Genomic DNA, 70039 nt, shown 5'->3' on the forward strand with positions numbered 1-70039 from the left:
GAAAATGAAATCAATATTAATCAACCATGAAACAAAGCCAGAAGCAACTGGTACTGGGATCTTTGTCATCACTTAGTCCAAAATTCCCACTTTGAGCTGAGAAGGTTCTTGAGAAACAAAACTGATGGAAGGAAAAAACATAGACTCCACTTCTCCAGTCTAAGAAGCAACCAGCAGTAAGCTCCCAGTGGCACTAGTGGAATTCCCTTCTCCAGAGATCCTTATGATCGACTGAAGCCCTATGTATTCAAGGGCTGCCAAATTTGTTAAAGCAACTGGAGGCTGGCCAGACTGCCACTCCATTTTGTGCTGGGTAGACAGAGTCTTAAGCATGTGAAGCTCCCATAAAGCACTTAATGTTATTTTTGGACTTGTCCAATCTTCCTTACTACTGCTTTTATAAGTTCCTTGAGGGCAGTGCAGTACACTGGGTTCTGAGTACAAATATGAAACCCACTAAAGCTAGTTTAAGCAGGAAAAAAGGTGCTGGGAGTGTAGCTGAGTGGAAGAGTATGTGCTTAGCCTGTGCGAGGCCCTGGGTTCCATTCTCAGCACCAATAAATAAACCAACAGAAAAAACTAATTAAGTTTTGTTATTTCTAAGAGGACTAGGCTTGGAGGAAACTCCACAGCCAGAGTCGGCAACACTCTAAATTTAATGCCGACACTGCCTCAGAGCTGGTACCACTGGCAAGAGAGTCAGTTATTCTTTGTCAAACTGAAAAAGTGAACGGCCGTTGGGAAGAATAAATACTGTACAAGCTAAAAGAGTGCAGCCATGGAGCAGATGCTCCACAAAATTTTAATCATTTTGGCCCAAATGAAGATATTTAATACAGTTAGAAAAACACATATGTTTTTTAAAATCTCCTCAGTTTTACTGAGCATTATTAAGCTGATAATGAAATAAGTCAACTTCAAAATAAAACCAGTGAAAGAACCAGGATTTTCTCATCACAGTTAACCAATTCTTACTAGCTTCTGTGAGGCTTAACTCACAGACCACTGTTGAACTTTATGGGTCTTTGCACAATGGAAACGAAATTGAGATCATATATATATATACACATACATACATACATACATATACATATATATATATATATATATATATTTTTTTTTTTTTTTTTTTTTTGCTGTTGCTGGGGATTAGAACCCAGGACCTTGGGCATGCAAGGCAATCAATCTATCAACTGAGCTCTATCCCAGGCCTTGCACAATGGAAATAAAAGAATATTTTTATATTATTTTCCAGAAGAAAAAAAAAGCAAAGCTTATTATGAATAGTTTTCTTCCAGGCATGGTGGTGTACACCTGTAATCCCAGCAACTCAGGAGGCTGAGGCAGGAGGCTCACAAGTTTGAGGTCAGCCTTGGCAAATTAGTGAGGCCCTAAGCAACTTAGTGAGGCCCTGTCTCAAAATTAATAATAAAAAAGGAGTGGTGATATGGCTCAGTGGTAAAGCATGCATGGATTCAATTCTTAGTATCAAATATATATATATATATATATATATATATATATATATATATATATATATATTCTGATAAAAGGGTTACCTATATTTTTATAAACTTGCTTTTAACATTAAAGGTTTCATTTCTTAAGATTAGGGTTATAGCTCAGTGGCAAATGGCTTGCCTAGCATGCACAGGCATTTCTTTAGTTTTCCATTGTAAATATGGAAAAATGATCATTTGAAGCATAATTTTCCATATCTCAAAGAAATATGGAAATGGCTTCTCCATTTGAATGAAGCTAAAGGTGTACTTTTCTTATTCCTTTGCTAATCATGAATTCTGCTTTTATAAACACAATTCTGAACTTGTTTCCAACTGGTAGGATGAAAATGGAACATATGTGACACCCAAATGCTGAATTCCCTGTTGAAGAAATGAATGATAGACCTTATCTATCATTTATTTGACTCATGTGTACACCCATGTATGTTACAGACATTTTTATTTAATTATTCAAGAATTGGCACATGAGATGCATTATCTAATTCCTCTGAGGCTTTCCATTGGCAAAAATAAATGCAAGGGCTGTGGCTACCAAATGCATTTTTCTCCTTTTTTATATTTGAAAGTAATGACTTTATTACCTCTACACTTAATGATGCACTATTTTAAAATTTTTGAGCAATACAGAAAGACACCACAAAGAAAAATATCAACAGAATCCTCCTGTGTAGAAATAACCATCAGTAACATTAGGTGAATATCTTTCTTGATATCTCTATGGAGACACTCAGATGTGAGGAGTGATAGATGAACACAGTTAAATTTGTACACAGAAATAATTTTTATAAAGTAGGTACACAGATTGTGTGCTGTTTTTAAATTAAAATATTAAACTTGCATCTACTGAAATTCAACGAGAGAACCAGATGAAACTAACAGATAATGATTCCTTTTTTAATTTTTATAAAAGTGTCTCTCACACTATATAATCTTAGTCAAGGAAGTTAACTTTATTTGTCCTGTGTTTCAAAGGATATATTTTTTTTTTTTTTGGTAACTAAAATTGAAAGGGGAAGAACTGGGAAGTCTGAAACCTTTATTCTTTATTTACGAATAACCTGGAGCTATATTCGTCATTGTGTTAGAGACATTGTGTTAGAGACAGGTATAAAATAGTACTCTTTATCATTTTTATTCATGAAGCTCATTGATGTGATGAAATATATAAGTTGCTATTGTTTGAAATTTTATGAAACCAGTTTTTATAATCCTATAATATCTTTTTAGAAAATATGTAAATTTTTCAAATCAAAAACCAAGCCAAAAGTTACAAATCTTCCAAAAAAGTGGACTTTGATAATTCTCAGATAACTTCCCTATGTAACAAATTCTGAAGCATCTTCAGAGATACTAACACAGTTGTTTTTGAAGTGTGCAAAAGAACCATATGCTGCTAAGAAAAATTATTATTCTGGTTGCATATATTCTTTTATTTGCAGTCAATAATAGAAAAACAAATTGGACTTCTTGGCGAATTAATCCCAGGAAGTTTAAATTGCTTTTTAAACTCAGTTTAAGATTTTTCCCTGATTGAACCCAGTGGCACTCTACCACTGAGCTACCGCCTCAACCCTTTTTTATTTTTATTTTGAGACATTGTTTTGCAAGTTGCCCTGAGAAGCTGGCCTCAAACTTGTGATCCTCTCTCCCCAGTTTCCCAAGTAGCTGAGTTTACAAGTATGTACCCACTTCCCTAGCCTCAATTTAATATTTATAGAGACAAACAATATACTATCCTTGTCTGAATGAGAAATATTATAATTTTAATTTGTCCTTTGGAGTTCATTTTATTTATTTACATTGAATCTATCTTTTCTACTAGTTTCACAAGCTCATAGTTTCTTTTCCTGTCCCATATTTAAAACCAACACACTTCATTGTTTGAAACATGTCTCAGGTTTCAAATGTAAGAGGAAGTGTCAGCATTTGTCTATGAATAGAGTAATCTCTCATACAGTCAACTAAGTGCTAACACTATTTTGACAATTTGGTCATAGGTAGTTAGGAAATAAGTAATATTTTTATTTACATAGAACTGTTCTTTGGCCATTAATTAGACTTTGAAGTGTTCTTTTTGCACCAAACTTTTATTTATTTCAGTTTAAGGGAAATCTTTCATAAACCTGCAATGGAAATAATTGTGGTTTTGTACATAGTTCAGAAAATTCATACTTCTCTACTGTCACAGTGTGTAGAAGAAAGAATTTCTTTTTCCTGTGGAAACAGAGTTGAAAATGTGATGGATTGTTCTTGATTTAACTTTGATGTCTACAGACTACAACAAACATAGTCTGTATTCTTAAGAATGATAAATTCAACCCTGGGAAGTGCTACAATATTGGAAACTGATGTAAATCATCACTGCATTTTATTTTATGACACCTGACCCCCAAAATACCACATATGTAAATTCACATGTCCTTTTGCATGAAAGAAAACTGAACAGAGGTGTGATGGAGTTATCTTTTCTCATTGCCTGAAATGACCCAGTATACTAGAAGCAGTGTTTAATGGTATAACATCCCTTTCATCCTTTATTTCTCCCAAGCTTCTTCTAAGGTCTTAGACTCTTAATTCAGTGAGTGTTCACCCATTGCATTCGTGAAATATTATATTAGCTTTCTATCACTGTAACAAAATACCTGAGGCAATTAACTTAGAAAGAGGAAAGTTTGTTTTGGGTTACAGTTTTAGAAATTTCAATCCCTGGGGTTGTGGTGAGGCAGTACATCATAGCAAGGAACAAGTAGTTAAGCAAAGCTGCATACCTCATGGTCAGAAAATGAGATTGAGAGAAGGAAGAAACCAGGGTTCCAAAATCCCCTTCAAAGGAACACCCCCATTGATCTTATTTCCTGTTGATAAGCCCTACCTTCTGAAGGATCCACCACCTTCATTCATACAGGGCCATAGGTTGCCAACCAAGCCACTAACACATAGGCCTTTTGAGAGACACTTATCTGAACCATGGTAAGTATCCATTAACTGCCATTTCACTTTCTTCTGTTACCATGTACCACAAATATTTTGCCAACATCATCAATAACCCTAGACGTTTTTCTCTCCAGATTCATATCCTAAAATTCTTGTTTCTTTCTCAATATCACTTTAATCCAGTTGTTAGTGGCCTATTCATGGCACTTGGGAACTCAGTAAATATTTTTTGATATATATTTTTCTCTCTGATTCCTTGTCTTTCCATGCTAGATGTCTATTGCAAGGTTTATCACCTATCCTGTCTTAAGCCATCCACAAGTATTATCTCTGTTCATCCTCATAGACCAATGAAGTAGAGGCGCTATTGTCCCCATTTTTAGAGAAGTACAGCTGAATGACACTGAGTTATTTTCTTCCAGGGTTTGTACTCAAGCCTGTCTGTTTCCAAGGTTTACTCTCGTAACCACTACATTTACTTGTCTCCAGACCTCTATTAAAGAACCTCACACTGGGGACAGAGATGTAGCTCAGTGACAGAGCACTTTGCCTATCATGTGCCAGACCTTGGGTTCAATCCCCTGTACTGAGAGAAGGAAAAGGAGAAGACAAAACCTTAAACTTGACCTCATTTGTTTAATGTCTTCTAAAAGTTCTGTTCCCATGAGGTACTCCAGCCACTGTAGCAAGTAACAAATGCAATATATGAAAAGCTGTTAACAACAACCAAAGTGCATTGTTAATTATACTCTGTAAGGATAAAAGTGATAATTTTAGATAACATTTATACTCTTTGTTGGTTTGCAATATATTCAATCAAAAGAATGTGCCATAAGTACAAGGAGGAAAATCTACAATTATCCCTCTTTTGGCTTCCTAGCCTCCTACTTGTATTTTATAGTGTAATCAAGAATCGCTTATTTAAATGATGAAATATAAAGAAGAGTTAACAAATAAGTCCTTATAGTTTTCTGAACCCTTAGAAGAGACCATTATAGAACAGTAAGCCTTGATCTAAAAATCAGGTTCAACATTCAACAAATAGTGTAGGTCCATTATTATGTATGATATCCACAATGAGAGATCAATTGTATATGCATAGAAATACAATTAGTAAGAGGTGAAGGGAGAAGGAAAGAGGGCAACAGATCTCATAATGTGGCAGGAGATTCTGAGTGCTGAACAAGTAATACAAATAATAAATACTACAAAATGTTACTTAGAAGAGTTCACTTTAAATTTGGATGGTACAAAAAGATTTTACAGAGGTGATGGAATTAGAGCCAAGTAGTAAAAAATGAATTTGGGCTAGAGATGAAGCTTAGTGGTAGTGTCCTTCTCTATTATGTAAAAGGCTCTGGTTTCAATTTCCAATACCACAAAAATGAAAAAACAAAATAAATAAGTAAAATAAAGGATGACTTTGGATACACAGGGAAAAGGTGGGAGTAATAATGAGAGACAAGAATATATTAGAAAATGTTCAAAAACAGAAAGGCCCAAGTTTCTGCAGGAAGAGAATGAACAGACCCCAATAAGAGTGGGGAAGATTGTTTGTCAGGCAATGATGTAAGATTAACAGGGAAAAGATGATTGCATACAGTGAGTTTCTTGTCCTGGCATCCAGGAGCTACTGAAAGGTTGAATTGAACAAAAATGAAGGCACAGCTTTCAAATGGATTGATTTGGGGAAAAAATAGAGGCAAGAAAACTGGAGGCAAGGAGACAAGTAAGGCCATCAGTTGCATTCCTGACTAAGAGATGATAAAACTGGGGCCAATGGAGAAAGTAAAATGGTGTAAGACATTGTGAAGAAAAAATAGACAGGACTTGATGACTAATGAAAAGGAGGAGAAATCTGATTATTCACACCTCTTTTTTTTTTTTCAATAGCACAGAGCATTCACTTTGGAGTGTGTGTGTCTGTGTATATGTGTATTGAACCCATGGTCTTGCACATGCTAGGTAGCTGCTCTATCACTGAGCTATATCCCCGTCCAGAGTCACATATGTTTTAAAGAAAGAGAAAGAATTCAGAGTTATCTATCTTGAAAATTTTCATCTTTAAAATATAAAATTAAAGGCAAGAAGTTTGAAAATCCAAGTGTGGAATACTTATATCCATTTGAAAGGTCTCTTACTAGACTCAGTTTATCTTGTGAAGAGCAGTGGTAACTTTGGTTGCGGGGGAGGTTATCACCATAGGTAACATTTTGTTCATCAGGTCAACAGATCAACATGACCTTGTTCACATACACACTGTATAGCCAGATAGATTATTTTCTAAATCCATGAATAGAACCTTAATAACAGCTTTTTGTTGGTGTTCATCTTACAGAGCAATAGTATTATTAAGTAATCTTTTCAGTAATAACCAGCAGAATAAAGGACTGTGGAGGAATTCTAAGGTGATGAGGATATTTAATGATGATCCAGAACAGTCCCCTTTGTTGGTGGGAGAAACTGAGACCAGAGAATTTATTTTTCCTCTTAATTAGAAAATACAACAGGGTGAGTCATATTCTTTGCTTGAAGTCCTTTACTTCAGCCTCAGTGATTTCATGCTTCTGAGAAACACTCAGAAGCTAACAGTCTAGCTATGTTGTCTCCATTTAAATCTTTTTCTTCTGTTTGTACCTATGGGGACCTCCAGGATGAGGTGGAACTCCCATTCTCAGACAGTGGCCCAGAAAAGCATAGTGGTATTCAAATGCTTTGAGAGTGTAACAGGGCATCAACCTGCTCTTGTCCCCATTATCTACTATATGATGCATTTGAAGAAAGCAAGCAGTGGCTCTGGCTCCATAATGTTGGAGAAAAGCAATTATTGCTATCAATTTATAGGCAATGACTGGGCAGTAGGGATAAGGCAACTGTTTCAGAGAAGGAGCTAAGATGGATTACCATGAACCCAAAGAAAGTTGAAATTCACCTTTTTTTTTTTTTTTTGAAACGTGGATGCTGAGGCTGGCCTCAAGCTCCCACAATCCTCCTGCCTCAGCTTCATTTGCACCTACAATCTAATAGAGTTGAAATAAAATTATCAGCTGGGATTACAGGGTAGGACACCATGCCTCTCAGGGCCTTGAGCATGCTAGGAAAGCTCTCTACCATTAAGGTATATGAGCAATATCCCCTTCCATAAACTTCATTAACCTGGGCTGTTCCAGGTCCTCAGAGATGCTTTAGTAATTTGTATTCATGATTTTGTATTTGTTTTATTAAAGAGGTCTCCCAAATTATGTAAGATTAAGCTTTGCAAAACCCCTGAGAATGTGATATGCTAAATGGTCTAGTGTGCTCTCTGGAAATGCCTCAAAAGTGTCTGTTACAAATCCAAATTACCACTGTTTGGCCCTCTGTGTTAGCTTTTCCTCACTATGACAAAACACCTAAGATAAATAAATGAGGAAGGCTCACAATTTTAGAAGTTTCAGTCCATGGTCACTTGACACTGTTTTTGTTTTGTTTTGTTTTGTTTTTGTTTGTTTGTTTGTTTGTTTGTTTTTGTTTTTTGTTTTGTTTTGTTTTTGATGAGGCAGAACATCATGGTGGAGAACATGTGGTGGAGCAAAGGTTTTCACCTTGTGGCAGACAGAAAGAAAGAGAGAAAGGGGGCAGGTGTCCCAATATACTCTTCAAAGGCACACCCACAATGACTTATTTCCTCCAACTAAGTCCCACCTAAAGGTTGTACCACTTCCCAATAGTGCCTTAGGCTGATGACCAACCCTTTTGCACATGACCTTTGGGGAACACTTCAGATCCAAATCATAACACCTTCCTTTCCAAATTATATCAATTAAATTATAAAATGTAGAAGAGGTAATGCTAAATTCTTTGAAGCTAAGTAATAAAACTTTCTTTTTATATCAATATTAAGGATTTCTTTTCTGTGTCACAGTAGATTGGGTAGAGAGGTGATGGGAGGAGAGGAAAGGGGAGGGGGGATACGGAAGACAGCAGAATACAACAAACACTAGTATTGCTGTATGTATATACGTAGCTGTATAACCAATGTGATTCTGCAATCTGTACACGTGGAAAAATGAGAATTCATACCCCATTTGAATCAAATGTATGATATGTCAAGATCATTGTATTGTCTTGAGCAATTATTAAAAAATAAAAAATTTTAAAAAAGGATTTCTTTTCTATTGGCTTGTTATTTAATTTAGAGTTTCTGTTGAAATTATATTTTTGAATAACAAGTATAACTTAAGAAACAAATTACAAATGGCATGTTGAATTGGACTATTTTGCATATTTGTTTCATTTTCATGCGTTGGAAACATGATAGAGGTAAAAACCATGAAAATCTTTATTTCTACTTAGATAGAGATGTATCATTATTTGTGAGATATGTCCACCATGGTTTTACTTTAAAACCACAAATAAAGTTTTAACAATGGGCATTTTTCTTGTTGAGAGGTCTGTGGTCAGACTCAACATCTCTCTGAACTGATTAGATCCTGAGGTTTTCAAATTCAATATTCAGCAAATACAGGGCATTTATTTGGCCATAAGAATAATTAAGAACTTCAGAGCTAATGCAACTCTCTTGAGCCTGCTTCTTTTTTCTGATGACATAGCCAGATGTAACCTAGTTTAGTACTGGTTCTCACCATATTTGAGTTGGAGGCAGAATAAATCACACATAATTAATCTTTTGGATATCTAGGTGACATTGCTTTAGGTTTTTACATCAGCAAAGCTTTCACTTGCTAGTACTCAAGTAATGGAAATTTTGTTATTAAACATTTTATTTTTCCTCACTCCCAATTATCCTGAATCCAGAAAAGTAGACACATGGTCATTATGTGAAGACAAAGGGAACATTGAATAGTTAATTACATAACAGCCAAAACTGTCCACTGTGTATTCATTCTTGTAACAGATCGCTGGAGAGTGAATTAGCATATTTAGTTTAAAATCTTGTAAAATAGAAATGAGTTTGTTTTAGCAGCTTAACAGTTTGCATAATAACCTCACACTGCATGGAGATCTTATGCAAAATAACACAAAGCTCTGAATAATGGGAAGGGGAATGTTCTGTAAAGGATCCATGTGACAAGATGAATTTGATAATGTCTAAAATCCACTTTTCTTGCATAAACGCAGTATCAATGTAATCCTAGAGACTATGTTTGCTTTCCTACAACCCAACTCTCTTCCAATGATAGGCCTAAAATAAAATATGTAGAAGTCATTGAATTGTTTGTGTAGCATTTTCATTGCTGAAAGGGACCTCCAAAGGTCACCTAGTTCCTCCCAATCTCCAGCCAGGACTCTTCTTAATACTGAATATAGCTGTATAGTGATCTGCATTAAGAAAGCTTTTAAGGTTCCCTGGGGTTGGTCAAAAAATAGCTAATATTGGCCTGATTCACAGAACAGCATTATACGTACATCTAAATAGCCACCTTCCTCAAGGAAGACATCCATCAGGGCTGGTAAGTGCTAGTACTGGCTTCAAAAGGAAAAGCTTTATTTTCTCAGAGAAAGGGTGGTAGATTAAGGAAATGACCAAGCATGCTGGTATTTTTTTTTTTGTTTAGGTGTACATTTGAATGCTTATCAAAAAGGAAACATTGTCATGTCAAACACCACTGCAGGGGAAGCCCAGGAGGTGGCTGGAAAGGAGCAGATCACAGGTCTTTAAACAAGTCTTTTCAAATAGTTGAAGAGCTCAGAGGGGAGTTGTTGTTTTAAACCAGATCTGATTAGCATGAAGTTACTGAGGGTCAGATAATGGAACAGAAGAATAATATTGGCAGACTTACATTTTAAGTGATGTCTTTCCATTTAAACAGCTGAGTTTGTTAGAGCTGATAATTTTATTTCAACTCTATTAGATTGTGGGTGCAGATGACAAGAATTTAAATATAATTTCAAACTTCTAAGACAACTAACTAATCATGTTACTGTTTTATAGGAAAAGTCATCCTCCACTATTCTGTAGACATCTAAAGTATTAGATTTGAGGCACTGCTCTGGAGTCTAGAAATCTAGCTAAAAGGAGAACTGAGGTTTTTATCTCCCTTGTTTGGGCCTTTAAGCCTTTCTATTGAATTAACTATTCAGAATTTAAAGATACAAACTGGTGAAAATGACCTAACAATCATCTCAAGTATCCACTTGCTTTTGGGTATTGGCATTGTTGTTTCTTCTTTCTTTCTTTTCTCCTTCTTCTTCATATTTCTGTGATGTTACACAAAAGTCTGGTTAACAAAAGTCTGGTTAGGGATGAGAACTGTGGGGCCAACTTAAAATAAGACTAGAGGTTTTTTTTGGTTTGCTTATTGATATACCCTCCTGTCAACTTTCAGATTCTGTTTGTACCTCTTGCAAAAAAATTGAAAGTATTTCATTTTTAAAAAATAGAAAGGCACCCCCTGTGCTCTCTCTTAACCTGGGTTACAGGAAGTAGAAAGTGCTAACTACTGGCCTCTCTCAGCCTTCTTTCTAATTCTTGACTTTGGAAATGGGAATTCAGCCACTGAGTACTTTTTGATGTGCAGCTGTCTCTCTCAGAGAGCATTAGCCAAGACAGTGTCTTCAGGTCTCCTTTCTTCTTCCTCTGTGAGGATAGAAGACAAAGGAACAGAGCTCCCTGAAGTATATCCCTTGCTTCACAACATCCCCATAGTGGGTACCTAACCTTTGAGTTAGTGTGCAGTCCAGATGCCTGCCATGAAAACTAAGGTACTTAAGCAAAGTATTTCCTTATTTACTTGGATATTTGGCAGAGTTTTCTCCCTTAATTAATAATTTACCATAATTTGCTGTGTGTGCTCCACGTGTAAGCATGGTTATTTTAAAAAGTTGTCAACATAAACATTCCCATAGCAGAATCAAGGAATTACAAATAGAAGAAATTGAATCAACTTCAAAGAAAAAATCAGGATGAAAAGGGTGTAAAGAAAAGCAGAGTAGTTGGTTCTGTAATTTTTATTACAAAACAAAGTTCAAACCCTTTACATGCTGACATTAAATGTCAAATAGAAGTTCATCACAAGCAAACCTTTTAAAAAATATACATACTGTATATATTTACATTCAAGTTTGAATAAATGATGTCAAGGTGTAGTTCAGGTTCTAATCTTCACCCACTGTGTAGATTTGTTCAACTACAAACTAAATAGCGATTGTATCTTCACTCAGGCACATGGAGAGGTAGAAACTGCTTTTTAAAAGAAAAAAAAAAAAAAACTGGAGTGCAAATGTAAAGATCATCATTGAAGCAGCTGAGCTACAACAAGGAGACCCTAACTGGCTTTGGTCATTCAAGAAGTTGAATGTATGTAGCCTGTCCTTTAAATTAAACTAGAAAAACATTAGGAAGATGCACTTCTGAGTACGTCAAAGGGTTGACAGAACTCAACAATTGAATGGCCTGCCACCCTGCACCCAAACCTTGCATATGATTAATTTAGGCAACATAGCAGTGGAGCTGAGCTGGCAGCTGGGCATCTTTTCCCTGATAAGATACAAATAAGATGCAAACAAGTTGCTTAAGAGACATCAAATATCTGTATACACACCACCTGGAATTCAGAAGCCAACTAAGGTATTTCCTTTCCCAAGTGAAATCTCTATTAATTTTTGCCCATACCTGCCTCCATCCCAAACTGAGCTCTAAGTCTATATAGAGGTGGGGGCACCCCATGACTTCTGCTGGCCAAGACTCCTCAGACTCAAGACTGGACCTCATGAAGGCTCTTGGGCCTGAGAAGGGCTCCCCGGGCTCCTGCCAGACTTTGTGGGGCTTGTTCCGGTTCTTGAGAGGGGGAGTTGGAGGGAGGCCACAGAGGTGGCTGTGGCCAGAAGCCCTTCTCGTTCCCTTTTCTTCTGTTTCATCCTGCGGTTCTGAAACCAGATTTTGACTTGAGTGTCATTCAGCTGCAAGCAGTTGGCTATCTCGATGCGTCGGGCTCGAGTTAAGTATTTATTGAAATGAAACTCTTTCTCCAGTTCTGTCAGTTGTTTAGTGCTGAAATTCGTGCGGACAGCGCTGGAGGGGCTAGCGGCTCCGTACTCTGCGAGTTTGCCTGCAACGTAAAGACAAGGCATTAGCGGGGAGGGCAGAGGATGCAAAGACTCCGGCTAGCAGGGGGGCTAGAGTTAGAATTCAAAGTCATAGTGCACTCCTCCTCGGTCTCTATGAACACAGTTGTGCCAGGAGAAATGCTCCACAAAGAGCTCCTTCCTCTAATATTCTCAAAGCCCGGCACATTTTCTGAGCCTGGGCACTCTTAATGAAATTGGCCCGTTTTAGTGAGGCATCAGAACGTATTTCCGATGGGAGGCACCGCCGCAAAACACTCCCAACGCAGTTCCCCGGGGGAGGCTCCTATCCCAGCCCCAAGTGCCTCCATCCAGCGTCCAGCGACTTACTTTTCTTAGGGGCGTTCCTCTTCACTTTCATCCACTCGAACGTGCTGAAGGCGGCCGGGAGGCCAGAGGTGGGAGAGACGGACTTGGGATAGGCGCCCTGGGCTGGGGACGCAGAGTGGAAGGCCCTATGGTGGCCATCGGCTGGCTCTTTGAGACAGGCAGGGAAGGCGCCAGGCTCGCTGAAGGGCGCGTAATCCACCTGTCCGCTGAGGAGAAGGGAGCCTCCACGGGAGAACACCGCCGAGGTGGCGTAGTGGACGTGCGCCCCGCCATCGTCGGCCGTCCGCCCGAGAGCGCCTGGGAAGTCATAGGCGGGCCCGGGCCCCAGGAAGCCGTAGTCCGCGCCCCCGACCGTCGCAGCGGCAGGTGCAGTGCCAGGCTCGTAAGCACCCTCCAAGGTGCACGGCGCGTACCTGGGCGCAGTAGGGGACGGCGCAGGAGGCTGAGCTGGGGCAGCTGGGGGCGAAGGCGTGGGTCGGGCAGCTGCCAGGGGCAAGCAGCTGACAAACGCACGGTCGCCGCTGCTCAGCGGGAAAGCGGGCTGCAGGGCCATGGGTCGGGCGTCGGCGCGGCACAACTTGGGTGCGAAAGTGAGCACGTCGCTACCGACCCCACCGCCGCCGCACGACACGTACTCCAGGTAGGAGTTCATGGTTCCAGCACACTGTCCTGAGGAGTCAGACCAGGATCCGGGTGAGGAACCCAGCAGACGCCGGGCAGGACCGCCGCAGTCTGCGCCTCTCCGCCTCTTCTTTCTACCCGAGCTGCCCTCGCCGAGCCATGGCGAGCGAATCGGAGGTAAATAGTGGCCTAATATACTAGCCGGGGCGGCCACGTGGCACTGGCTGGCCAATGGGCGCCTTCTCCGCACGGCTTGGGTTCCGACAGGCGCGGCTCCCTGCGCCTGCCCTGCATCCAACTTAGCCCAACCAGCCAGGGGCCGCCGCCCATCGCCCCCAGCCCCAGGAAGAGCGGGCAAGGCCCTGGGGCTGCTTGTGGAAGGGCGGGGTGCCTGCTCCCAGACAGGTATTGGGCGAGGTAGGGGGAGGGAGGCAGGACTGGCCGCTCTGGAGAGGGCCAGGGTTGGTGCGGGTGAGAGCTTGTTCTTCTGGATTGTGGAAGGCTCTACTCTCGGATGTGGATTGTAGGTGCCGCGGTGTGGAAGGGGTTAAATGGGAGCGTGACTTTCGGTCTGTGGGACTGCTCTCAGCCCTTCCCCAAGAAAGGTAAAGTTACTTTCTACCCCTTTTCCTCGTCCCATGCTCTTTCGATTTTCTGGACACTGGTGTTATCCCTCTCCAAAACCTGGAGCAGATGTTTGGTTTTCCCTCTTTTTCGCCTTGGTGCGACTCATGGGACTTCCAGCTGTAGGTGCAGAGCACCTAGAGCCCGACGAAATCACTTTTTGACTAAGATTTCTTTTCACGTTGCCGTTGCAGCATTCCCTTCAGCTTCCTCCATCCCTTTCAACTTGTGACAGCCTGATAAGGGCACATATAGTAGTGCCAGGTTTGGGTATGGACAGAAAATAAAGTTTCTGCCTTGTAGGTCGTCACAATAAAGAATCACCCTTGTGGGGGACCGCTTCTTGTGCACCTCTTTGGGAGGCTGGCACATGCACCGTGCTGCTCACGCTTTCAATAAGGCTCTTGGCTCAAGGGCGTAAAGGTTTCCCAGGGACAGGTCAGAGCTCAGAGGTTTGGATGGGCTTGTATCTTGAAGCAATTAAAGCTTCTGTTCCATCAGATAAGTGCTGCGTCGTCTCTTGCGAGTGAAATCTGAGGGCTCGCAATGTTAATGGGCTCACATCTTTCCCTTGATAATATGGTTTTGTTTACTGAGTGTAGAGAGACGGGAAATAAAAGTGCAATTGGCACAGGAAACCAAGAGTAGAAGAGTTACAAAGAGAAGCTTTACATTGACAAACTTTCCAACTTCCTTGAGCATTTTTAAAAATGTGTTCTTCTTTGGGGCTGTGGGAAATTAAGTTAAATAAACAAATAAAGGTTGCTTGCACACATTACTAATGAAAGAGGATGGTTTCTTAAAACCTTGAATGAATGAGAACTCTAAAGAGCCTACTCTTAGCTTACTCAAGTACCCTTGAGTACGTGATCTATTATATCCTCTAAGTTATGGTGACCGAGGTTTTATTATTGTTTTACTGATCCACTTGTCATCAAAGAGTGATTTACCCTTGCCCAAAATTCCATTTTGAGGCAGTTTGAAGAATTGAAGCCATGACAATCCAGGGAGCGAGCTCCTTACAAGTCTACAGGATGTAGACTTGTGAATAAACAAAGCCACACCAAAATGTAGATGCTGGTGAGGTTGAAGGGTCTCCAGGTTAAGTGCAGGATGGACAGACACCCAAGGGTGAGCACAAAACTTAAGGGATCTGGGTTCCTGCAGTGCTGTAGTTCTTGGGTTTGATTGAAAAATGGAGTCCTATGCTGAAAAATAGCTTTCAACCTTGAACTAGCCACACTATTTCCCTGAAGAAAGCACAATTTTGGAGATTTAGTGAGTAGAAAGTGTACTGAAAGAGGTTTTTTAAAAAAAAAAAAAAACTTTTTTGTTTTCACAGCTGTGGTGGGAGTGGGGAGTCAGGAGTGGGGGTTAAAGTAAGAGTTGATATTTGTTCAGACCCAGTCAGCAGTTCCCAGATAATCCCATACAAACAGTTACATTCTGATTATCATTCTTGCTACTCTCTTTAATCTCTGAGTCCCTGGCATGTCTGACACCTCAGGGCTGAGAGTTGCCATCTCCATTCCTGGACAGGTTCTTGACTTACTCAAGAAGTCCAGATGCTAGTCCTCTCATACCATGATTCAATACATGTTTGCCAACTAAGGTTAGGCAGGAAGTGGGGTGGGAGGAAATACTCTCAAACCAAAGAATCAAAAGATTCATTTCTGATATAGGTCTTACCTCTACTATAAATCTACTCCAGAAGAATCTCTTTGGTGTGTGTTCTGGGAATTGAACCTGGGGTTTCACACATGCTGGTCAAGTGCTCTACCATGGAGCTATGTCTCCAGCCCATATTCCAGAAGAAACAATCTTTAATTCTCTCAAAAGAGATTGGGAGATAGTATTGGGGAAAATGTATATAGGAATGTGAATATAGGGTATTTTGAGTAACTTTAAAGTTTGTCTTAGATGTTCACAGTGTATGAGGAAAATGTCTTATTAATTTTAATACTTGTTCAAGCCATAATTTCCCAAGGGTTACTTCTCTTCTGGGTCCTAACGGTGTGAGTTCTCTGTGGGAGGTGATAGCAGAGGAGCCTGACTGCCAGGTTGTGTTTGATGCAGGAATGCTTTGAAATCTCTCCTAACCTGCTCATCAGAGCAGCCACACCTTACTCATTACATACCCCACTCCATGCCTACATTTCTCTCATTCTAATAGCAAACTTCTTTTCTACAGACAGAAGTGATGGAAGGTGGCAACCTAGTCTCATGTGTGTTTAAAGTTGTTCCTAACCAGCCCCCGGCAATTCCCTTCCACAAGACTACTGGGCTACCCCTTGGAGTCATGAGCACAAACCCTTGGCTCCACAACCCCAAAGCATAGAAGGTCTTTTGCCTGTTGGGGTAAATATGGGTGGAGGGTCTTTTTTCTTCTGACAGATAAAAGGAAATGAGATTAAGATGCAGTTCTCTGTAGCACTTTTCAGACATCTGAGGATAGAGGTGGGGATAAACGAAGTCCTAAAGACAAGAATTCTAACCCAATTAGAAGTTTATTAATAACACAACCTTCTTTAGAGTGATGTGCCTTTATAGAGCTTTATAGATGAAAGACTCAAGGGTCAAGCTAGTGTTTGACATACGGTAAGCATTCAATGAGTGTTTCTTGGACAGAAATAAAGAATGGACACAGTGGTATGCTTTACCATGACTGAAACTGGCTAAAGGATATCCTTGGATTATTGACTCCTAAAACCACTTTAGTGGGTAGGTATCACCATAGAAGCTTGTTTAAAAGTGCAGATTCCTTGGCCACTCCCAGAGATTTTAATCCAATAGGTCTGACTCAGGAATCTTTATTTTTAACAAGCCTCTTGAATGATATTCAGCAAGGTTATTTGGAACCACATTTTGCAATTTTCTGCTTTGGGAGTTGGAGGGATGCAGTATGGTGAGAAAGGAGATGTTTGTGTGGGAAGAACCATGAATAGTGAAAACTCATGGCTAGCTAATGCATGAGTATATCTGTAAAGTATTCAGAAAGCTGTAGAATGGCAGGGCAGAGAGAGAGGTCAATGTCAAGGGTAAACTTTGATCCAAATGGGCTAAGGTTTCAGAAAATTTATCCTGAAGTTGCAGTCTGTAGGTATTTCCCAAGTTTTACTGACCAAACAGTGCTTTGCAGAGACTGGGCTCACTTCTGCTTCTTGCCATGTCTCTGGCTTGGCTTTGATAATACCAGTGGTGGGGGGGAAGTAAAAAAAAAAAATGTCTCTTTCAGAGAAAAATTAGAGATTCTGAAGCAATGGCAAGAGGGAAGGAGTGAGAATGGTGGTCTTCTACTCTCATTTTCTTTCATTTCTCACTCATTTCTTCCATCTCTCTCATCTGGCAGGTACATTTGAGCCCCAGGGATACAGAAGGGGTAAAATGTCTTTGGGCCTAAGCATTAATTCTTGTTCTGGTTAAAGGCTGATCTTTCACAGTCTAAGGTGGCAAAGGTAAAAGGCACATTAAAGATAAACTACATCAAACTCTTGATTTTAGAGAGGCAGTCACTTTACTCAGAAGTTAGAAGGCACTGCCATCCTGCCAAAAATAAGGGAGTTTTGACTCTCCACAATCTATTGCCTTTCTACATCCTGCAAAAAGGAAGAAGTAAGGCAGGCATTCCTCTGTTCTGTGGCAGGCCTCAATCTGAGCAAACAGGACAGTATTAAAGGAGTCATCCTTATTTCTGGGAGACCACACAGTAGGGCTGACTGAGAGGCCTACTGCCCTCCCTTTGGGATTTGTTTGCTAAACCCCCACCCTAGACTTCAGTACTTCTACTCTGAGTCTTCTACAAGACAAGTTAGACATAGACCTGGGTCTCTACCCTCTCCACCACCGAGCAAGGGTAAAATAGATCCCCTTTTCTATTGAGTTTGACCAGCATCAGGGACCTGGAAGGACAAAACAAGAGGTGTCCCAAGATTAATTTCAATGAATAGAGCAAGTACAGAAAAGACATATATGAAAATGCACAGGCATACCCAAGTCAGTTATACTTGTACTAATCATTTACAATTGTTCTTGTGTTTTTAAAATAGGTAATAAATCCACATTTATATGGTTCAAAATTCAAAGGCGAATGCTGTAAAAAGTCCTTCTCCCACCCTTGACCCTAGCTGTCTAGTTCACCTTCACATCAGTAACCAATTGTCTTAATTTCATGTGTATCTTTCCAGAGATACTTTACACCTGAACAGTTCATCTCCCCACAGTTTTTTACACAAATGTAACATTATAAACAGATTCTATAACACATGCTTTTTCCCCTATAGTATCTTGAAGATCCCATATAAATACATACAGAACTTCCTGGCTGATTTTACGACTTCATACTTTTCTACTATACACCTGCCACAATTTATTTAGCCAGTCCCTACTGATGGGCACTTAGCTTGTTTTCAACCTTTCACTATCACAAGCACATATTCAAGCTTCTACCTATTAGAAAAATTCCCATAAGTGAAATTACTAAGTCAAAGGGTATGTACACTAGCAACTCATTTTGCCAAACTGTTCTCCTTTAAAATGAATCAGTATATATTTCTAACAGTAACTTGTGAGAGTTGGTTTCTTAACACCCTTACCTAACAGTGGAATATTAAGGTTTATTTTTTATAACCTGATAACTGGAAAAGAGTAACTTTTAGGCACTCTTAGAGCACTCCCAGAATGTCATTCTTCCTTATCTTTTTAGTTCTGTTTTACCAATGGTAGTATATTGACACAGAAAAGGTAAACAACATGTCACATCCAATGTAAATAGTCAAGGCCAGATGTCCAAAACTATTTCCTACACTATTCTGTTCCATATAGGGATTAAGGAGGTTCAAAGAGAGGGGGTGACTTCTAGTATTACCTCTAGACATATGACATAAAAAGCACAAAAGCTTTTTACATTGGCTAAGAGGTCTCCTCTTAGTGGTCTGATACCAAGAACAAATTTCTGTTGGAATCCTCCTAAGAATACCCTTGTGGAAGCAGAGGGACTCTGATTAGCAGTCCAATGTGATCTAGCCCTAACCATTATCTTAGATTCAATATCTGGGAAGCAGTAGGGTGGTGGTATAGTTTTTAATTTCCCTGAGACTTATTTATATCTGGCCACCCAGGATCTAAGTATTGATCAGCATGAAGTAGGATGTTTCCCCTAGGTTTTAGCTTTATATAGGATACTCACTTGGACCTGGTAAAGATGATACCCCCCACCACACATACACTTCTAATAATAAACCTATGAGGTTAGATATCTTTATTGACTGCTTCACTGATGAATCTGAAGTCCAGAAAGATTAAGTGGATTGCTTAGGGTCACACTATGTATCAGTAGCAAGGCCAAAAATACAATGTAGACCTGAAACTGAACTCCTTAGATTCCCTTGCAGTCTCTTCCCCCTCTGTTCATTCTGGTGAATATCCTGACTTCCAAATCAGACCCTCAAAACAGAAAACTAGGAATTAACATCTACAGCTCCTCTTTTACTCCTCCAACTGATCACCAAGCCCTGTGAGTTCTATCTCCCTTCAGTTTTATTACATTAATTCCTCTGTACTGGAATATATCAACAGCATCCTTATTTGTTCTTCTTGCCTTCTGTCCTTTTTCCAATCAAATACAATACCCCCAAAGAGTTAGCTTTCAAAATAGATAACATGTCCCAGCTTAAAACCTTCCCTGGTTCCCCGTTATCTAGAGTAGATCCAGACTCCTCTAATGAACCTCTTTTCAAACAGAACTACTCTCCTTGTTCTAAGTCCAGATCCTGTTCTTTTTTTCCCTCTTCATTTTTGCATGAGTTGCTTTCTCTTCCTAGCATGCTCTTCCCTCCTAGGCCTGAAAAACTCAGTCTTTAAGGGGAACCTCAATTCACCTCTTCTGAGTAGTCTTTTTGACACTACAGTACTGTTAGTGGTTTCTTTTCTTTATTTCAGGAACAGTTTGAGCACATTTGTTAAAGCACCTATTACATTGGTTTGTTTTGTTTGGGTGGGTTTTTTTTTTTGAGGTTCTGTGGTAATGGGGATCTAACTTAGGACCTTGGGCATGCTAGGTAAATGCTCTACCACTATGCTACACCCCCAGCCCTATGACATTATTGTAGGATTATTTCTCTGTTACTAGACTGAGGGGTGCAAACCATTAATGACTCAACTTTGTATTGCAGAGCCCAGCACAGGGCACACAAGAGCTGTTCAGTGGTTTTGCTGAAAGGCAGGGGGAAAGAGACAGACTGAACCAAGAACTGCAAGACCAGTGTTTTCATTGCTCAGTGATACCCGGATACTGTGTAAAGCTTAATGCTTCAGATAGTCAGATGTGACAGGAATGGTGGTTCATGACTATACTCCCAGTTACTCAAGAGGCTGAGGGAGGAGGATGGAAAGTTTAGGCCAGCCTTGGTGACTTAATGAGGCCCTAAGCAACTTAGCAAGACCCTGTCTCAAAATTTTAAAAAAGGGTGTGTGTGTGTGTGTGTGTGTGTGTGTGTATGCGTCTGTGCGCTCTAGGGAAGTAGCTCCACTGTAAAGCCCCCTGGATTCAATCCCCAGTACCCAAAAAAAAAAAAAGCTGTTGTCACCCAGCAAAAAGAGTGACTTGGCCAGAACTTTTGTATCTTTTACAAAGATGACATGTGGCACTCTATAAGGGGTATAAGAATACTTCACCACCTACTCCCCCTAGACCCTCCTTCTTGCAAACAGCTGTAAAGTTAATGACTGCCCCCTGAAATGTCCAGTCAATTCGTATATGGTGCTTCTAAAATGAACCTAAGAGAACTGAACTAAAAATACTCAAGAGTCTTTCCCTTAGTGTAGAAAAAGGAGACCTTTCATCGTACCTGGTGTTGTAAGTATTTTTATTGTTATTTTAAATGGCATTCAAGTTTATCCCAAGTTCAACATTGGTCTTGTTACCCTACTTCTTCCCACCCAAGTACTCCTACAAGCAAACAGAAACTTTTAAACAAGAGTCTGCAAAAAACCTTCTGACCCTTTGGGATTTTTCTTGTACTGCCTTCAGAGATGGTTTCGTCCCTTTCTTGGGAGAAAGCAGCTTGTAAGGGCTTCTGTCACTGGGGCAAGCAGTGGGTGGAGAGGAGCTAGGGGAATGCAGGGTGTGAGGGGGGGGGGGTGCGAATAAGTCGCCTGGCGCCCGGAGTAGCTCGAGGGCGGGGCTGGCGGGCGGTAGCTCGGGTCCCCGGAGTGCAGATCCCGCTGCCCCGTCTGCACCGCTCCCCGGTGGGCGGGCGCGATGGGTCGCGCCCTCCGTTAGCTTTCACCCCGCGCGCCTGCGTCTCCCCAGCTTGCGGTTTCTGGTCGGCTCCCAGCTGGCCCAGACTTGCTCAGAAATAGGAGGAACCGCTGTCGAGCGAAAAGTGCACACCGGGTGATTGATGAACTCTTAATAGGACTAACCTCTCCCGCCCCCCACCCTGGAGACACACACACACACACGCACACACACACACTCTGAAATCCACCCAGCCCCTTCCCGGGCCTCATCACGGGCAATAGGGGACGCGGCAGCCAGCGGGTAGGGTGATTAACTCACCGTTTGTCTTTCTGAAAGTGTTCCAGGTGGATTCAGGACTTCCACCCCCAGCCCCCGCGCGCGCGCACGTCACGTGGCAGCGCGGTCCAAGCGGGCTTTGTGCGGCGCGCGGGCCAAACCGCCCAGCCACCCCGGCCCGCTGCGCCTATTGTTCCCCGCGGGGGACCGAGGAATGCTCTGACTCGGGGTCCGCACCAGTACCCTCCCTTGTGATGTCTCCAGGTCCAGAGGATGGGTCGGGGCTTCCTTTGTGTGTTCTCTGCGGCCACTGGCACGGCGTCGTCACTGCCCCAAGGGAGCAGGGATGTTGGTGCCAGCTCCCTAGAGCACCGCTTGTCCGACCCCGTCCCCGCGTGGCCCTGGTGAAGGAGATAGGGAGGGCTATGGGATTTGTAGGGCGGCGCTGTGAACAATAGAGCCATTAGAAGGCCTTCTCCCATCTCCTCACAAGCCAGAGACGCTCTTCTCCCCACCTAGCCCAACAAGCCCTCCTGGCCTGGATTTAAGCCCTGATTCTAGGGCAAAAACATTCCATCTACCAGAGCTTTCCATGAATCCTGATTTAAACTAAGATCTCCTCCTCCCCTGGCCCTCACTAATATTAAAACCGCACTTCTTTTGTGCTTTTCCCATATCTTTTTCTTACATAAAAATGAGCCAGATAGCTATGGCAACTTGTTAAGTATATTTTGTTATGGGCTTTGAGTGTAACGCAGTGTCAAAATGCAACCTGGGTTTAATCCCCACAACCAATAAATGAAAAAAAATATATTTTGTCACAAAATCTAGACTAAGAGGACACATGTTCCTACCTCATAGATGTCCTGGGAACCCCTCACCCACCTCTGCTACTGCAAGGTACTGAACATTTGGCTACCTTGGCTCTTTCTTCATGTGTGGAAACCTTTTGTTTTTCTTCACACTGGATCTGTCTTAAAAATGGATCTTTGAACTTTACAACTTGCCAAGGTGGGTGTGAGACCTGAGAGAACTGTTTAAAAATAGGCTTCATGCCATTTATATAAGTTCATTTGACACCAACCTTGAACCCCACGAAATATGGACATTTGTAGCTAGAGTAGAAAACAAGGTTACAATAGAAATAAGGTTCCATCCTCCGGGATGACCTTTCTGTTCACCATCCTCCACAGCACCAGGAATGCAGTAAATGCAGGGGATTCATCTGCCCAGTCTTTCTCTCTCCATCTGGGCTTTCTCCAATTGAAATCTGAGAGCCAACACTCAAAGATGGGAAGGACTGGGCTGTGGACAACCCAACCTCAGTTTCCTAAGTGTCTCACTGCGTCTAGGAATAGGTATGCTTACCAAGGCCCTAAATATATCCTCTGAGAAGTTGCTGTGCCCAGGAGTAATTGGGCTATAACTCTCTGGGGACTGGGGCTTTTTACCTTTCATCTTGCCTACTCATAAACTTCTCTTCTCTCCCTTTTTTTTTCTTTCAGTTCCTGAAAGAAGGATCAAATGCCAAGAACTCCCACATGAAGAGGACCTTCCTAGATCTGTAACTGGGATTAGCCACTTCTTGACTTCAGCAAGAAGTTTCAGCTAACTCTCAGGATACAGCCAAAACATGCCTGTGACTGTCCCCCACGTCAGGCAGAGGAGCACTTGTTACTAGAAAGAAAGCTTACTTCTTTGTTATTCAAACACACACCCACACACATCCTCTTCATCACTAATGAAAAGTCTCAACAGATGGAAAGCCTAAGCTCCCAAACCTGCAGGCTGAGATGATGCACTTCACTCAAGGGCACGTCAGCTGGTCCAGACTGGGGAAGGAGAAGGGAGAAGTAGCTAGTATAGGTAATCACTATCTCTTAATACTTCTTACAGATAGAAATTCGAAAAATCTTGTTCAGCAAGGTTAGCAGCCTCTGGAGCCTTGGAAACCAATTTGGCTGACGTGTCTCTGATAGGGACTGGGCTTCAGGCTGCACCAAGGGGAACATACTTGTTATGTATTCTCTTTTCTTCCTCTCATTTGAAATCCTGTACAAAGAAATGGTACAAATGGATGGTTAGCTTAATGGTTCCATCAGAGGTGGATTTTTCTCTGTCAGTTCCCTGGATGAGGCTGAGGTCTGAAAGCCAAAAAAACAGAGTATGTTCCTAATCACTCTTTCTTACCTCCTTACCAATGGCCTGGAGAGTAATCCTGGCCACTTTCCTCTGCAACTTCCCCAAACTCCTGAATAGATCAGTAAGGTCTGGACACACCACTCCAAACTGAGTACTGATCCCCCCCCCCCCCCACCCCGTGGTTGCAAGGAAAGCTCTCCCTCCACCTAAGTCTCTTCCTCCACTCCCATTGGTAACAAGCCTTTCCATCTGCTTCATTTCTACCCGGCCTTAATTTACACTTGATTGCCTGGACAGAACAACCAGGGAGCTCAAATGACTGCCACCCTTCATCTACACCCGTAGGCCTAGGCTTGTAGCCCTGATCTCTTCCGATCTCAAGAAATCCCACAACCTCCCTGACTCCACCTTTCTCAATACGTTCTCTACAGTCAAAAGCAGAGCTGGCCAAGACCTTAGCGAAACACACGTATCCTCCCCTTGGGCAAACGAGGTATACCCCCCAGAGGCCAATGCCCCGAGCAAACCCAACCCTTCCCCGCCTCCAGGCGTCGGCCAGCGCTGCTAACGTATGGCCTCCTTCGCAGCAGAACCTGTAGGGAAGCTGCGCTCATAATGGCGCGCCTGCTCCCCGCGGACGGAGCTGCTCAGGGCACCCTCAACACAGTGCTGGTCGGTGACGCCTCCAACAACCTCGATCCTTGGTGCGCTCCCCTTTGCTCCTAGTCCTCTCGTCTCTGGAGAGACAGGAACTGGGGTGGAGATTTCCTTCCCTGCCAACTTCCTCCTGCAGGTCCCGTTGCCGGTCCTCGGCAAGAGGAGAGGCCAGGGCCCAGGGCGCCATCGCCGGCCGAGCTCCCCTCCCCCACTATTCTTTCTTTGCTTTTGAGACCCGGGTGGGAGGAGGCAGGCGCCTCCGCGGATAGAGCAGCTATTGTGACCTTCCCTCTCAGAGCGGGAACCCAGCCGAGTGTGCACCGCCGGCGGTGGCGGGGGAGGAGGCTACTGTGTGCAAACCTGGGATGCAGAAAGGGTGGCACTGAGAAATGAATGAAGGTTTGCAACTCGGGCAATTGGGCCCTTCAGAGAGCGTACGGTTTTGTTTAGATTTGGGTCTTTCCTAACACTAATTGCAGGTTCAAGAGGAGCGGAATTTATGGCGAAGGCCAAGGCGGCTTGTTTATAATTTATGAAGTTTTAAATGGTTGTGCCGCGGGCCCAGCTCTCACCCGGGCGGGCGGCCGCATGGGAGCGCGCCCTCCCAGGACTCAACGCCTCCCCCAGCCGCTCGGAGCGACCGAGTGTTCCCCATCACATGACTCACACCAGGAACAGGAAAGGATGGAGTCTCAGGAACCTCTAGAGCCTGGAGATGGCCGCAGATTTAGTGCAAGGGAACCCCTGCACCCCCACCCCACATACTCAAAAGGAGGGCCTCGGGAGGCTGTGGCTGCCTGGAGAGGGAGCCCGTATGAACCCCGCACTTCCTTGGAGCTTGAGTATGAGAGGAAGCTGTTGTCAGCCCAGCTAGACACCTTTTAAAGTCTAATCCATGAAACCCTAAGCCACAGATGACGCTTGGGGCTTTGCAGACACCCGCAGACTCAGCAGATACTCCTGCGGTAACACACCGCGCTGGAAAACGCCTGGAGCCATGATGCATTATGTATTTTTATTATTATTTATGGTAGGAAGAGGAGATGAGGGAAAACCGGGCTGAATCTAAACAGCCTGACAATTCATCTATTTAATATTTAGCCAGTTAAGAAAGGTGGTTGTAATCCCTGCAAGGCAGCGAGCTTTTCTTTGATTTCCCTAATAGCTTAAAAAATAATTTCTTACAAGACAATTAGAAATTTTGCCTATGGATGCAAATTTCATATAAAACAATGTTAAATCTTGAAAATGGGTAAAATATGCCTTCGTTTGAAGTCATTTATTCTGTTGATACACTTCTACAACATATATACTTTAAACCCCGCTCAGATAAAGTGAAATTTAGCAAAAAGATATCCCCTCCCACCACAACCTAACATGCCATTTTAAAAACAGCACAAAGGAACAAAAAAACCTAAATATTTTGAACCATCATTACTTAGGGAAACACAAACATCCAAATAGAAACGATTGTTGTTCCACCAGAAGAAGTTAAATTATTTCCACACGATAGGAATTTCACCTCCTGTCACAGGGGATGTAGTAGGAGTTGCATTATTTGTCAAATCAAACAGAGATGCGTGGGCCGACTTTGCTGAAATACAAAAGAATTAAACCTTATCTGAATGCATTTTCCAAGTGCCCCCCTCCCATGGAATTGGGTGCAAGTTGTCTGTCCCTAGCTTGAGCCACGCTAATATTTACAAAAACGGTTATAAATCTTTGAAGACATTTTGCCCCTTTTGTACAAAGAAACAGGAGTAAACAAGGTGTTTATACGTGTTATGTTCCATTAATGAAACTTTTATTACTTTACATCGTGGAGAACATTTGTTTTTCTTTAGAAATGAACTACAAACTACCACAAAGGAAAATTTTATGACAACGCTTCCTAGAGAAAAAGCTTGGGTGCCTGTCTCCAAATGATCAGACTTTTCCCCCATGCACCTTAGCTTTTTCAAAGCACAATTCTTCTTACAACTTCTCTTGTATCTTGTCTTTGATTGTCAGTTTTCTTTCAAAGTTTATTTTTTATTACTTAATGCAGAAAAATGAGCTCTGGCCTCTCTAATGTAACATTAGATTGTATCTAGAAAGAAGGTGGTAGAAACAGCAAAGCAGGCTCTGCTTTAGCAAAACCCTATCCCAGTCATCCCACCCAGAACATTTCTAGGTTTGCATCCTCAGATCCCCCCACCATATCAATAGCTGGAATGAAATAATGGAGTACCTCCCAGACCAACTGGTGCAGCAGATTCCAAATTAATAGAATGATGTTTTTCAAAGGGTCAATCTTTCATAAAGCCTTCCACTGGGATTGTGTGAAAGATATAGGCAAAGTGATCTGCTTGCAAGTGTGTGTGATTAACACAGATACACTTCCAACCGAGAAAATTTTTTATTCTAAATATTTGTTCAAATAGTACCAGACAATTTGAAATCATTAAACTGTGTCGAGTGGTGAGGGCTGCGGCTGTTGAGAAATGGCTGTTGAGAAATGACTAACGGGTGTCATGCCATGCCACTGGGCTGCCTGACTCTACCCATGAAGGACAATTTGTGGTCTTAATCCTTTACATCAACTACAAACATCAGCCACGGTTACAACTGTTCAAAACTACTCTCGCAACTAATTCAGACCAAGGGACTAAAGAGGTGAAATGTGGCCCCCATGGCCTGGGAGCGCGTTCCTAAGCTCGGCTGGAGAATTCTACAAATATACATATAAATACATTAAGACGAGGATAAATAATCAGGGAAACGAAATGACTCGCTTCAAATAATAAATACAGATCGTTTAGTCCGATGCAATCCTTACAGGATGGGAAGGAGCATATAAATTAAGGTCTCAGAAACTAAGCTAGACGCGGGCCAGGCCCAGGACTCTCCAGGCTCTAGTGCCTCTGCAGGGCGCGCCGCCGATGGGTCTCAGACTTACCTTCGGGGCACTATTACCAGATTAGAGTCCCTCGGTCCGCAGTATATGGCACTGTCAGGCTTGTGGGGGGAGTATTCTTGCGGCTGATTTATGGCGAGTCACCCAAAGGAGGACGCGCACGGAGGGGAGGCCCGGTCACCTATGCCTCTGGCCGCTGATGGTTGGGCCAGAGCGGGAAAGGGGGATCTCCGAACTGCCCCGCGGGCCCCACTCGCCACCCCTCCCCACCACCACCAAAGCAAAAGAGGTAATTGCGCCGCGAATTCGGGCCCACGGCGACCGCTACAGATGTGTCAGTTTGGGGGCCTCGGGCAGGCGTCCCTGAGACGAGTGGTGGGCGGAGAGATCTGTGTAGGTGGGATGAGGGTCGCATGGTCCATGGTGGTGGTTGCCAGGAATTTGCGCGGCACAACTGTAGTCCACGCTGGCCGAAGATGGGTGCGAGAGGTGACCCAGATTGAAGACCGGCCCGGACGCGGGCGCCATGGAGTCGACGAAGTTGCCTCCCACATACACTGGGCTGCCCTGCAGGTTGGCGCTGGCAAAGCCGCCGCCGTTGCTCGCCATGGGGTGGGGCTCGAACTCGGGCGCAGCGTAGCGCTTCTGCTGTGGCAGGCAGCTGCTGAGCGGCGCCGTGTAGGCGGCCAGGCCATACATGTTGGGCTGCGATTTGGCGAAAGCGGGCGGGGAGGGTGCGTCGTAGGCCAGGCCAGGCACCGGCGGCAGCTGGCCAGAGTATGCCACATGGCCCGCGGCGCCGCCGAGCGGCGGGCTGCGCTCTGGGGACTGGCCGGCTGGCGAGTGCAGGATGCCCTTGGCCTTCTGGTCCTTCTTGTACTTCATGCGCCTGTTCTGGAACCAGATCTTGATCTGGCGTTCGGTGAGATTCAGCAGGTTGGCCATCTCCACGCGACGCGGCCGACACAAGTAGCGGTTGAAGTGGAATTCCTTTTCCAACTCCACCAGCTGAGCACTAGTATATGCCGTGCGCACCCGCTTGGACGCTGGGCCCGGCGGGCTCTTGTCCTCGCAGCTCTCTCCTAGACAAGGGAGGGAAAGAGAGTGGGCGCTGAGCGAGGGGATAAGAACCCTTAGGAATGGAGAGGGGTGCTTCCCTGGCTTCATTTTCCTCCACTACTTCCTTCACTTCCAATCCTGGGGCGAATAAAGGGCTGTGAGATTCCGAGGGGGAACTCGCTTTTCCGCACCCCAGGCCTACCTATTAGTCGCACCTGAAACCTCCATCCGCCTTCTGACGTCCTATTCACTGTGCCCTCCCTTCCCACTCCATCCTAACCCATCATCTCATCTCCACCCAAAGGCCATGAAGGACTTTAATGAGAGATTAGGAGCAGCTGGTAAGGCCTCCCCCGTGCTGAAGAAAGGCCAGACTTCTTTGAACACTCCTCCCACCCTCTGCTGCTCCTGGGGGTGGGGGGATCTCCAGCCTGCCTTGCTTAGAGGCTGGCTCCTGGGCAAAGCACCCTGCAGGAGTAAATAATGGGAGTGGGATCTTAATACCTCACTGTATCCCAGCTGCACCCAGAGATAAGGAGGTGATAATCCCACCCCCAAAAGTACTAACATACTGCCCCGGAGTTTTAGAGGTCCCAAGACCAGGCTGGAAGCATTTTGATCATGGCAGTGCTAGGTGCAGTGCCTGGACACTGGCTTCCACCACCCCTGCCACCTCTCAGCTGCTTGTCTACTCCCTCACTGGGAAGACAAATGGATTTCTCCTGGGAGGGAGGGCCTGAGCCTGAGCCTGAGCTGAGGAGGGAGGAGCAGAAGAAGAAGCTTACAGGCAGGAAGACACCTTCCCCCTAGCAGTAGCAGCCCTAGGGAGCAGGAGACCAACCAGAGACCTGATAACAAGCCACATCCCAGGGTTCAAACTAGCCCAGGACCTGGAAGCATGTTCATCTATCTAAAAATAAACCCTGTTAGAGAACACAAGGCCATAACATTTCAGGAACCAATCAGTCTGAGCAGAGAAAAGGAGCAGGTGTCAGAACTCCTGGCCATGCCCATCTTCTACATGCCCTGGATGGACCTAGAGAAAACCTTCTCAGTTCCAGGGTCTTCCCTTTTAAGGAGTGAAATCCAAGGCTGCTCCTGTTTCCCAGAATATCCTCTCCCCCTAGGACATGAGCTTCCTCATTATGGATTTGCTGGAATAGGAGAATTGGGCTGGGATAAGCCAAGTAGAGTCTCTTGGCTTTGCCTTATAGGCCTAGAAATCAAGTGGATTCAAATCCACTGCTTTACAGTTTTGTGGTCTTGGGCAAGTTGCATTTTGTCTAATGATTTCTTTATCTATAAAATGAGAATGTTATCACATACCTACCCTCAAAGTATTCTTTGAAAAAATTAGAGAATGCTTGCAAAGTTCTTGGTGTGGTTCTTAATACTCCTTAGACATTAACTCATGTTAATTTAAAGGAGTAGGATTCATAGGATATGGTCTACATAAACACCTGGACTTAGGAATCATATTACCTGTCTACAATTTTTAATTTTATTTTCTTCCTTCCTTCCTTTTTTTTTTTTTTTTTTTTTTGTACCAGGGATTGGACACAGGAGTACATAACCCCTGATCCACATTACCAACCCTTTTAATTTTGAGGCAGATCTTGCTAAGTTGCTGAGGCTGGCTTTGAACTCTCAATCCTCCTGCCTCATTCTCTCAAATGGGATTACAGTGCCACCATGCTCAGCCCTTCCTTTCTTTTAAAATTGAGGCAGGGTCTCACTGTTGCCCAGGCTGGCCTCAAACTCCTGGGCTTAAGTGATTCTCCTGCCTCAGCCTCCCCAGTAGCTGGAACCTCAGGCAGGTGCCACTGCACCAGGCTCTGTCTTCAAAATTTAAAGAGATGTTGGATGGAAGTGGGTGGGAGCTGAGTTATAACCAGAAGCTCAGGAAAGCAGATAATTTGTCAGTATAAGAAAAAGCTCTTATTAATAAATATGAGACCTGTTCAGCAATGGCACTAGCAGCCCAGAGTGGAAGTGAGCACCTTGTCACTGCAAGGGTATGATCCCAATCATAAACATTAAAAGGAGTAGGATTTTGGACCTTGACCTCCATGGTTGCACTTAAAAGTCCTGAGTCTCCTGGTTCCTGAGTGACTGGGGCTTCCTGGGGCCATTCTACAGGGGACCTGGTCTAGGGGTGGTCCCCTCAGAGAGCTACCTGCAGTGGCACAGCTGTTCTTCTGCTTGGAGTTCTGTCGAGACTCTTTCATCCAGGGGAAGATCTGCTTGCTGATGGTGGCTGAGGAACTAGAAGCATTGGGCCCACCCTTGGCCTTCTTAGCAGGAACTCCTCCTCCAGGATTGGTGGGTGAGGAAGGGGGCAGGGTGGGTGGTGGAGGTGGGGGCTGTGGGGGCTGCTGCTCTGAGTTCAGACCAGGAGGCTGGCTGCCACCACCCCCACTCTGGCTGTTCCCAGTGCCAGGTCTCATGCAGCTGCCATTGAGTTCAGCCCCCTTGTGGCCTGGGCCTCGAAGAGGTGCAGAGTTCTGGATGGAGCAGGCAGAACCTGGATAATCAGTGTCCAGGGAGTTGGCAGCAGTAGGGGGTGGATAGGGCTGATGAGGGTTGCTGTAGCCATAAGTATCAGTGGCTTTGCTGTAGCCATAGCTGCTGAAGAGTCCTGGGTTTTCATAGTATGCAGCCTTCTGCATGGTGCACTCCAGAAGCTCCAGGGCCTGCTGACCCTGCTCAAATAACATTGACTACCACTGTGTCCTTGGCCACCACCTCCAGTGTCTGCTGAATCCTGAGAGAGCTGGGCCAGGCCCCGAACTCCAGGTGACCTGACAAGAAGAAAAGTGAGAGGGCCCAGAGGAACTGTCATTGGCAAGACCAGTCAATATAGAAGGACTAGCCCAGGTTCTCTGCCTCCTACCCACTTTGTGTTGGAGGAATGGGTAAGGTTCTAAATCTGGGATTTACTTATTTGAGCCCTGGAAAAGTCTAAAGGAATTTCACCTAAATGTAAGAAAAGACCTTTTCTTCCCTTTAGTTCAACTCTAATCTAGGGAAGGGGCTTCCTCCCACCCCCAGATACAATTTTCTTTCTTCAACACTGTCAATTCAGGGGCTGGAGTTGTGGCTCAATTCAGCCTTTGAGCCTTCATGAAAATAAACCTATGGCCTCATACATTTTACTACCTCATTTGAACCCCTAAATTGTGAGCTTCTTGCAGGCAGGGACTGTGTCTCATTTATCTATGTAGTTATAACATCATCTCAATGCCTTGCATATGCTAACTGCAATAGATGCTTGTTGAATGAATGAGTGAATGAATGGGTAAATCAATCAGTCATTGGGTAATCTCTCTCTTTGTATGTTTGGTGCTAGGGATTAAACCCAGGGCCTCCTGCATGCTAAACAGGGCCCAACCACCAAACTACACCCCTAACCCATAATCCTAGTGTTTTAATGCACAAAAGAAGCCCTACAACACACTCAGAACTGTCAAAACCCTCCCCCAAAGTATGTTACCCACCTAGTTTCAAAATCACCACATCTTTCATGAAGACGCAGATAATTCACTTTTTAATGACAGGGTGAGAATTCGCTCAATTAATTCTGTGGGTCAGCTCTGTGAGATCTACAATGCAGAAAGCTAGAAGATAAAAACCAAGAAGAGCACTTAAAGATTCCCAGACTTATTTTGAGGTTAAAAAACATTTATTTCCTTTTATCTACATTTTTCTAGACCTGGTACAGTATGTTCCTACTACTTTTAAAGGGACACCATGGAAATGGTTAAAGGGTTTTAGAATTTTAAATGGATGTAGCATGGGTAAATGGAGAATAATTTATATTATAACTTTATCATATTTACCCTGGATCTATTCTATAAATAGATATAATTGACCTCTGCTCTGGATTATCTATTCCACCTACTTTCCACCCAGTCCACAACCAATAAGAGAACCTGTCATGGCATAATTGAATGGACCCAGGATTAGAAGAAGAAGAAGAAAAAGGGAAAACACAAAACAAGAAAAAGTCTACCCCTTTTGTATCCCCTGACTTTTGATGGGAGATTTCTCTCCTAGATCCCCCCTCCCTTCTTCTTGAAAGACCCCTGAGGAGTTAAAGTATAACTAATACCATTCAAATACTTTTGTCTGTTTGATAAAGAAAACTCACAGGTCAGCTCCCTGGTCTTAATTCTTGATCTCATCCTTCAGACAACTTTCCAGAAACTCCCCCTGGTTTCATCATGATAGACCACATTCTGGAGACAGCTTATGTGGCTGAAGTGATTTGACCATATTACCACTTCTCCATGCACTCATTTTCCATCCACTTTCACCAAAAAGCCTAACCAATTTGAAAAGTTCTTCAAATTAGCTGTTTTAAGTAGTATTGTCCCCCATTTTGTTTTAGAATCTAAATGAATGTGCCATTTGTCTTGATGTGAGACAAGATTTTTCTCAATGGGATTCTAAAACACTAAGACATAACTGTTGTAGGAATTGTTTCCATTAGTGTTTGTAAATATACACAGTTAGGCTATCTATTTAACAAAGCTAGATTTAATTCTTTTGATGAATTTTCTTAGTCTCTGACTGTTAAAGTTACTGAATATCAAATGGATGCTAACTCCTCATCCTGTGACTAATATTTTCATGTGTTTTCCCCCAGGGCCAAAAGACTAGACTGGTTACATGTCAGGACTTTCCTAGGATGCTGCTTCCAGTCTTAACTCTCTGGAAGTCTAAATGGTCACATCAGACACCACCAGAACTTGTTACTGCTTCTGTCATTCCACTGACAACTTTGGAACCAAAACATCCCCCTCCTACCTCCCAACTTGACCAAGTTTGCCTTAATACGTGGAGCAGTCACATCAAAATAGCTTATTTATGAACTGAGCAGGTCTATGGATAGGTAACTGTGTTCATATTTCTTCCTGTAACATATGCCTGGAGAAAACTCTGTGTACAGACCTCAAAAGTACAAGCCCTGGGTAGCTTCCTGAGTAACCATAGTCTGTTCTTCTGCCTGTTTGCATGATCCACTACCTTACGTCCATGTCCATTTCCCCATAAGGGCACAAGTTGTGCTGTTCTCACTGGGAAAAGACTATTCAGTGTCCCAAAGAACTCCCCTCTCCTAAAGCAAAACCTGAGATTATTGTTATGAAACTGGTTGAAGGGCTTATTTCTTTCCAGAAATCACTACTCCTTGTGAACTCTGCTTGAACCTAAAAAGCAGGAACGGGTCATAAATCACTTGGACAATGGTCAACTGTTCAGTGGCTCATCTTTTCCATCACCCACCCCCAGCCCTTTTTTAAAGGCTTTCTTTTCTCGCCCTTTGGTACCTTTGCTCATTTGGGATCCAAGACCCAAATGCCTTGGGGGTAAAGACAAGCCCCTGGGGGGAGGGGTGGATGAACCGGGATTGGTATTTTTCCCAAAGTCCTCAGTTATCCTTTCCTCTCCCTCTTCCTCCTCCTTCTCTCTCCACCCCTCCCCCAGCCCAAGGAATGGGACGTAGCAGTCGACCCAATCCCTTCCCGCTCAATCCCCTGTCCCTGTTGGGGAAGAATGCCAAATGGGTTTGGCTAGTCCTTTCTCCAGGTCCCTGGAAATTGCTCAATTCAGTTGGGAGACCTAACCGCAGGCCCGGAACCCAGGGCCAAACCGTCTCCAGCCAGAAGAATGGCGTCTTCAAAGCCACCATCACCCGCTCCCCGGCCGCGCTGTCCTGCAGTTTCCGCCGCTATTCCGAAGCAGTAGAGCCCCGATACTTGCTCACTGCACTTAATTCTGCCCAGGATCAATACCTAATATGATACCGAATAAATAAAAGGCGCTCACAGCGGCCAGGGGACGGGGTTATTAAGCAGCTGGAGCTCTCACGGTGCATATCAATGCACCTGTCATTGTGGTTTGTAACAAAATTTATGACTGCGACCACGGCGGCAGTAAACGCTTCAGTAAGGAATGAAAAGAAAAACACTTCCCAAGGCCGGACACTTTTCAGAAGTGGAAAGCAGGCTCCGCGTAGGAGGCAGCGCAGCAAAAGAATTCCCTACTCCGCACTTTTCCCGCTCATGCATCCTACGAGCAGCGGGATTATATAAAGTAGCCGGCGCCAGCCTCTGCGAGGAGCTCTGCTCCTCGGCCGGAGTCGGGATGGGACGCGCAGCTTCGCAGAGGACCAAAGACCTGCTGCCCGCCATGGCCTCGGACACCGGGAGGCACCACCGACACGCAGAGGCCTGCTGGCGATCGCTCGCCCGCGGTGGCCGCGGGAAGGCAGGGGGAGGAGGAGGTTTGAGAAGGGAGGGGATGACATACAGTCGCCAGTTTTGTCTCCTGTTGCAACCTAGTAAATTCGGACGGGTACACTCAATCTGTGCAAGCCGAAAGAGAAGGAGGAGGTGATGGTGTGCTGGTTGAGTCAGTTTCTCTCAAAATTCTTTAAGGTTCGAGTTGGCCTCCGGCTTCTCTCCCTGCTCTGCCTATCCCAGGGCCTCAGAAGCCCGCGGATCTCTTTCTGACAGCCAGTACTCTTGATGGACATCCCTGTTAAATTCACTGGAACCGAGCAACGATTCTCCTCTCCCCGATGGCCTGGCCACTTCAGGTTTTTCGAAACCACTCCTTTTCAGGTTTGCTCAGAAGGGGGTTTGTTTATGTTTTGTCCAAGTTCTCCCTCTCTTTCAGCCCAAGCCTCTTCTGTACTATGGAATGCACATTCTAAATCACTCTTATATAGCCCAGATAACTTAATACTGTACTATAACCTGCATTTAAGGCACTGTGCTCACCCCATTAAAGTGCCATAAATTTGAAGGCGGATGATCAGTTATCATGTAACAGGCGACAGTTCACACTGAGGTGATCCACTTCAAAGCTGCCCTTTGTTTTATGTCTTGATGTATGAATCCTGAGATGGCTACTTGAGTTGTAGGACAAATGAAAATGTAGTGGAAATTATTTTTAAAAATCATCCCCACTCACCACAAATTTGTATGTGTGTTTTCTTGAATTTTGTTTCTAACTCTTTTTGTAGGCTCTTCAGTTTCTTTTGATATTCTGTGGAGGCAGATCTGGAACAAAATGGAAAACTCAATAGCAGCCGTTTCTTTCTTAGAAACACGCGGAGAAGCTTTACCCCCTTTAAGAGTGCCATAATCAATGTGACTATTGTATGTGGTGCCTGCAGCCATTCCTGAAGCCTTTTCCCCAGCAGAAAGAAGACTCAGTTGGCTCCTGGGGAGCTAGAGGCCTTAAACACCAAAGTCCTTGGCTGAATGGGGGACAGCTTGGACCTGAGGAAAGTGCCAGGCTGTCTGTCAGGGGGTGACCCTAGTGGGTCAGAGGTGTGCCATGGAGTGGTGGGGGAAGCAGTCAGCTCTCCTCCTGCCCCCACCAAGCTAAATGCTCCTGCTTCCAAACCCAGAGACCAAGCCAACCCTCTAAGGAGCAGAAGACGACTGTGCAGAATCATGGAGGGAGAGAGCCAGGCGACAGCTTAGGACAGCAGGAAAGGAGAGTAATTATGTAGATGTATCTGGGAGCATCCTAGTCAGGGGCTACACTGTTGAGAAGGAGTTGCACACTGTTTCCCAATTTTTACATTTTAACTTTATCTTAAATGGTTTTCCAGACATTTTTCCAGTAAGTACCCACCACATGCTTGGTCTGGGCTGCTCACTCCAGTGTTGGGATTAGGCTGCAAACCACCAAAGATACAAACATCCTTTCCACCTACACTCTCAACACAAGAACAGTCTAACCACCACCGCCGCTGCTCAGCGGGTGTTGGCCCCCTGTCAGGTGAAAGGAGAGAGACTCGATCTCCCTCTTGCATCTGCCCTGTGCAATTTGTCGACTCAGTAGTTTGCAAACACTAAACTGCACCCGGGAAAGCCCCCACACAAAGCGTTCAGGGCGCTCTAAAGACCAGAGCGCGCAGCCATAAGCCTTTGAAGTGACCTTTGGCTCGCACCGCAATAACTCACCCCTTAATGAACACCCAACGGAAGCGCCTCGGAGAGATCCCAGCCCGGTAGGACTCCTAACTTCACGCCCCGGCTTCAGCTTCCCAGACGACCCGGGCCCAAGGGCACAAGTCACTGGATCGCTCCCCACCCCCAGGTGGTTCGGCTGGGCCAGGCCCTGAGGTCGCCGAGGCAGAGGTGCAAAGTATCAGGGCTCTCAAGCCCGCGGGTCCTGGAGCCGCTTTATATAATACATTCACGTGGGCGGACGTCAACTCTCGACGCTTGATTATTTTTTATTTATTTTTGAAAAAAGGGTTCTTTAGAAGTAGGAGCGTCCCCTCAGAAGAGCTAAGTTGGGAGGCCACCTAGGGCGGTGATCCCCCTGCGCCTCTAGCTAGATTTTGTTTTCCAGCTGCAGTGGAACAGGGTAAGTTTGCGCCTGGGTGTTGGGGGATGCGCCGGTATGCTCTGAGCTCCGAGCGCAGAAGGTTTGGGAAGGGGAAGGGAAAGAGGACCCTAAGTTAGTCAAAGTTGAGCTTCCAGACGAACCCCCAGCGCCTTCTTCAGCGCTTCTTCCCATGCCCACTTACCACCCAGCGTTGACCCAACTTTGGCTTCTGTCGTGCCCCAAATCCCGAGCTTAACCCAGCTGGCTCTGGGCCACCAGTTGTAATACCTTTTTCATAGCCAGAAACTTGGAGAACGGGAGGGAGCCCTGTCCTCCAGTTGTCAACCAAAAGCTAGCTCCAGGCAACCCCGGGCTCCATAACCCCACCCCCCAGCAGCACCCCGGGGAAAACACTTTAGGATAGGGCCAGCGTGGAGCCTTGGTGGGGATTATTGAAATTTTCGGGGAAGTTATAAGTGAGTGCTCCATGGGGCCAAATGAAATGCTGCTCGCAGTAATTGGATTCAGCTGACTAAGCTGGCAGGCGCGCAGCTCCAAGGCAGTGAACGAAGAAAAATGTTCACCGACTTTAAGTTCTGATGGAGCCAAGCTCAAGCAATTGACAAAACAACTTTACTGCTCTCTTTTGATGGTGAGGCTCCTGGAAATCAGTCCTCCCAATGGGGCCTGTCCCAAAATAGGCTTTGGGAGTGCTCCTAGCTTTGGGGGTCCCTTCCCCTTAAGGTTCAGTCTGGTTTGGCCCAGTAGCCTTCTCTTGAGTACACAGCAACTCACTGGATCTCATGAAGCAACTCAGTCTGGCCTTAACAGGGTAAGACCTGGGATGGGTTGTCCTGTCCTCCCCCAGCAAGAAGCCTCAAGGAACAAGTAAACAAAAGGATAGGTGGGATGCGGGAATCAGTACATGATTTAGCTTTCACTCGGGGTTCCTTGGGGAAAAGGACCCAGAAACACTAAACCTTTTCTCTTCCACTGTTGCAGTCAAACCCCTAGATTGGTGAGAAGGAGAGTGGAGAAGCCTCCCAAACTCTTTAGGGTAGTTTGGGGGTTCTTTCAAATTTGCAGGGAGAAGGTTGGGAGCATTTTACTCCCAAGGGGGAAAATACTAAGCCAACAGCAAGAGGCAAAGAATGAGTGTGTGGAGCTGGATTCCAGAACAATGCAGGGAGCTGGCTGGCTGGCCACTGAGTTTATTTTAAATACATATAAATCAACCCGCCTGCACCCAGCCCGGCAGCCCAAGACACAGAATTAATATGATGCTCCATCTTACTTTGGCAGTGACAGTGTAAAAAAAAAAAAAAGTTTCTTTTTATTCATTTCATTTTCAGCTCATTCTCATAACTGCATGTTACCTTCAAAATACTAACTCCGGCCCCCAACCCCCTCACAGAAACCCCTCCTCAAATTGCCTCCACAACCCCCAGTACTGCCAGCCACCCTCCAAGCCTGGCAAGGTAGTGTCCTCCTAACCTTTTGGTAGGCGGGGAACGTCCCCACAAAGCTCACCTCCTTACGATTAATCACAGTCCTCGATGTATATGTAGAAGTGTATCTAGGTCTACGCAGGCTGCCTCACCAATTGGCAATAATCAAGATCACAGATTACACAGAATAAATCATATTTAGTATCCCGCTCAGGGCAGCAAGCAGCCCCGTGCCCAAAGATTTCCATTTTGTCATGCAATTGCTTACCTGTATCCCAATTTATCATAAACCTGGTGTCCTCGGCCTCAGACTGGGCGCCAGTGGGGGGCAGAGCTAGCCTTCCCCCTTTGTCTGCAGACAACACTGTCCCAACCCTCCTCTTGCGCTCTCGCAGACGCGGCCATATACCCGAGCTCACGGAATTCCCGGTAGAACGGAACCAGTCTGAGGTTCAACTACCAATAAACGCAGGAGGAACGAGTTCGCAGTCCCCGAGCTGGCTTCGCCTGCGCTGCGCTCCGGTCGGTCCACCCACCCGCCGGTCAGCTCTCGGGCCCAAGCGGTGGCCACTCGCACCCCCACCCACTCCTAGGTTCCTGCCCAGCCCTCCCAGGCCCCCCAGAGCTCAGGGTTTGTTTTGCTTTCGGAACGTAGTCCTTTCTGGATTTGGAGAGAGCCCCGGAAACCCCCTCATAGTCGGGAAATACAGACGCTGCCTTCAAATGTGAGCATATTTGTTCACGTGACCCCAAGGGAAGATTGTACTGATTGAGGCTGAAACTTTCACGCCATCCAGCCCCGGAGCGCAGCCAGGCCTGGGGGGATAGGAGGAGGGGCGCAGGAGGCGTGGGACACGGGCTTCTTCTTAACGGCAGACTCGAGTGGGTGTGGGACGAAGGGAAAGTCTCTCTCTCTCAGGTTGGGGCTTACCCGGCCACAGCCTGGCTGCATGCAATGGGATGGGAACTTGATAGTCTCCCCTCAACGACAAATGACCCTGGCTCGGCGTTCCGCCAGACTAGTTCGGGGGTTGGAAATTTAAAAAAAAAAAAATTATCTTCCTTAGAGGCATCTATGGAAAGGGCTGTGAAGCAGCATTAATTTAGGGTTCCCTTAGCTCCCCGGTCGTCTTGCCCGGTATTTGGTATTCGGTATCCAAATGCACCGGGGCAAGACTCTCTCCCGTCGCCTAGGAGGACGCTTGGATCTTCCCAATGCCTTGGTGAGGCACTGAAGTTGTGGCACAGCACAGGCTGTGGGATTCGGTGGCTCTCATCCCTGGCCGGTCACCCCGGGGAACCTTGCTACCAGCACTATTCCCTGGGGCCTTGGCTGCTTCCGCGGACTCCGCAGGCAAACCACCACTTCGGAGACAGAAAAGTCCCCTAGCAGCTGGCCAGGACCCTCTCTGAACCTTGAGCACCCCACCCGGGTCCTTCGAGGCCTGGAGTTGCCTAGGCGCTGAGCCGCAGCCCGCGGTGACCTGTATACATCTCCAGATCTGAGCAAGGCCTACGGATCCCTCAGGCCCAGCGACAGCCAGGCCGCGACTTCCCCGCTTCCTGCGGTGCCTCCGGGAAGGCAAGAGGGTTTGCGGAATTAGTCCCTGCTGGGCTTACCTGGGGGACAAGGAAACTTCTATTTTATAAATATTAAATCATAACAGAATCCCACCACGCTCCAAGAGGTTGGGTGGGATTCACCGTACCCATTCTGATTGTAGAAAGAAGAATTAAGCACACCTGGGCCAGCGGCCAGCCTCCAGTCTCCACCTCCTGGATTGTAGCTAGCTCCCAGGGATCTCCATTCTGCCCGATCCACATCCCAGATCCCTCACTAAGAAAAGCTCTTCACCCCATCCCCGAAAGGGATTTTCATTGCCAATGTTGCTTCTCAGCGGCATCAGCCTTGGAGCCCAGTTGCTGCTTAGAAGGTCTCAGACAAGGGAAAGTGCCCAAAAAGCCGTAGATGAGCACAGGAACAAGGGAAGAAGATCCTCCGCATCCCTATCCCAGAGACTCTGGGATGTCCTTGAGGAGGAGTAAGGGTCCCAGCCTCCAGACCTGTTGGCGAGCCCCTCCTTTTGTTCACCTGTCCCAGCCAGGGCGGAGACCCACTCGGGGTGTCTCTCCCAGTCCGACCGTGTGTGTCCCACTCCACTCCCACTCGGAGGACCCCGCCCCCAAACCTCCCGCTAGGGGCCAAGCCTGAAGCCCGCGGCAAGTGTTAATCCCCAGCCAAAGAGGAGGGCTGCTTTGCGGGAATTTGTCTCCAGGAAAGGATCTAAGCCTTCTTCAATCGGAGCATATGTTCATAGAGCAATAAACCGGAAAGATTTACAGTCCTCGCCCGGCCCCCAACAGCCTCACACCCTTTCAGGAATTACTTACGATGATTTATCACACCAACTCGGGCAATTGTCACACTGATAAAATAGCCCGGGCCGGTGCCCGCCAAGCCCAGGCCTTGGGAGGCTGTGGGCTGCCGGGCTGCCCGGCCAGGGAAGCTTTTTCTGGGTTTCTTTCTGGGCCTACAAGGGGATGTCTGGGTGCGTTGAAGTGGGTGGGGGTGGGAGGGGAGACCATTCTCATTGAGAAAAATGCAAGCAGCTCAGAGAAAGCACCCGGAATCTGCGCTGGAGTCACTTGCTAAGCACATAAACATTTGTCATCTTTGAATAATTGAATTAATGTGTTATTGTTTGAATGTATAATTCATAACGGAGGAAACTTTGTTTCTTTCCTGACGGGAAAATACACACACACCAAAAAAGAATGAAAACACATATAGTCCCAAAACAACCACCGCAGACAGCCAGTCCCAGCTTGCTGAAATCATCCTCAAAGCCAATGGAGGCATCTCAGGAGGAAAGGAGCAGAATAAAGAGACTGTTCTTTGGGACACACAGGTCAGAGCTGAGAGTTAGAGGAAGAGAACCTTTGCTGCTGCCCCCAGCCCAGGTCCTCAGCAAGCTGGGAGTGGGGTGTGGCGGAAGCAGAGGACTCCCAAATTTTGGAGTGCGGGTGGAAAAAAGAAGGCTGAAATGGGAGCAAGCGAAAGAGATGGCCTTTTGCAGTTCTCCCCTGCCTCCCCCGCATATCCCTTTCCTGGAGGAGCCCTTCTCGCCCGGCTCTCGCACTCAAGCTTTCTTTTGCTTTTATTTTAGATCTTAAAAAAAAAAAAAGTAAAAATACAGGGAAAATAAGGAGAAACTCCTCTCTGGGAGAAGGAGCAGAGCTTGGGAGAGGAAAGGGGAGAGTGGGAGAAGCAACTCGGAAATCATTATCTGTTGGTTAAAACCTGCCTGGGGTAAAATTTCAACTCAATTTTATAGCCTTCTATTATGACGCAAAGAAAAATTTACGACCCTCGCTTGAAAAGAGGGCCGGGGCCTTTTCTCGCCGGTTTAAGAATAGGCGGCAGATGCCGTGACAGCGACCATTGTTCCCGGTAGACACAAGCGACCGGGCAACCTCAGCCCGCGTGCGCCAGGCGTGTCCCGAGCCAGGCCGGTTTTTTACAACTCTTGTTGTCTCGGAGCAGCCTGCGCGCACCCTCTCCCTCACCCCTCGCACCCTCGCCCTTTGCACACCCTCACATCCTCTCTCTCTCTCTCTCTCTCTCTCTCTCTCTCTCTCTCTCTCACACACACACACACACACACACACACTCGGCCGCTCTCAGTAATTTTTCATAAGTGCAAAGCTTTGCTGAACCAAGGGTCACTATCCAAGCCACAGACAACTTCTCGTCGGCGCGCGGTTCCAAATCAGGAAGCAAAGGGAACTATTTGTCAGCGGCCCTGACAGCTAAGTTCATTAAGGATTTAAATCTGATGAAATAAAAGTCGCCAAATATTTACCTGCCGGCCGCGCTCCCGCGCCCGCCGCCTGGGGCCGGGGGTGGAGGGCCGGGGGGCGCCGCGCGGGGCCCCCCTCAGCGGGTGATATTCTTGGGATCCCTGCACTTTCCAAGTCGGAGAGAGCCCTTTGCGTGGCAGATTAATGACGACTCCTTGTTTCTTAAGGGACGTGCTGAATTAATTATTTCGCCAATCACGTGGTCGGGACTTGTAGAAATCTATTCTTATCATCTTCCTTGCACTTTGAAAATTCTCCGGGTTATGAAAGGCCCTCCCCCGGCTGCCAGCGAGCCCCGGCCGCTCAGCCCGGCGCGGGGGGCAGGGAGGGCTCCCCAACATGGCGGGCGGGCGGGAAGCGCCTTCTGCTGAGGGTCCCGATTTACTGTACTGTACTCAGCGGGCTTGGCTATGGACTCGCTTCCTTCTCGTCCCTGCCGGTGATTCAATACACACAACGGTATTGATGTATTGGTGGGCATAGGAGGAGCCATTAACCAGAAGACGGGCAGAGGACAATCATAAAATGTGTCTGAATATTTAAACTTCTGTCTAAGCACTTATAAATACACATGTCCACGCGTCTGGAGCGAGTCCTTCCATATATTAAGGACACATGTCTGATTTTATGCATTCTATTCATTTCCTGTCTCTATTAAGACCCCCATCTATTTTGGGACTCCTGTCTTGGCCCCCTTATCAAGACCGAGGCCAAGATGAGGAAAAGCCCTGGCGATAAAAATAGTGCACAGTACTTTTTTTTTTTTTTTTAATAGTGGGAGTGTTTATTGTTGTCTGAGGGGTGGAGAGGTGCCGAGAAGGAGGGGCAGGTGCTGAAGGCCCCAGGTGGAGCTGAGCAGCACCAGAAAAGTAGAGGGAGCCCAGGATTGGAGGCCAGCTCGGTCAGATCAGAGGTGCTACAAGACAGCCTCAGCTCAGGTCAGCCCAGGACCAACACTCTCTCCCAGCTTCTGGACAGCTGGAAGTTTTCTTATACAAATTACAAAGGCTTCCTCTGAGGTCCTAGACTGAAGGGGTCTGGGGCTGGCTTGCACCAAGCAGAAAGCCAACATGGAGTCCCCTAATAGCCCAGTTACTTCTTTTCCTTTTAATAAATAATGCCCAACACCCTGCAACCTGAATTCAATCCCAGACTTTCCCATGCTCACAAAATAATGGTGGCCAAACTGGGAGTGTGTTTATACTAGGAGGGGGTAATAATAATTGCTAAGCCTTATACCCCTTAACAATCACACCTTAACACCAAGTAAATTGGTGCCATTTTTTTTTTACAGGAAATAATAAGTTGTTTATCTTGAATGTTAGCTTTTAAAAGACTTAAAGAATGCTTCTGTCAAGGCATCAAACAGGAGGGAGATTTTGCTACACCTTTTATTATTTCAAATATAGATCAATGGATTACATCAAAACTACAGGCAACAATTAGTATAAATAATACTTTAATCAGTGGCAGCAAAACATTGGTCAATTCTATTAAAAAAGCATCTCATGTGAACAGACTCCATGGGGCTGACTGACAATGTCATCTCACAACAAAGGCTGCAATGGACAAAGTGAGATGGGAGTCTGAGGAGCAGTGTCCTCAGCAAACACTTCACCTCCCCCTGTCATGACCCCAACACAGGTTTAAAAAAGTAACACCACAAAACCAAATACTACTGGCCCATATATGGGGGGAACAAACTGGAAATAAATAATAGCAAAAGGGTTCTGGAGCTTTCCACACAGAGCATATTCCCAGATGGAAACTGATTTCCTTCCCTGCCCTAGGTGGTTGGAGGGCCTTTCCCCTTTCCTGGCCCACTCCTGTGGGGCCCAAATGGATACTGAGGTCTGAGTGGGACATCAGGGTTGGGAGCTACCCTCTGGGTCATCCAGGCTCCATTAACATTTCAAAAGACAATCCCTGGAAGCTGAGAAGAAGAGCTGAGACTTATAAACAAAGAAGTTGTTTCTCTGATGAAATTACTTTCCAAAGTAGTGGGACTATGTTTAAGAAGAATCTGGGGTTTTCTTCAGGAAAACATGACTCTTGGCTTTCCTTTGAGACAGGGGAAAAGGCAGTTAAGCAGTGTGGCATTTGGTCTGAAGTTAGGTGAGTGACCAAAACTTTTTGGGAAAGGAAGATCTACATGATAATTCTCCATAATAGATTTGTAGTTAGATGTTGTGAAAATATATACTTTTTTACTTCTCCACAGGGGAAGGTTCTATGTATGCACAGATTAGGGTTTTAGGAAAGAATCTTAGCAACTCCTCAATTTGCCTAAGGATAGTGGCTCTTTTCAAATGCTACATCCAAAGACTGCTCTCTAGGTTAAAGGGGGGGGGGGGGGGAAGAAGGGTAGTTAGAGTCCAAAAGGTTAAGGGTTTAGAGGTCAGTCCTCCCGGCTGAAATACAGCTAATCGAATAGAAAATTTGTCCTCTGGATGAACCTGATTCTGTAATTTAGCCGAACTTCAGTAAAATACCTTTTCAGCCTCTCAACGTGGGGCATCAGAAAAAAAGACGTCTTGACTATGTATGAACTCTGTGCTTTTTGTCATAGAAACAATGATGCGAATAATGCAGGAATATCCATCTTTAATATCCCGACGTGGCGATATTCAAGTATTGCCATGTGCAAGTCTGAGAGCCAGGCTCACCCCAAAGAGGAACAAAGAGCTATCCCTAGGGTCTAATACAAAAGACCAAGGCTTGGAAGACACTTTAGAGAAGCGGAATTTTAGCCTAGGGACCTCAGTGAATACCTGCCCTCAGCTCTCAGGAGACACAGCACCAAAGAACACGCCTCTTTTTCCCTCTTCACTTAAGTGTATTTTAAGAATTACTACTAAAAGCTAAAACATTCTAAAGTACTAGGGAAAAGTAACTTCATTATGGATCTTAATATTAAGTTTTTAGCTTACCCTTTCTGCTTTCCCACTTGGGTCACTTATAACTAGGGGTTTCTTTTTTGGAGGCTTTTGGCTTTTGAAGGCTTTGGGATTCAAACTTTTGAAAACTTGTTTCATTTGAGTATATGAACTCTGAACATTACCTTTGACTCTTTCTTACTTATCCTTAAGGGTCAACATTTTTAGAAAAATGAGCTTTAAATTCTTCCCAAACATGACATTTAAAAAAGTGACTAAAGAACATCTCTTCTGTGGTTCAAGACTGATTTTTTAAAAGCACTATTCTCAAGGCAAAGAAGAGGGTCTGTAAACTTTTGTACTTTTGCAATTTCTGCTTCTAATTAATGGATTGAGAAAAACTTCCTTAAGGTTTTTTTTCCCCCTTAAATTAAAACTTCAGGGGGAAAACTCCCTAAGACCAACTTTTGTACACTTCTAGATTCAATTAGTTTCTTTCTTAAAGCAATACTTCCTCACCTACCCACTGTTCCCAACTGCACAAACCTCCACCATATAGGCCATAACACCAATTCCTATGAAATCCTGCTATGCAGGATTTGGGAGCTATTTGGAACCCAGTTGGAACAGAAAATTCAGTCATTATCTGATGGCCCAGGGCATAGAGGTTTTGTTTTCCTTCCCCAGAAGAAAAATGTTGAACCATTTGTTTCCCTCACCACCACCCCTTTCCTTTAATTACTCAGAACTGCTTATAAGCACTGTGCTGGAAAACAAGCACATGTGGAAATATATTTTTCAAGAACTCAACTTCCAGTGGATCCTTTGCTTTTTCTAGAAGGGTTAAGGGTCCCCTATATTTCTTTCCAAGGAATGGGGAGGGAGTGGAGTTCCAAAGGCAGGTATCCGCCAGGAGTGAGTCCACACATATCTGTTCCAGCTCTCTGAAGCTCAGCCCCTTTGGCCATCTAAAGATTTTTGGCATGATGGTGTAGTTATTTCTGTACCCATTTCCAACAAATAAATATTTAAGCAAATATAATCTAAACATAAAATAACCCGTTTCCTTTCCTTCTTACACTATTTCTTTGGGTATGGGACCATTGGGAGCAAAACACTTTCTTTTTTAATCACACTGGAAGTATGACAACCCAGAAAGTTCAGAAATCCTGGCCCAGCTTTCCTGCTCCCATTGAAAGCACCTAGCACAGGGGTGGCCAACCTTCTGCCTCAACTCCCCCACATTACTAAACCACAAAGCTCCCTGGAGGGGTGGAGTGGGGGAGGGTGTCCAAATTCATACTGGGATAAAGCATCCAACCTTCATTTGCAAAGTCAAAATCCAACAGCTGAGATTTTCATGAGTTTAATGACTCGCCAAGGTTTTATGTTCTCAGTAGCTCCTGCCATATAATATACGTAGAGAGAATCCCGCCCATCCCTCCCACCCCCTTCCCCACTCTAGGGAGGGGGCTGCCCTCGGGCGGGATGCTAACCTAGTCCGAGGGCGGCCTGCAAGTCCCAGGTCCACCCCACAGTACCTTAGAGCCCAGTGAGGTGACAGCAGGCCCGGCCTGCCCCCGCAGCTTCGGCTCAGCCTGGAGCGAAGGGAGGGTTGGGCCCAGAGTCCCCACTTCTATAAAGTCGTCAGGTCCGTGTGGTGGTCCTTGGTCATGGGCTGCAAATGCTGGCCTGGGGTGGCTGAGGAGGAGCAGGAGGAGGAAGAAGAAGAAGATGATGACCTGCCTTTGGTGTTGGGCAGCTTATGGTCTTTTTTCCACTTCATCCTCCGGTTCTGGAACCAGATCTTGATCTGGCGCTCCGAAAGACACAGGGTGTGAGCGATTTCAATCCGACGGCGCCGCGTCAGATACCTGTTAAAATGAAATTCCTTTTCCAGTTCTAGGACTTGCTGCCGGGTGTAGGCCGTCCGGGAACGCTTGGGCTCCCCGCCGGTGTAGTTGGGGTTCACTGCGAGACAAAAAACGGACAGGACAGCCAGGTCAGCGCCAGGCCACTAGTTAGGCCCCTGGCCTCTGCGGCTCACTTCCTGGAGCGCCCGAGGCCGAGGCCCTCCCGCGCGCGCTCCCAGGCTCCCGGCTTCCTCCCTCCTGTTCTCTCCCCGGCGCGCACACTCCCACCCACCGCCTCACACCCACTCACTCCCCCCAGCGCCTCACAAAATCCCCCCAAAATGCTCCCTTCTCCCTGCTCCATCAAGAGCTCCGGAATTCCTAAAACATTTTGGAAATGCCCTTCTCCACTGCGTTCCCTCTCCTCTGAAAATGGAGTCCTCCCCCACCCCACCCCATCCCCACCCCCTTTTGCTCCCACAGCTAAGCATCCAGCCACATGGTCCCGGCCTGCTCCCTCAGCTATAAAAATTTATGGAGAGAGTAATTGCAGCGCCCAAGGAAGCTCCACCCGTCCCCATCCACACACACCCTCTCCCGGGGGCCCAGGCCAATGGGCTGTGGTGGGGGCCGTGGGGACACTGGGCCCCTGCCTTACCCGAATTCACGTGCACCTTCTTCATCCAGGGGTAGACCACAGCAGGCTGTTTGAGTGCTGTCCCGGGGGGCGGCTGCTTGGGGCCGCCGGGCTGGCTGCAGGCCCGGGCGCCAGGCAGGGGTGCGGGCGGAGGCGCCGGGCACGGCTCTCCTGGGGCGCTGTAGTGACCACCAGGGCCGCTGGGTTCTTGTCCGTGACCCCGCGCAGGCAGTGCTGAGCCGGGACCGGAGCCGCCTCCTCCGAAGGGCTGCTCACCGAAGTCGGGACGCGGGTAGAGCCCCGGGGGCTGGAACTCGGCGCCCTGTGCGCTGCCGTAGTAGTCGGCGCCCTGCTCGCCTAGGTAGCCGCCCTGCAAATATTCCTCGCACGGAGGAAACTTGGGGTCCACATACTTAGAGTTCACCATATACGAACTCATGGCCATTAATTTCAGAAGGTAGAAAATACTAATTTTTCTCGTGTTGTCTTTTTTTCTCCTTCCATAGGGCCCTCCTACTTGCTGTCAACTGAATAAAGTTGGGCAGCCATGTGACCAGGCCAACCAATGGGGAGGGAGGGAGTTTATCACTGGGTTGGTGAGCATCTCATAATTTTCACAAATTTAACTAAATAACATACATGTAATCAAGTGACTTGCCATGCCACATTTGAGGGCCCCTGCCAGATGTTAATGTAGTTACAAATCCCCAGCACCCCTATCCCCAGCAGGTAATCTCAGCTTTTGTCTGCCACTGACTTTGCTAATCTTCTATGCCCTCTCTACTCACCCTCTCCTGAAAGCAGCTCCTCCAAAGTGGGCACAGTTCAAGGAAGAATGAATCCTTCTATTCAGATACAGGACAACGAAGTGTGGGTAGGCAAGGTGACCTCCGAGTTGGGCAAAATGTCCCAGGCAGGCAGATTGCCTGCCCAACCCGCAGGAGCCGGGACTCTGCCATACAAAGACGGAGTCGGGCTTTGTCTTCATCAGGGTCACCCAAAAGTTACCAGAATCCGGCAGGCCTGAATTAAGTTAGGCAATGAGTAACTGCCATGCTTTTCTACCAGTGCTCAGGGTGTGCTATTCCTAGCCAAAAAGTTGGGCCCTGCTGATAAGACAGGAGGTCCTCAATGCCCAGGTTCTTACAGCTGAAGGTTGTAGTGGGAAGGTGGCAAGGGGACCCTCACCTCACCCAAAAGCACCCCAGAAGTGACCACTATCCTTCCTCTCAGCTTGCTTTCTTCCCACATAGGGCTCTAAAAGCCACCGAGTCTCTATTTGGGTACCTACATCTCTTTTCCCTGGAGGAGAGAGCAGGGACTAGAGCCAGCTGGCCATTCACTTTACTCCTCAATACTCCAAAACCTAGCCCTCTAGCCCTGCATTTGTACAACCAATCAGGGTTTCTTTCTGTAGCAATATCCACCGGAGTCTCCATTTAAAGGTGAGGAACTTCTTGAGGAAAAGCCTGCATGATATCACCAGGCACAGTCCATCCTCCTGGAGTCCAAGGTAATGAAACAGAAAAAGGGAGCCGACCCATACCAGCTGCTTCCGTCTTTGGTCTTTGGCTATTTCAGAGAAACTTGAAGTTTTTGCATCGACCATATATTCCCCTAGAATCGAATCTGTGACTATGTGGATACCACACAAATTCGGTTCTACAGGGTATATATAGACAACGTTACAACCTCGGGTCCTACCCAGGGAGAAACTCAGACGGCTGCCAGCTCTGGCCTCTTCCTCTGCATCACCACCAGCCCAATGCAGCCACCAGCATTTTCGGAGACAATTTAAGTAGACTGACAGGTTTGGTGGCAATTTGCAGCAACCAGTTCCTTAATTCTTTGCCAGGGATGGGGTTATTGAGCAGCAAGAAACCAGGACATTCTTCTTAAAAAAAAAGAAAGAAAAGAAGAAAAAGATAAAGCATCCTAGAGATGGCGGCTTTATTACCCCCTCATGGGATCCAAAATACCCTTCTCCTTCCTCATCAAGTGATATTTTCCAGAAAGGAGTAAATGCCCTCAGCAGCAAAAGCAAAAGAGGCAAGAAGGAAATATCTCTTGCCTGTTCCTTCCCCCACTGCTTGGCTAATTCAGGTTGGTGGCCAAGCTAATTGTCCCAGAAGCCACACATTTACCTTCCTGGGCCCTCAGCCCGGCTGGCCTCTCCGTCCCTGCTGCTCCTGCAGACCCCAAGGCAAGGCGCTGCTCACAGGCACCGAGCTGACCTGAGCTGAGGCCGGAGTGCTAATGGTGAAGGGTAGGGTGAGGGGTCATTCAAAATCATTTACAAACATATCACAAAGTTTCATTATTTTTGCTTTGCCGACAGCAGCACACAAGAGTACAAAAGTTCACGAATTTTGCCCGCCCCAGCGCCTCTGTGCTGTCCGGGGCTTGCCCCTCAGTTCAGGGCATCAGGAACGAAGACACATTTAGAAGCCAGGCAGAGTTCAGAGACAGAGAGATTTCCTGGCTTGAATGAGGTTTTTAGATGCATGATAGTAGGCCAAGGGTATCCAAATTTTTAATATTGTTTTGATCCACCCCACCTATAATTCAAAAATTAGTTTTTCAGTCTCAGACCTGGGTCTGTGGGGCAGGGATACCCCCACCCCCATCATGCCTGGCAAATTCGGCTGCTTACTTCTATTCTGCACTTGGTACATGCACAACTGCCTCCAACTCTTTGGTTCTACTGCTTTAGTTACTTTACAGGAATTTCCTCTGTGTCTCTTTTAACAAGGGCTTTAAGGCTACTGAATCTCTTTGTCCCAAGAGAGTATCACCAATTTCCCCTAATACCAAGTGCTTTCCTCTACCTGGCTTCCTAGAATAGTGGGCCTACCTAGGTATTGCCCAGGCAAATTGGGGGAGTCTGATGAGGTGGGTGAGGACTTGGGCCAGCGTACACATTTTCATATTTGTTAGACGCTGTGACCTGCATTTCACCTTATTGCTCGACTTGTTCAGACAGGTCAAAGCCAACGAGTTATTGATGAACAAAAGCGTTAAATATTCACCTCTCGCTCAACTGCCCATACTAATGCTTTTGATCTCTCGGGCTTTTTGTGCTGTGTTCAGCTACCAGGCACCAAATGTGAGTTTGAAAGTGAGCAGCATTGGCAGAGATAAGCACCTAGAACCAGGGCAGCAGGAGAAGGGCGGCAAGACCAGGAGGTTCTGAGGACACTCTCAGCCTGGAGCCCAGTGCCCTATTTTACTTGAGCCAGACTGGGTCAGAGAGGAACTAGGTGAAGTGCTGGGTAGATCTCAACATCTCAGGGTGAGCACAGCCCCAGGGAGTCAACTACTACCCAGCCTAGCAGGGCAAAGAAACTCAGCCCTGAGACCAGCACTAGTTTCTCCAACCATGAATAGAGGATGCCTGGTTCCTGCAGTCCTAGCGCATCCCATTTTCCATTATAAGAAAATCACCTCCGTTTTGCAGTGAGGGAGGGGTCATTATTGTTTTCTTGACCCTCCCACCACTACCACAATCTTAATGAGATGGTCCTCCTGGAGACTCCACAGACCTCCTCAGAAGTGTACCTGTCTTTCATATCCCAGGCAGCTCAGAGAGATCCAGACTTCCGAACCAAGGAACCCAAGAGTCTCTGGCCCCACTCCACCCCACCCCTACTGTTTCCTTAGGGCACCAGCAACTCTGGCCCAGAAATTCTTAAACTGCTGTTATAGAAAAGCAGAGGTGAACAAGAGGAATCTGTACTCTCCTCACCCAGCTCGTGTCGGAAACCCAGAGCCCACACTGCTCAAGTTGGAGCAGGGGGAGGGGGTGGGAGAAGGATGTCCGTGTAAAGCTCCAAATTCTCAGCCCTTCCCGGAAGCGGGCCAGCTGAAAACACGCCAGCCCATTGAGGGTTTTTTGTTTGTTTGTTTGTTTTTAATTAATGTATTTAAATGGAGGGGGCAGGAGAAGTCTGGGCGAGATTGGGCCAGATTAAGCTAGACTGGGCTGAGGAGGGGGATCACTTGCTGTTTACTGTGTTGTTGGAGCTGGAGGGGATGCTCCCCGCTACTTAATAGGGTGGGCTGCTAATTAGCTGCATGCTTCTTGACCCAAGCCACCGCTCCAGCGGAGCTGCACCTGTGCGAGAGGCGAAGCCTGAGAAGGCCGGGAAGAGCCAGGGAGGCCCAAAGAGACCAGGGCGAGACCCCGCGGCAAGTTCCCTTAGGCAGGTGACTGTGAACTAGGCCCCGGAAAAGCTGCCCAGGAGCTCAACTTGGAACCTCCACCTCCCAAAGCGAGCTCTTCTCCACCGGCCAGGCCCGGGGAGGCAGGGCCGTTCTTCCACCCGCCCACTGAGCTGGCCCTTCACCCACCATCTCCCAGGATCAGGACCGCCTCTTCGCAATTCGGAAGAAACGGGAAGGTACTTACAGCGGCGCTTTCTCACGGTCCTGAACCTGTTGCAATGAAAACGGAGCTCACTTAAATTCCACAGAATAATAAAAAAAGAAATAGATGACACAGAAGAATGACAAGGCCCAGACCGCCTCACCCCAGGCCATACCCAGACCTTCCTGCTTTGGGCGCGGGTCCCTGGGAATTGCGCAAAGTTCTCCTCGGACCGCAGCGCCCAAGGGCAGACCCACAGAGAACAGGAGAGTTTGGTCCCCACCACCTCCCCCACTCCCCGCACCCTTGGGCAAAACCCTACTGGTTGTTTGGCCCGCCTCAGACTGTCTTTAACAGGGTTTCCGCAGTGGGAAATCGGGAAGCGAGGAGAAAATGGGCCTTTGTGTCTTGCCTTCAGCATAAACAGCCGGGTGGGTGCAGGTCTACAGGAGGAGATGACCGGTCCATCTGTCCCCTAACCCAGCTCCCCTTCTCTCTCTCTCTCTCTGGAAGTAATTCAGCTTTCTTTTCTAGTTTCAGATCCGTTTCAAATTCCTCAACCCCAACCAGTGACCCTCCCAAACCTGCCTTCTCTTCCTCCCTAAAAAAAGGATCAGGCATAACTGGGACTTGCCTTTTCTCTTCTTCTCCAATCTAACACAAAGAGCAATTTCCAGGGGAAATGAAGACCCAAATGATAATCAGGGAGGAAGAAAATCAATGGGTTTAAAGGTAAATGGCAATTCTTTAGATTGTTACCTAGCTCTCTGGGTATGACATCAATGTTTCAGAATTGCTGCTGGAGAACCCACAAACCATCTTACAAAGCAGCGGTCCTTTCAGGGATTGGTGTTCAGCTTTAAGTATTTAGTCTTTTCCAGTTTTATTCTAGGATAGCAATCTTCTCTGAGAAATCTGAGGGGCAAAGCCCACACTCATTTTCTCTCCCCACCCAGAATACCACTGTTTTACTCCACTTATGAAGTAGATGCTCCATCTTGGGGAGGGGAAAGGCAGTAAGTTCCCCTTGTGAGTTAGAAGCCTTCAATTCCTAACTTTCCATGTTCAGAAGAGAAGGAAAGAAAACTTAGATTCCCATTCTATATGTCAATTTAGGGTTTAGGCTTAAATTAGAATTAACTTCAATGAGACTCCCTAAGCAGCAAAGTCAGGGCAGAGCAATCCTCCCCCCACCTCCAGTTGTTGTGGAAAAAGTAAGTGACTTACTGTTTTTCTTTCCTAGTGGGCAGGGGAACTGGGAGTAGAACTGTCTCCTTCTGAGCCCGGCGCTGCCTGGAGCCTCTCACTTTCCTATCGCTGCTCCAGGAATCAAGCATCTGCACTTGTATGCTCTTAACCTAATTTATGGTGGGAATTATATTTTGGCTTGTCAACTCTCAAGCCATAAAACAAAGTTTATTGGAATCACGTGCTTGTAAATAGCCACTCAGGTCCCATCTCTACAGAACCATAAATAACCTTTGCCTTTAAACTTTTATTCACTAAATAAAGGTTCACTGCAACTATTCCCTCAGATTTAAATAGTTCCAAATATCCAGAATGCAAGGGAGGTCATATTCATATCAATACCCCAGGCTTTTCAAATAGCATCTTTTCAGAGAAGGCTGTTTAAATTGGGAGATAGTGCTATTTGGAAAAGGCTGGTTGGTGGGCATGTCTTATGATTCTTTGGCTGCATTCGCTGTGAGTACCATCAACTCCTTTATTTCAATCGTTTTCTAGCTTTAGATGTGGTAAAGAGGAAAGTCAAAGGCCACTTCTTATTTGCTTAATGAAAGAAGTTGGAAATTATTTGAGATTTTGTTCAAGTTTCAATAGAGAAAGAGTGGTTAGGGAGAGGCTGGGTGGGCTTTGGGTGGGGATGGCAATTGGCTTCCTCTGTATTGTTGTGGATGGGCTTGGAGAATGTTGAAGATAGCCACATGCCTAGAGCTTTCTATAATTTCCTTAGATCTGAAAGAGAAGACTTTGCAAGTGACCAAACTGCTTAAAACAGCAAGACTTGGGGTTTGGCAAAGTGAGAAAGTGGAGAATAGCCCCATCGGAATCTTTGGCAACTGAAGCTCTAAAGAAGGTTATAAAACAATAAAAAGGTCCTGGTGTGAAGGGGAGAGGGTGTGAGGAAGCAAATGAGGCTCTCAAGGAACTCAAGCACAGGAAGTCAGATGTCCCCACTCCCACCAGGCCCCCAATCACAGGGCTCAGGGCTCACTGATCCCAGAAGGTCCAAATTTGAGTGGGATCTTCAGGAGAGCTCCCCTATCCTCAGCTCCCACCTGGACATTGCTGTCCCCACCACAGGGACAGCCTAAGAGAGGAGGAGGGAGTGTGAGGCAGTGCTGCTGAGAAAGCCTGGGAAAGGCAGAAGCACATGGGCCCCAGTGCTTGGGGGAGGCGGGAGAGGTAAGAGTGAGAGGAGGCAGTGGGGAAGATGCGCACAACTCCAATTAGGGATACACAAAAAGAGAATTGATTCCCCCCCCCCCCCCAGCATCCTTCAATGGCCTGCTAGAGTTGCCTTCAAACAGTGTGAAAACACATGATTTTGGCTATTTTAATAAGGTTATTTGTGTTCCTTTAGATTTGTAGAGCACACATCATACTATACAGATTTCTAAATCAAATTAGTTGCAACAGTTCCATTTGAAAGTCACCTCTTTACAACTTCATTTCCACCCCATTCCACATGCATTTCCAAACTTATTTCCTGATTTGGCTTTTATTAGCAGAAAATAGGGGGCTGGCTATTAGCCCAGACAGTAGGACATCCATTCCTCACCCTTTTATATTCCATTATCCACATAGGTAAATTTTATTTTGTTTGCAGTATGTGGCATCTGTTATCAAAATAATAAGTATAGATAACCCTTCAAAAAGTTGTTTCCAATTCCATTAGCACCAGGTGAGCAGCTTTGAAATTAATCTTTATTTATCACCTGTTTAAAAAAATAAAAGTTTGAATATTGAGAAAAGTTTGTTTTTGAGTTAATAACAAATTAATGAAAGGATTAATCATGACTTTTTAGGCAATTGTGATGAGATTTTTATGGGACTGAGGTAAGAAGAAGGCAAGCTGAGGAGAAACAGTGCTTGGAACAGTGCCTGCACCTAATCAGGGCTCAGTAGATATTTTTGGGTGAATAGTGATGAAGGATGGCAATTGAGACTTGCTTGCAACCTTCACTGTAGCTTACACCAGAAGATAACATTTTACAGTCTACTGTGTGTATTTATACAATGACAGAAAAGGAGTAAGAAAAAGGAGGAAAGAATAGGATATATTGAGACAAACATCTTCTATCATTTTCTGATCTTAGGACACTCAGGCAAAGTTATTAAAGAGAAAGTATCCACTTCCTACAATTGTCCTTTGTCTCCCCCACCCCCAATGTCCTGGGCTTCTGTAGATGAAAGAGAGAGTGAGGGAACTAGAAAGACAAGCTGAGCATGAATGGGAAGAGCACAGCTAGCAATGTGCAAGCTTGGGAGGTTCCCAAAGACTCAATGGTGGGAGTGGTGGTAATGGTCTGTATGTGTTAGGGGGAGAATTAGCGTTTTAAAAAATCTTTAAGGAATTAGTTTCTGAGTAAAGTAGAACTTTGGTATTGTCCCTTCCCACATACCTAGAAAGAGCAAGTCTTGGGAATTTCTGCCTGGTGAGCTTCCATAAGACAGGGCCCCTTGTATGACTTCTCCAACATGGAAGCCACAGCAGTTCCCAGGGGGAGAGAGGAAGGGATTCAGGAGGCTGCAGCTCTATTGAAATGTAATGCAGGTCAGCCCTCTGCTATGTGGCCCCAGGGAAGGATATTTTGATCTTGACAGTAGGAGGCCTCTTGCCTGGAGGTGGTGTTGAGTTCTCCTCTTAAACTAAATGTTTGAACAACCTGAAAGGACAGGTAGAGACTGGGGCTTTGAATGAACTCCATGAACTTCCTGGGAAAAGGCAGAAGGAGTAAGGAGAATGCCCAGAGTTAGTACTTTAGGCACAGGCTGGGTTAAAGCCAGAGAAGGGATGAGCAGGGAGTCCCAAGCAGGAGAAAAATGTGGTTCAGGTACTATTATTATGTATTACCAGTACATTACTGGTACTGTACTATTCGAAGCATAACACCTTCCTCCCCTCTCCTCCACAATGGAATCATTGGAGCTTGTTTGGAGTCCTATGGGAAGAAAAGTTGATCCCAGCAGAAAAGGCCAACTGTGGGATATAAGACCCCTTCCCAAATAAAAGGATGTCTGACTCAGGGTCAGGGCCAGAAAGGGTTCCAGTGGTCCCAAGAAGGGCAGGAGTTACAGTAGCCATCTAAATTATAATAAGAATACTGGGGTTAGATGGCCAGAATTTGGAAGTGGCTAGGGAATTTGAGTGCTCTCACCCAAGGCCATGGACAGACTCCACCTGACAGGGCTTATAGGTGAAAAGACTCTTTTCAGAGAACATCTTGCCTACATGGACTTCTAATGAAGTCAAGAGAAGCAGCTCAGCCACAGCTGTGGAGGAGGCCTTATGTAAAAAAACCTATAGGGAGATGTCATGAAGCCAGAGCTAAGGAGATACACCTGGTTGCAGATGTATGCATATGTATGCACTGAAGTAGTATTTATATAACTCTGCATAAAAGATATAAAAAAATCATGTGAGGATCTCATGTTTGAGGTCAGCCAGGGCAACTTAGTGAGACCCTGTCTCAAAATAAAAAATAAATGCCAGGCTTGATTGTGCACACCTGTTATCCCAGCAGCTCAAGAAGCTGAAGCAGGAGGATCACAAGTTCAAAACCAGCCTCAGCAACTTAGTGAGGTCCTAGGCAACTTAGTGAGACCCTGTCTTTAAATAAAATATAAAAAGGAGCTGGGGATGTGACTCAGTGGTTAAGTGCCCCTGAGTTCAATCCCTAATACCTAAATAAATAAATAAAGGGCTGAGGATATAGCTCAGTGGTAAAAGCACTCCATTCAATCCCCAGTACCAGGAAATAAAGTAAATAAATAAAAAGATACAAAGAATTGGAAGAGCCAATAGAGATTCTGAAGAATAAAGTCCCTCTAAGACACACCTTGGCATAACTCTGGCCTGAGTTGTGATCTGGGGCTCAGCCATATCATAGTGCACAAGCAGATTAAGGGATGGGGTGGATGGAAGTGGGTGGTCCCTAGTTTCCTCTGCTGTTGCCCATTGGCCTTCTGTGTTCCTTCCCCACCTCAGATTTCAAGAGACTAAAGAAGGTCCTTCCTCTGGGGCTACAGAAGAGTAAGAGAACCAGCCAGGTGGGTGTGACTGATAGGAGAAATGGTAGTGATGAAGAAGATGACTGTGGGGGCTAGGAAATGGGACCTGCTCTCAGGAAGGACCTGAAGCCCTCTGTGGTAGAAGACATGCCTGTGTGAGATGAGACTCCTCCACACCAAGAAGCTAGGTACACTTTCCTCCTGGGTGTAGCCCTGATAAAGGTATGTGCTAGGCATTGATTCTCAATAGGCCAGGTTCTATGCTGCCCACTGCAGTAAAAAGATAGAACCCAGAACTTTGTCCTCTTGGGGCTACTTCTTGTGTGGCCAAGCCTCTTTTGTTCTTTGTAGAATTTAAGGATTTGATGAAGGCTAAAGGTGTAGCTCAGTGGTAGACCACTTGCCTATGTGCATGGAAGTGCTGGATTTGATCCCCAGCAGTGAAAAAACAAAAAACAAACAAACAAAAAACCCACCAGGATTTGGTGTTTGGACCAAGTCTCTTTTGGCTGTTAAGTCTGATTGCTAAACATAAAAGGGATAATAATAATTAGGAACATGATTTGAATTATTGTCCCCAAATACCATTGTAAATACTTAACTAGTGAATTAAAGTAAAGCAAACAGTGCCTGACATATAATAGTATAAGTAAAAATCCACACAACCACCCTTGAAAGTACTCATTATCCCTACTTTTCAAACTAGGAAACAGGCTTAGAGAGTTTGTCCAACTTGCCTAAAAGTCACATAGCAGGTAAGTGTTAGAGTGTAGGTTAGAATTCAAGGTGTTTTGAATGCAGAACCAGCTCTCTTTGAAATTTCTTAGCCAAAAGTAAGGATCTATGAGACTCCCTGAATGAGACAATTACTCAGCCTTTGTGGTAGTCAATGTAAAAAAAAAACCAATCACAGATGGAGCCTCAGGATCTCTGGGAGATGCCTAGTTGTAGAGACAGACAATTAATACAGCTTCAGAAGAACAAAGAACCAAGCAGGGGAGACACTTGACCAGTGGTTCTTAAACATAAGTGTGTATCTAATTTGTTCTGGGGTGGGGCGTTTTAAAACTGCAGGTCCCTGGGTACCATATCTGGACATTCTGATTCAGGTAGTCTGGGAGGGGACTGAGAAATCTTCAGTGAAATCATTGCCCTAGAGTAGGGAGAGAAGGGGGCAAAAGTCTGCTTTGCTAGGAGACTAGGTCATCAGTGGGGTTGATCAGAGCCAGTTGTTAAAGTTGGGTGTTAACTTCTGGTGCAAGAAATGCCTGTAGAGCCCACCAAAGGCCTGAAATGAGCCAAATGGTGGGTAAAGGGTGTATGCAGGGTGTTGAGAAGAGTAGAAATACACATGTGTAGTTCTCAAGTCATGAAATAAATGGGTTTTGCCCAGGAGTTCTTAAAGCCTGTTAGGAGTCACAGGATCCAGGCCTGGTTCTAAGTGAGCAGGGGCGAATCCCATAAGCTTGTTGTAGGAGGCTCTGCACAAAGTGCTTTTTGAAGGCACCAGGAATCTGAGGTAGGGCAAATGACAGGATAAGCAGCTAGAGGTAGTCTGGCTGGAAACCAATGGGCTGGGAGCAGCTTGCCCCATCATAGGATGCTATTTGATGGTTCCTAGGAGCACAGCTTACAGAAATCGCGCCCCCTCTGGGAAGGCGGAGAAAACGAGGTGGTCCAATATCCTAGCACTGGCTTTAAGGCTCTTGGGGCCTCGGAGCTGCCTCCTCTGCTTGTCAGAAGAAGAGACCCCTGAATATGGGCAAAGCATCTCGGACTTTCGTCCAAGGCTCAATGCACTTTGCTCGCGGAGGCGGAGAGCTGGGAGAGGGAGGGGCGGCTCACGTGTCCTCTTCTTCCCCCCCACACCGCCCAGTCAGCTCTCGCCCGGGGCATCAGCCGCGTCGCCGCAGCCCGCGAGACGCTTGTCCTACAGCGCCTCCTCCTGGACAAGGTGCTAGACAGCAGAGCAGAGAGACAGGCAGCCCCGGAAACCCCAGTTCTGGGGCTTCGTCCAGCCGGTGGAGGTCTCCCAGCACCAGAGGCTCGTCCTCTGAGGTCCCCGAGGGCTGTCTCTCACCACCCCACCCCCCAGCACAGAAAACAAGCCCGTGGCCCAGAAGTGCGCATCCCCCATTAATTAGACGAGCCCAGGCAGAAAATCCGTCCAGTTTGTCGGTTTATTTATTTATTTACTTGACTGCTCTCCGCTGAGCCGCTCTCCCCACACCAGCCCTCGAACGTGCTGTGCTGGCGTAACAAGATCCGGGAATGGTCTGCCTGAAAGATTGGCCTTAAGTTTGGCGGTTTTGAACAAGCGCCAAGAGGAAAGGCCTCTTCCCAAAGCAGACGCACCAGGCTGAAAAAAAAACGAAATCTATACACTTCCCCGAGGGTCAAATATATCTATGTCTATAGCTGTAGAAATACTTAAAAAAAAAAAAAAAAAAAAAAAAAAAGATCGTCTCCATGGGCTACTAACTGGTATTTGCAGCCTGTTTCTAAAAATACAGATTTAAATCGGGGTGGGGGGGTGGTAAATCACGATTGAAAATAATGTAGCGAGGCAAAACTCTTTGGCTATATTTAGACGGAAGGCTGGAATAAAGGAATGGAGAGTAGCGAATCCTGAGGGAAGGGGTAATGGAGAGATCCGGTTGTATCTTCCTGCCAGGAGTCCACTGGCCCCCTCCCCCCACCCATGCCGCACTGGTTGAATCCCTGGGCTGGGCTATTTCACTGCACATGCGCCAGACTAGCACGCGTGGTCGACGTTGCGGGGCACTGAGCTGTGCCTGCTGCGTGCCCTGCGGAGTGCGGTATTCTGCACCACCCTCTACTCCTGCGCCTGGCTGCAAAGGGGCTTCGAAGCCCCATCTGGAAAAGGCAGGAAATGTACTTTTCTTTTTCAGGAAAACCTGTACTAAAAAGCCTCAACCATTCCGATTTGCAAGCCCTGTACCACCAAACCAACAAAATCGTATTGTTGTCAATGATAACTCTGTGTTGTCATTCGGATCTGAAATTTCGTATCTAGGGCACTTCTTCCCCTTAGTCGTCCATCAAGACGGGGAAAACCACCTTATGTTCAGAGAACACAACTTTTCCCTCTTTCTGCAAAAGTATCAAGTCTAAGGGACCAATCCCTAAAAAGACGATATCTGTTTACATAATTTCCCAAAACATGGCCCTAAATTGGATTTAAATCGGAATCTGAGTTCTTGGTAGCTTCTCCCCAGCTTCCGGTGCCCCCCACAATCCCTGCCTGGTCGCCGCACTGCGGCGAGGCCGTAAATACCTCTAACAGCTGCCTGCCAGCCCAGGGTGAAATACTGTCTTTGTTCCGATTTCTCCTGCCTCACGATTCAGAGAACAGAACTCTGGTGAAATATATTTGTTTGGAAAAATATCTGATGGGAAAACACAGTTGGTTTTCAGTTCTAATTCTTGGCCACATTTTTAAGAATGAGCTTGGCTCTTCTTCCTGGTCCTCCCAGAGATCACAAGCCGGACCACAGCCTGACCCAGAGACACACTGAGGCCCCGACAAGCTTACTGGCTTCCTAATCTATAAATGGACAAAGGTCTGGTCAAGGACGCTAGGAGTTACACTTCCTGGACTCTGAGCTCTTAGGGTACAAGGGTTTTTAAATTTCGTTTCATTTCAGTTGTTGTCGGTTTAACAGAGACAACAGGGCAATTTCGCCAGTGGCAACAACCCCAACTAGTTTCCTTGTGGACTAAATGGCCTGAGTTGAAATATAATTTGCATTATTCTTCTAGATACAATCAACCATATCTTTCAAATGAGCTCAGTGCTATTATGGGGCTTACAAAGAGCCCCTCAATCCTCTATATCTGCCCATGACATCACCCTCTGCTGCATAATCGAACCTGCAGACTACCTTGGTTTTTAGCAGCTTGAACTCACTGGGCCATGAACCTGGGGAAAAGTGTTTGAAGCTCTGAACCCACAGCTTGTTCATTAGAGCCACAATTCCACTCCTACCCCCACCCTTGCTCCAGCTGACCTCCAGTTCCTGGCCAGGCCTATGAATGAACCCTGCTCAAGTCTACTTTTCAATAGAGAACACTTTCTACAGATATCAAAGAATGATCTCAACATCATCAAACTGGTAAAGAAATAATTACAAAATACAGAAACTCCAAATAAAAAAATCACTTAAGAATTTATGATTTGTTGTTAGTGATCAGAGTTAGTGACTTAGGACAATCCTGCAGATGTCACTGACCACAAATTGTGGCCCGCCATTTTGAAATGAACATAATCCCATAGCTAATACCTAAAAATATCTTTCTATAAATATGGCATATATTGTTCAGAAATGCTCTTCCAGCCAACACTGTTACACTGAAATATTTGGGGGAACAATAAGGATTTGCTATTAGGTGCTTTGGGGATGATACCCTGACATGCGCAGTTAGACCCCATGCGCAATGCGGCAGATTGTCTAAAGGTTTTCATATTTCACAACGTCTTCATGAAGGAATTAGGCAATAGGATTTGCAAACTGCATCCTCAAGTGCCATTCAAAATCTGTGAGGGAAAAGCAGTATAAAATTTTTCTACGTTTTTCCCCCCTAACAAATGTGTGGTTCAGTAGTTTTGAAGCAGAGAGGAAAATGTTACTATGTAATGTTGATTGGTAGGCAAAACCCCCAATACATTTACAAAGCCAAAAGACCTACTCTTTTCCTACTCTGGCAAAAGACAAAAACACCCGGTGTTTGAATTTACAGTGCTTTGCATTTCTGAAATGTCTGTTGGGTTTATCCTAAGATGTGCTCCAGTTTTTTTGACACTATTACTTCCCAAACCATGCATCCATTTTGTAGCATAAAATAATCCAAATTCATCTGACAGACTATCAGATTTGGAAGAAACCTATTTTGAGTTATTATTTTTTTAAAAAATCCCCTGAGCACTAAAGAAATATTTAAAATTTTATCCCATACCCAAGGCCCAATAAACCTTAAACCCTAGAAATTAGCCAGCACCATTACCAAAGCCTCGATTAAAAAAAACAAGCACACTCTGAGTACACAGAATCCACCCCACCCCCATCCAAAGCTCTAACCCTCAAAAAACACCTGTCAGCCTCTCAGGTACCTCGGAACATAGACAAACCGCAAAACCAACGTCTTATTCTACAGGGTGCCTTTATTGACCCCCCACAATTCCAACAAAGCTAAAATATTCAGGAACCATCTTCACACCCTTCCTCCAAGGTCGGGATTGAGGGGCTCTTGATTTAGTCAGTGGGATCCTATCTACTGCTGCCCATCTCTGGAGGAAACCAGACTTTCCCCCTTCGACTTCTGAGCCCAGCAGGTCCCCACCCGGGCCCCAAGGGACATCCTGGGGATGGATTAGAGGGCACGGGTGCATACAGTGACCCCTAGGTTCCAGGGATGTATAGGGGGCTGGGTTGGGCTCCTCGAACCGCGCTAGGCGGTTGGCACTTCGAGCTCTTCGCTGGCAGCTCTCGGGGCGCGGGGAAGGGGTGACTCTTACCCGGAGGCTGTCCAGCGGGAGCCGGCGGTCGGCCTGGGCGGCTGCTGTAATCCACTAAGCACAGCGTGGCTGCGCGCACTCTGGGCAGCAGGAACTGGCTCATGTTGGAGAAGAAACCGCGTCGGAACCGCGCGGCTAGTCACCCGGAGCAGGCCTGCTGCTGCCGGCAGGCGGTGTCAGCGCCGGCGGGGGGCTCGGCGCCTGGGGCTCCTTCCGGGCTCCCCACCAGCTCCGGAGGCGGCAGCGGTGCGTCCGGAGCTAGCGGCCGTAGGGTCAGGCCAGGCGCCGGGCAGGAGCCGAGGCCGCAACGGACCCCGCAACCCCGCAGCCGCCGACTGGAGCCCACCTCTGCAGAGACAAAGGTTAGAAAAAGAGGGGGTGAGGCTCTGGGAAAGCAGAATGCGGGGGGAAATTCGCCTGGGAAATCAGGAAAAAGGCCGTGAAGGCGAGCGGCGCCTGCACATGACCAGCCGCAGCCAATGACGACCGCAAATAGGTCATAAAAAGGTCTATTACCAAGTTGTAAATTTTCTTCAAACAAAAAGGAATTTACTGCAATTCCTTGCGGATTTTGCACATACAGCTCGCAAGCGCCATGTTTTTTCCTCTTCCCCGTCTTTCTTTTTCTCGCTTTTTGCTGTCCTCTCCCTCCTTTCTCTCTCTCTCAGTCCCACTCCTCCAGTCCTTTTTTCCTCTTGTCTCCCAGGTCTGTTGGTCTTTCTCTCTTTCCTCTCCACCCTCTCTCTCTTTTCTCCCTCGCTCTCCGCCTCTCCTCTCTTCTTTTTCTAGGAACGTGTGTGTGTATTTAATTTGGCTTAAAACCTCTGTGCCTTTGGCTGCCCCTGTTGGAAATGGTTGGCTCAGGTGCTAAGGAGGTCATTGCTCCAGCAAACCCCCAATGTCTTCCACTACCTTGATAACTTGGCTTCTCCTCCCTTCCCTTCATAAAAGGCTTGTCCAGAGGGGTAGCCAAGCACTTTCATTTTTACCCTCTTACCTAAGGCAAGCAAACCCCAGTGATCTTGCCCAGAAAATCTGGGCTCTGCAGACCAAGAAAGCACAATCTCCCCTCCCACTCCTCTCCAATATAAATTCAGATCTTCCATTTGCTGGGGATTTCTTTGGTAGAAGAATTACCAACCAGTCCAATAGCTGAAATGGTTTTAAGTACTTGTCAACCTCTCTAAAACAAGTTTGGGCATCCACTGTTTGGTCAGTGTCTCTGTATAAACATCCTCCTAGACAGTCTTGGGTTACAAGTAATCATTTGGGATCCCCTCTGAAATTCCTTGCTTTAGATCCCCTCTGAGAGCAATTCTCATTTCTGTGAAATTCAATCCTAGCTCCTCTTTTTCTCCTTGAACCCCAAATATTTGCCCATTGAAAAGTCTATTCAATGCAGTTGTGAAGAGGAGGGCTCCTTTCTCCTTTTCCTGTTCAGAAAAGGAGTGACTCCCCAAAACCAGTCAAAAATAACAATTGTTTTTCCTCAAAGGCAGGTGTCACATCTTTGCACTTTTCATAGAACTCTGCCTGAAAGTAAATGTCCTCAGCTGGCCTCCAGTATTCCCCTCATGGGCATGGTCATCCAGGTTTCAGTACGTGCCTGAAAAAGGTTATCTCCCCCACCACCCCGCCAGCATATTGCCAATCTTTTCCTTAAAGATAGCCTTTATGGACTACTAACAATATTTGTATTTTGTATTGGTTATGTGTGTTTAAGTTCTCTACTAGTACCATCTTCACACTAAGTACCTCAGTGAATGTACACTTCAGCAGGAAATGGCACACCATCCTCTGGAATAGACAATTTGTAACCTATGAGGAAATTCAGATGACCTTGGATGTTTTTTATTAAAGCACTTCTGTTGCCATTTGTCAGCAAAAGTCATATTCTTTCTAGAAAAGCCAGTGGGTCCTAATTTTGCTAAAGGGAACCACAGAAGCAGACAAGAGTTCATTCAAATATTCTCTCTTCCCCTTCCCACCCCCAGATGCCCAAGGACTCAGAAAATACCTTGGAAGTAGAAGACAAAAGATTGAATGTGAAATGGCAACACCTTTTGCATTGAAGACTAAAAAATGTTTTATTACACAAGGAGTTGGAGCAAGTTGTTGGGCCCTCTCAAGTCTAGAACACTTTCTACTGATCTATACACATGAACTGAGGAAAGAGTATTGAATTCTAAAAATTTTCTGAGAAATAATCTCGATAATCAATTTGTCTTTTTATTTTCTCCCCTTTTACCCAAATAAAGCAGAGCTTCATGACCCTCCTTTTCAACTTGGGGAACGAGGACTGGGAAGAGACTCTTGGCACTGAATGGCAGCCATATTTGCTTTTTCCCCTTCTGTGCAGAAGTAAGCAATGCATTGATCTTTGTGGAACCTTACAAAATGGCATCCCTGAACTGTCTTTTCTCTAGACTGAGACCTACATCCTCTTTTGTGTTTCTCATTCTTGCAAGTACAAAGCCTAATTCACTTGGAAAGCTTAGCTTTTTCATTGTTAACATTGGAGGGTCCTATTTTTTCTTACAGACTTAGGCAGATTGCTGCAGCTACGGGCAGAAAAGCACTGCCTGGATTTGCAAAGGGTTCTCTGAAGGTTTATGCAAATTTTTGCAACAAAAAATGTTTGTTTGTTGCTACAAAGCTTGAATGTTTACCGATCTGAGCCAATTAGAAAGGCAACTTGGGTGCTCGTCACTGTTCCTCTGTCTATATGAGATACCATGATGGAGGGGTGGAGATGTCTAGCCATTATAAGAGAAGGTGTCGAATATGTGTGATGTGTAACTCCTCAGGGTCTTTATTTGGAGACAAACCTATGTGTTTCCTAACTACAGAAGAAAATACATATACCTACGTTCATAACTAACACTTTCTCCATGTGTATAATCTATGTATATGTACAAACTCACTTCTCAAATGTATCAGTTATTGAAATGAAGTCATTTTCTGTATATGAGCTATGATCATGGTGTAGGGGACCAGCAGGGTCAGAAGGTTCATTTCCAGATCAGCACAGAATGCCAAGGAAGGGACATTTTTACCTTCCCTTCACCTTTCCACGTCTACCCATGCACTAGGTCCCTCACCTAATAAAGAGACTTGCTCAAATCTACAGTTCTAAAAGTGATATTTGGGGAGCATTTTTGAGTGGGAGATCAAGTTTTGCTAATATACAGAAGACTCCCTTAAACCAACTAGAGTTTAGATAAGCACAGATCTTTGGATAGTTTATGCTTGGGGCTGCTCCCCAGCCATGCCATCAGCCCTAGGCATCCTTCTCTGTAATAGCCAATATTTCAGGCAGCAGCACACAATGCAAAACATTCTCAAATCCAGCATGTGCATTTGCAGCTGTCTCCTCTCATCCAAGTGTTTTAGCCTCGGCCACCCATGATTTAAAACTGTCTTTCCTGGATTAAAGAGCCTCTTCCCAGGGTGGAAAGCCAGGTAGGTGGTGCTTCATCTCTGACCTAGCCAATACCAATATTTCTCTGGTTAGTGGAACAGCAGAAAGATGCCTGGCAATACCTAAGGGGGCAGGCAAGACTGGCCCCAAACTAAAGATCATCTTTTCTTACCTGTGCAATAAAAACCACTCTGGAAATTAAAATGTGTCTCTAATCTATTCCCAGCACCATGTACAAACACACAAATGTGCCACTTTAAAAATAAATGGCTAAAATAAAAAGAGCTTTTCAACATCTATCTAATAAAGATGCTTTCCATTTTGGGGGAAAAAAACAATCCTTTTCTTATATTTCTTCCCTCTCCCTTCCTACATTCCCCCCACCCCTGTAAAATGGCAGCTGCAAGAGCAGGCTCCAATGGGAAATGGATACCTTGTTAATAACAGATGCCAAAACCCAGCATCAATGGGAATCAGGGGAATTAAGCTGTGGCATAACCTGGACTCTGGGTTGTCCCCTACCAGGCCTACAATTTGAGTACTTTTCGGAAGTTCAAAGCTTTCATAACATCTTAGCAGGATTATCAGCAAGATGAAACACAGATAATATAGCCAGCTCTCTTGACTACAAGAGCATCCCCCATCCCAGCTTTCTTTTTTTTTTTTTTTTTTAAGCATGGGAAGTGTGTTACCCCCAACCCTTTCTTATCAGACAGAAGCCTTGAGCAAGTTGCTGCCTTATAAGGGCACTGGCTATTGTATGTAATTCAGTAAAAGGAACATTTGCGGCGCTCAAAGACATTAGCTCTAGAAAGATTCATTTCTTTATTAAGGAGCTAGCTATGTTCTGGAGCGGTTGTTTACACTCGAGTTTTCTGCATTTGCTCTCAGGGTTTGTTTCAAATATGTGAGGCCATAGTTCTCCTGAAGAACAGCAGAGGACCATACCATCTGAGATGCCCATAGCAAAATGGCTTAAAAGGAGCATGCGAACAGAGCGAAGGAAATACAAATAAATATAGCACATACTCAAACAGAATCACAGTGGTGGCCCTAGTGTAGAAACCAAGCAATTTCAGGCGATTACAAGTGAGGTTCAAAATGAAAGCAAGGCGACTTGCCAGAGTGAAAGGTTAATGAGTGAAAATGTTATAAATGGTTTTTCAAGTATTAATTCACTCTAGATTATTTAATTGCCATAATTTGTATGGACTATAGAAAAATGATTAAATGTCAATTGTGACGTCCTGAAACTTTTGTCACTGGCCCAACATTTTCCCAAAGTTCAAGGAAGCTGCCAGAGCCTGGACTACACATTATACTCTTTAGCTAACATGTGCTTTTCAAATATTTGGCCCAGACTTTTCCCTGATATATTACATCAACAAAATACTCAGAGAAACCTTTAACTACTTTAGAAGTAAACAAAAGGCACCTGAACCATTCATTATAAAAGCATAAAGAAAAACATAAATAATACATTTTAATCAAATAATATAAAGTAAAAATTATTCAGGCATATTTTTTTTAAATTAATACTTAATTTACTCACCATAAAGAAAAGATTTAAGTTGTTCAAGTGCACTTGTTTGATTAATAAAGCATTTCATATTCAATTATTTAGTGCTAATAATTAGGAAGTTTACGTTGTTGAGGCAAATCACCAGTTCAGACATTAGAAACTACCATTATAAAAATATAGCTACAAGGTCAGTATCAAATTACCCTTTCATAGGACAGCCCAGGTATTGCTTCTATGCAACACTAGAAAATTTGTTTAAACACCCAAATCCCTCTCAAAGCGCAGAAACCTCAAGAGCAGTGACATGAAGGTAGCTTGAAACACAGGTAAGGTCCTTTCCAAAAAAAGAAAATAGGTGGTGTCCACCAGCATATGTTGACCATTAGTTTTAATAGTCTGTGGTAAAATTTTAAAGGTAGAAGTTAATTTGTCGGGCCTTCAGCTCTGTCTTCCTCCAGCTCTTGGACTTCCTTTTTAGTTTCCCCGTCCTTCACCTCCTGCCGGGAAACGGGAAATTTGTCCTTGTTGTTCTCCTTTTTCCATTTCATTCTCCTATTCTGAAACCAGATTTTTACCTGTCTCTCAGTGAGGGCTAGGGCGTGGGAAACCTCAATTCTTCTCTTCCTGGTCAGATAAGGGTTAAAAAGGAATTCCTTTTCCAGCTCTAGGGTTTGGAAGCGACTGTAGGTTTGTCTTCCTCTTCGTCTACCAGGAGCTGCTGGTTAAAACAAAAAGGTGGAAATCAACGTTTAAAAAACTGCAATGGTGTCTCTGCAAGTTGCTGGAGGTTTCTGAAATGGGTCTAACGGGTGAAATATACAGAGTGCTCTTCAGCTCTGTATATACAGGGTGTTGCAGGCAAGAGAAGCAGAGACAAGGTCTTCACAACTATTTTGTCCCTATCATCTTTACTTTTAAAAAAACCTTATTACTTTATGAATGAGAGCCACCGCGGCTAAACAAGAAAGAAAAGGAGCGGGAGAGGGAGAGGAAAGGGGAGTTTTAAAGCTAGAACGTGAGATGAAAGCAGATTTCTCCCCTTAAAAAAAAAAAGGCATCCCAACCTTGTGGTCTCATCCAGGGAAACATTTGAGAAGGAGACGAGCTCTGATTTAAGTGGTCTGGGTCCTCGCCAATATTACCACTGGACGATTTACAGTCAGGATATTGTACCAGCTCGGCCTCTTGCTGGGTCGTAAAAATCGGCTGTCTCTGTAAGTTATCGTATCCGTAAAACTTCGCGGGCTCCCCGTGACAGGCAATCCCGCCGCAGGGGGGAGGCGGCGGCGGAGGCGGAGGATGCGGAGGAGGAGGTGGGGCGGCCTGGTAGGCAGCGGCCCGGCTGCCCCCGCCCGAGTGGAAGTAATCCTGGCCCGGACCCCGGCCGCCCCCACCGCCGCCCCCAGGCCCCGTGGGCGGCGGGGACTGGTGCGGGTGCGCGTGCGCCTGCGGGGGCGCGTGCGGGAAGCCCGCGGCGCTGTTGCCATAGAGCTGCAGGGCGGCGGCGGCGGCGTGGCGGCCGCCGACCTCGGGCGCGAAGTGACAGTCGTAGTAAGTGGGATTGATGGCCTCGCCCGCCGCTGCCGCCTTGTACTTAGAGTACAGCGGGTTCACGAAGTACGAACTCATCCGGGCGGCGGCGGCCGAGGACCGACGTAGGACGGCACCAGCGGGCGGCTTGGAGCAGTCGGGGAGCGCGCCTGGGCTCGGCCGCAGTGCCGCGGGGGCCTCTGGGGCGGCCGCTCGCGCCGCTGTGGCCGCCGGACTGCGTCGCTACTGCCGCCCGCCCGCCCTGTGCGCGTCGCCTCAGAGGCCCAACAGCCCGGGTGCTCGGCTACTGGGCATTCATGCCCGGCTGGGGCGCCGCCGCCTCGGCCTTGCGCCGCCTCCCTCGCGGGTCGCGGGGCCTGGCCCAGCCCCCGCGCGCCGCCGCCTTCCCAGCCTCTCCTGGCGCGCACCGGCTCGGCTGCAATATAATCGCCGACGCCCTGGATGACCTGCCCCGCTGCCTCCACTGTTTCCTCTCAGGCACCAGGCGGCCCTAGCGCACTGGGACAAGAAAAAAGTGCGCCCGGCCTGCGGGAATACTCTTTTTTTGCTTCAGTTTACAAGTCCTGCTCTGGAGGGAAAAGTGGGGGGGAAAAAAAAAGAAAGAAACCTTTGCCCGTTGCTACCTCTCCCCTCGCCCCCCTCCGTCCCCCCTCCCGCCGGTCTCGCCGCCGCCGCCGCCGCCCGGGTGCGCGCCGGCGAGGCATTTTCGTACCCCACCACTGCGAGGAGAGGTAGCGAGATGGTGGCGAGATAAGCGCGCGGAGGGATCCACGCGAAGGCGAGGCGAACCGAATGTCCGACGGGACGCCTCACTCCATCCCCGAGATGCCTCCGCCAGCCTTAAAGGGGGCCCATAAAGCCGCACTGCCAAGGGCTCGCAGTGCCCCGGGGCCGAGAGGACGCCTGCCTTGGCCCGCTGAGAGGGGGCGCGGCAGAACCTTAGACTTGGGGAGGCAGGGAGGACACTCCCAGGAGGCTGCAGAGCAAATGACTC

General features: G+C 46.0%; 4 protein-coding genes across 7 annotated transcripts; all 4 read right to left on the reverse strand.

Moving 5' to 3' along the window:
• Positions 1 to 12167: 12167 nt before the first annotated feature.
• Hoxd1 (homeobox D1) lies at positions 12168 to 13603 on the reverse strand. The gene is made up of 2 exons (XM_027946008.2): positions 12855 to 13603; positions 12168 to 12508 (listed from the first exon to the last, which is right to left on the reverse strand). The coding sequence occupies exons 1-2, from the start codon at positions 13504 to 13506 to the stop codon at positions 12168 to 12170; spliced, it is 993 nt and encodes a 330-aa protein (XP_027801809.1). The 5' UTR covers positions 13507 to 13603.
• An 11850-nt stretch (positions 13604 to 25453) lies between these two features.
• Positions 25454 to 31954, reverse strand: Hoxd3 (homeobox D3). Of its 2 annotated transcripts, XR_011709105.1 has the most exons (4): positions 31867 to 31954; positions 30546 to 31170; positions 27353 to 28392; positions 25454 to 26008 (listed from the first exon to the last, which is right to left on the reverse strand). XR_011709105.1 is itself a non-coding variant. In XM_071619042.1 (3 exons), exons 2-3 carry the CDS (start codon positions 31084 to 31086, stop codon positions 27635 to 27637), a joined length of 1299 nt encoding a protein of 432 aa, XP_071475143.1. In that variant the 5' UTR covers positions 31087 to 31170; positions 31867 to 31954; the 3' UTR covers positions 25454 to 27634. The 2 variants fall into 2 exon arrangements, 1 of the variants encoding a protein (XP_071475143.1); XM_071619042.1 differs by having other exon boundaries at positions 25454 to 28392.
• Positions 31955 to 43033: 11079 nt separating this feature from the next.
• On the reverse strand, positions 43034 to 48991 carry Hoxd4 (homeobox D4). Of its 2 annotated transcripts, XM_071619044.1 has the most exons (3): positions 47418 to 48991; positions 46781 to 46877; positions 43034 to 46607 (listed from the first exon to the last, which is right to left on the reverse strand). In XM_071619044.1, the coding sequence occupies exons 1-3, from the start codon at positions 47839 to 47841 to the stop codon at positions 46403 to 46405; spliced, it is 726 nt and encodes a 241-aa protein (XP_071475145.1). In that variant the 5' UTR covers positions 47842 to 48991; the 3' UTR covers positions 43034 to 46402. The 2 variants fall into 2 exon arrangements, with proteins under 2 accessions (XP_071475145.1, XP_027801892.2); XM_027946091.2 differs by having other exon boundaries at positions 43036 to 46877.
• An 18068-nt stretch (positions 48992 to 67059) lies between these two features.
• On the reverse strand, positions 67060 to 69713 carry Hoxd8 (homeobox D8). 2 transcript variants are annotated; one of them, XM_027946089.2, is made up of 2 exons: positions 68559 to 69713; positions 67060 to 68209 (listed from the first exon to the last, which is right to left on the reverse strand). In XM_027946089.2, the coding sequence occupies exons 1-2, from the start codon at positions 69121 to 69123 to the stop codon at positions 67917 to 67919; spliced, it is 858 nt and encodes a 285-aa protein (XP_027801890.2). In that variant the 5' UTR covers positions 69124 to 69713; the 3' UTR covers positions 67060 to 67916. The 2 variants fall into 2 exon arrangements, with proteins under 2 accessions (XP_027801890.2, XP_027801891.2); XM_027946090.2 differs by having other exon boundaries at positions 67060 to 68212.
• Between the last annotated feature and the right edge of the window lie 326 nt (positions 69714 to 70039).

Source organism: Marmota flaviventris, chromosome 11 (genome assembly GCF_047511675.1).
Source record: "Marmota flaviventris isolate mMarFla1 chromosome 11, mMarFla1.hap1, whole genome shotgun sequence".
Classification (NCBI taxonomy): Eukaryota; Metazoa; Chordata; class Mammalia; order Rodentia; family Sciuridae; genus Marmota; species Marmota flaviventris.

Coding starts and splice junctions, on each gene's coding strand:
- Hoxd1 (XM_027946008.2), bottom strand. CDS start 13,506: ATGAACTCCTACCTGGAGTACGTGTCGTGCGGCGGCGGTGGGGTCGGT. Junction 12,509..12,854: donor GAGGAACGCCCCTAAGAAAA/GTAAGTCGCTGG, acceptor TTTACGTTGCAG/GCAAACTCGCAGAGTACGGA.
- Hoxd3 (XM_071619042.1), bottom strand. CDS start 31,086: ATGTTATTTGAGCAGGGTCAGCAGGCCCTGGAGCTTCTGGAGTGCACC. Junction 28,393..30,545: donor GAACAGCTGTGCCACTGCAG/GTAGCTCTCTGA, acceptor TCCCTTGTCTAG/GAGAGAGCTGCGAGGACAAG.
- Hoxd4 (XM_027946091.2), bottom strand. CDS start 47,841: ATGGCCATGAGTTCGTATATGGTGAACTCTAAGTATGTGGACCCCAAG. Junction 46,878..47,417: donor GAAGGTGCACGTGAATTCGG/GTAAGGCAGGGG, acceptor TTTGTCTCGCAG/TGAACCCCAACTACACCGGC.
- Hoxd8 (XM_027946090.2), bottom strand. CDS start 69,123: ATGAGTTCGTACTTCGTGAACCCGCTGTACTCTAAGTACAAGGCGGCA. Junction 68,213..68,558: donor TCCCTGGATGAGACCACAAG/GTTGGGATGCCT, acceptor TGTTTTAACCAG/CAGCTCCTGGTAGACGAAGA.